General features: G+C 38.1%; 1 protein-coding gene across 10 annotated transcripts; it reads right to left on the bottom strand.

Annotated features, from left to right (window-relative positions):
- Window positions 1–13,948: 13,948 nt before the first annotated feature.
- On the bottom strand, window positions 13,949–54,657 carry arhgef9a (Cdc42 guanine nucleotide exchange factor (GEF) 9a). 10 transcript variants are annotated; one of them, XM_048983540.1, is made up of 12 exons: window positions 54,232–54,657; window positions 47,035–47,214; window positions 46,222–46,325; window positions 45,540–45,629; window positions 43,751–43,951; window positions 41,983–42,162; window positions 40,632–40,864; window positions 32,370–32,499; window positions 22,842–22,973; window positions 21,663–21,906; window positions 20,482–20,550; window positions 13,949–14,998 (listed from the first exon to the last, which is right to left on the bottom strand). In XM_048983540.1, exons 5-12 carry the CDS (start codon window positions 43,823–43,825, stop codon window positions 14,826–14,828), a joined length of 1,236 nt encoding a protein of 411 aa, XP_048839497.1. In that variant the 5' UTR covers window positions 43,826–43,951; window positions 45,540–45,629; window positions 46,222–46,325; window positions 47,035–47,214; window positions 54,232–54,657; the 3' UTR covers window positions 13,949–14,825. The 10 variants fall into 10 exon arrangements, 8 of the variants coding, with proteins under 8 accessions (XP_048839497.1, XP_048839496.1, XP_048839489.1 ...); XM_048983536.1 differs by lacking the exon at window positions 46,222–46,325 and adding an exon at window positions 17,485–17,552 and having other exon boundaries at window positions 14,858–14,998; XR_007383422.1 differs by lacking the exon at window positions 46,222–46,325 and adding an exon at window positions 17,485–17,552 and having other exon boundaries at window positions 14,866–14,998; window positions 20,459–20,550.
- Window positions 54,658–55,865: the final 1,208 nt, after the last annotated feature.

The following is a 55,865-nucleotide window of genomic DNA, read 5'->3' as shown; positions in this document are numbered from 1 at the left end:
GGACATAAAAGATGAATTATCCACCCATGAGCTGGCAAGCACTTTTTGAAGATCTGGCCAACCTCGCAATCCGGGTTGACAACCGCTTCTTTCAGCACAGTAAAGAACGTTGCAGAGGGACTGAGCTCCTGAGTGCTACCAACTCGGCTGAGATTAACCCTTCAATGCCTCCCATGGACCAGACCCATTTATCTTCCGCTGATCAGCAACAGCGATGGTCCTTCAATGTATGTCTGTACTGTGGGCAGGTGGGGCATTATATTGCGAACTGTCCAATAAAAGGATGCACCCACCAGTAAGTAGGAGGGCCCTGGTGGGTGTGGCCCCGATTTTTCCCTCCTTGACTCGAAGGACTATTTCTTACCGGTGCTGTTGTCCTGTGGTGATATCCAGCAGCCCTTAGCAACCCTCACTGATTCAGGGGCGGGTTATATTTTTATTGACTCCACACTCTGCTGACTACTTCCATACAACCGCAGCTGGTGGTCCATGCTCTCGATGGGCGTTGGTTGGCCCCCATCACCCATGCAACTCTCCCGATGAGTCTTGCCATCAGGGGTAATCATATGGAGGAGGTCTCCTTTTATGTGACTGACTCACCTCAAGCACCTAGTGTTGGGTGCTAGTGCTAGGTCACCCTTGGCTTGCTAAACATAATCCCCACCTAGATTGGAAGAAGGGAGTCATTTTGGGCTTGAGTTCTTATTGCCATTCTCAGTGTCTTCATATAGCTGTCCCTTCTGTGGTCCCTGAGGAGAAGGAGGATTTTCCAGACCTGTCTTTGGTTCCTGCGGTCTTCCAAGGCCAGAAATAGGTATTATAGTAAATAGGTAAGTCCTGGGCCTCTTCCCTACCCCCACACCGCCCTTCCCACTGCACAATTAATCTCCTGCCTGGCATCTCACCCCTAGAGGCTGTCTTTATCCCCTGTCCATCCCTGAGAGGAAGGTGATGGATGAGTAAATCAGTAGTGCTGTAGCATTGGGTATTATTCGGTCGTCTCCATCCCCTGCAGGTGCTGGATTCTTCTTCGTGGGAGAAGAAGGACAGGTCCCTCTGGCCTTGTATTGACTATCGTGGGCTGAACCAGATCACGATTAAGAATCGACACCCTCTACTTCTACTGTCCTCGATCCTTGATTTACTTCAGGGTGCGAGGTAGTTCACCAAATTGGACTTACGGATCACCTACCACTTGGTTAGGATCTACGAGGGGGATGAGTGGAAGACTAATTTTAACGTGCCCTCAGGACACTATGGGTATTTGGTTATGCCCTTTGATTTCATTAATGCATTTTCAGTATTCCAAGGGCTGATTAACCCTCTGGGGTCTAGGGGTAGGGAACACACCTTCACTGACTGGGGCATGGCCACACATTTCATTCAATATGATAAATTTGATTCATGGCAAATAAATAATTTCTTATATATTTGTGGTTAGCACTGTTGCCTCACACCTCTGGGACCCGGGTTCGAGTCTCCGCCTGGGTCACATGTGTGTGGAGTTTGCATGTTCTCCCCATGTCGTCGTGGGGTTTCCTCCGGGTACTCCGGTTTCCCCCCACAGTCCAAAAACATGCTGAGGCTAATTGGAGTTGCTAAATTGCCCTTAGGAGTGCATGTGTGAGTGAATGGTGTGTGAGTGTGCCCTGCGATGGGCTGGACCCCCATCCTGGGTTGTTCCCTGCCTCATGCCCATTGCTTCCAGGATAGGCTCCGGACCCCCGCGACCCAGTAGGATAAGCAGTTTGGAAAATGGATGGATGGATATTTGTTTTGGCATTAAACACATCTTAATTTTCGTGTACTTTGTAAATATGTCAGATTTATGTGAAGTTTGTAATTTGACATCAGAATATAGACATTGCAAAATGCAGTTTGGAACACAGAAACAACATAAAAATACATAGTAAGCAATGGTGGAAGTTTGTTTTTATCCCAGATATCCGATCACCAAAGTCTTGGCTACATGAAGATGACTAAATAGTGTAGTTGCCGCATTCAGTTGGATAAATAAATAAGAAATACCTAACTCATGTCACTATTTATGGGCTCCTTTCTTTGAATATGTAGCAACTTTCATGTGTATGCATGAGCCATTAACACCTGGCCACATCCCCCCCCCCCCCCGACCCACCCCCTTTTATGGCGCTGATGGGGATGTACCTGGATCGCGTTTGCCCGTTGCGTTGTTCATCAAGTTACCATGCGAAAGCTGGCATTGTCTGTTTCAATGAGTTTTAGATACACGGTAATGCGGCTATTTATAATGCGAATAGCGATCTTCAGGTGAGGGCAGCACTACACGCCCCCATGCAGGTAAAACAAAGAAAGGTGACATAGTTCACTTTTTTGCCGATTTAACCTAATTTAAAAAATTTTAATACTTCCGACAATGGACATTTTGAAAAGAAGACAGATAATGGATTTAATCAGCGTTTTTTTCATGTTTCTACAATAACATTTCAGCGAGTTATGAACTGAAATATACCAGAAAGATATGCTGCATCGTCGACGATGCCAATGACGTCCTTCGAGACATATTGGACAAGTTTGTTTTCGTTTCTGGTATTTTCCTGGTCAGAAAAGGATTATATTTAACATGTGAGGTTCTCCAATGCTTACTGGTTAATAAATGTATGTCAAGGCCAAGAAATGCGAGTTTCACCATCAATCTATTTCCTTTCTTGGCCTCATACTTGCAGAGGGGTCAGTTCAGAGGGACCCTGAGAAGGTCAGAGCGGTCACAGAACGGCAAACGGAAGGAGGTACGGTATTTTCTAGGTTTTGTAAATTTTTGCCGGTGTTTTACTCGTGGAAATTACCCAATTGTTGGCCCTCTCATGACATTCATCTCTACCAAAGTCTGTTTTCAGTGGTCTGAGGCAGTACAACAGGTTTCTGTAGATCTTCGCAGAAGTTTCATTTCAGCTCCTATTCTTCAGATCCCCGATCGACAGTTTGTAGTGGAGGTGGATGCTTCGGCCACTGGAGACGCTATTCTTTTCCATCAGACAACGAGCTGCATCCCTGCACTGTACCTTCTTTTCACACAAGTTAGCACCTGCTGAGAAGAACTATGACATCAGCAATCATGAATTGCTGGTGATCCAATTGGTTTTAGAAGAGTGGCGGCAGTGGTTCAAGGGCACTAAGGATCCGTTCCTGATTCTGAGGAACCAAAGGACCTAGGCTAGGTGGTCTTTATTTTTTAACCATTTCAATTTTAAAATCACCTTCAGGCCAGGCTCCAAGAATCATAACTCAGACACTCTGTCTTGCCAGTTTGGGGAGGAAGACAATAAGGAGAAACACGGTCCAATCCTGCTCAAGAGTCACTTCACAGGGCCAGTTTCCTAAATTATGTTCAGGCCATGCAACACTTTGTCCAGCCCCCAGAGGGCTGTCCTCCAAATTGACTGTTTGTCTCGGACATTTCACATTCACAGGTCCTCCAGTGGGGGCATGATTCTCTATTGGCTTGCCACCTCGGGGTACCTCGGACCCTAGTGCTACTAGAGCAGCGCTTTTGGTGGCCCACTATGCTTTAGGACAGCCGTGTCTATGCTGCAGCCGGTCCTACATGCGGTCGTATTAAGAACCCATCCCCTGTTCCAGCCAGGTTATTACAGCCCCTTGCTATTCTCTGTTACCCCTGGTCTCATCTACCTTTGGAATTTGTGACAGGTCGAGCTGCACAGACTGCCATCCAACATTGTTTCTGACAGAGGCCCGCAATTTATTTCCAGATTCTGCAGGTTGATTGGAGCTTCAGCAAGCCTTTCATCTGGATTTCACCCAACGTCCAATGGTTAGACAGAGAGAGCCAACCAGGACATGGAACGGATGCTGTGTTGCATGGCCTCCCACTTGCCTAAATCTTGGAGTGTTTTTCTCCCTTGGGTGGAGTATGCTCAAAACTCTCTGCCTGGGTCATCTACAACAATGTCTCAGTTCCGGCTGTCGACCTCTATTGTTTCCTGCACTGGTGGAAGAGGTCTTAGTCCTATCGGTCTATCAGTTTATCTGTTGCTGTCAACAGGCCTGGGAATTAGTGAGGGCCTTCCTGCTCCAGTAAGTTCTTGGAGAAGTACGCCAATGCAGATCTCAAGCTCCTACTCTCAGTGTGGGACAGAAGGTTTGGTTAAGTGCAAGGGACCTCCCTCTATGTGTTCTGTCTCATAAATTGGGCCCCCTGGTGTGTTGATCCTTTTCCCATTACCAAGGTGGTTAGCCCCTCTGCAGGTTGTCTTTTTCTACTTGCAACCATGCTGCAAATCCTACGTTCCACATTTCCCTCCTCAAACCCCATGCAGTCAGTCCCCTAGTTTCACTTGCTTTGCCTCCCCCACCTTTCCGGTTAGTCGGTGGAGGTGAAGTGGACACAGTCTGCCGCTTACTGGATCAGTTAGCTGCAGGCCACCCTCTTTCAGCTGTGTTCCATTGGGGTTTAATGGACTATATTCCTTATTTGCGTCAGGCATGCCAACCAGATGCAAGATCTTTGTAGTTTCATGCGAGTTCAAGCAGTTCTGTCCTGTTTACCCCTTTTTTCCAGCCTGTATCTTGACCCTATTTTACCTTTTCGACTTTGTATCCTGCCTAGCCATCCGAGTACCTAGGCTGATCACCAAAACTCCTGCCTATCTCCAGATTCTGAGTTTAGCCCAGTCCGTTGATGAAGATCACCTAACCCCTGCCTGTTCCTCGACTATGTTCTTGGACTACGTTTTGGATTTTGCCGTATGGAAATAAAATACCTGTATAGCATAAGGAAGATCAGGCCTTTTCTCTATCATTACGTAGCTCAGCTTCTAGTCTCGTTACTTGTTAGCTCATGACTTGACTACTACAACTCTCTAGTAGCAGGTCTACCAGTTTGTGCTATGAGACCACTGCAGGTGAATCTAAATGCAGCAGGACATCCCTGCTTGTCTCTTTTCACTGGCTCCCTATTGGCACTCGCATCAAGTTCAAGTCCTTGGTGCTGACTTGCAAGTTAATCAGCCCTCTGGAGTCGACGGCATCATCGGCGATGCCGCATATCTTTCCTGGGTCTTTCAGTTCATAACTCACTAAAATCTTATTGTAGAAACATGAAAAAAAAACGCTGACTAAATCCGCAATCTGTCTTATTTTCAAAACGTCCATTGTCAGAAGCATTAAAGTTTTTAAAATTAGGTTAATGGATTATATCCAGATAAGATATTAGTATTACATGCACCACTAAATAATTATTATGTATAATGCATTAAGTAAGGGTTAGTGCAAGACAAGCTGTATATTATACATTTTAAAAAACACAGATATGTGGAGGCAAAGAGCTACCTGACATGCATCTTTTAGAATTCAAGATTATAATCTTGCATTGATTTATCTCGCTGTGATTGGCAATTCATGGTCATTTTGGAAAAGCAATTCGGGGAGGTATTTGAAAACCTGCATTCTCATCCACAGCAAACAATATGTCACACTGTGTAGGATGAATGACTCAGGGGCAGGAGTTTTGCCACAACAAAGGGGTATAAATGAACGGGACCTTGAGGGAGGACTGCAAAGAGAAACAGGCATCAGCAAACAAGAGAAGCGATGTTAATGACAGGATTAGGGAACACAGGACTGGGAAGCACTTGTATACAAAGATAGCAAGAGAGCAAACGAAAGGCAGCTGGAGTGAATCAAACAAATACAAATGCGTTGCTCATTAGAGTCACACTAGGGTGAAAACAGGAAGGGCAAATAGGCAGGGCATGACACAGTGTTTGCTCACTCACTGGCCACTTCATTAGATACACCTTGCTAGTGCAGGGCTGGATCCCCTTTTGCCTTCAGATCTGTCTTAATTCATCATGGCATCAACAAGGTGTTTGAAACATTCCTCAATGACTTTAGTCCATGATGACATAATAGCATCACACAGTTGCTGCAGATGTGTCAGCTGCATCTTCATGATGCGAATCTCCCCATTGCATCACGTTTCATAGGTGCTCTGTTGGCGTGGAAAGAAAATTGGACATCAATAGACCCGAGAGGGGAGGCATATTGGGTCTGTTATGTCTTAGGCCTTGGGCAAGAAGAGATTGTTCTGAATACTGTGTGTCCTTGTCTCATGGAAGTCTGCACGTGGTCAGTTTTGCAGGTCCTGAAGACCTTGGTGAGATGGGCAGTGGAGAAGAAGACTTCTAGAAGTCTGTCTGAACCGCTAGAAGTCTAGCAGTTGAGACATATTTTGTAAAATTGAGCAAAACGGGTGGATGTACCCTACCAACAGAGCAGGAGAATTGTGTTTGTTATACATTTGAGCTTGGTATATTGGTGTTTTGTGATCAGTCCTTATAGGGAATTGGGTGTTATGGTTTATCAACTGGTTGCTCTTTGTGCTTGGGGTAGCCGGTGCCAGAGTATGACTGAAGCGTTTGGCTGGATTGCTGGAATAAAAGAGATGACTTTGTTCACCATCTGAGAGGTCCGGAGTTTTATTCTAAGTGGCTTAACTAGAGTTATTAGAGGTTGACTTATAATTTTTCTTCCACATTGAATTGAGATCTGGTGACTGTGGAGGTCATTTGAGTACAGTGAACTCAGTGTCATGTTGAAGATATGAGTATGAGTTAGTATGAGTAATATATCGTGCACTATTCTGCTGGAAGTAGCCATTAGAAGCGGGGTACACTGGTCATAAAAGGATGGGCATGATAAACAATGATACAGTAGTATCTTGGAACATGAACTTAATTCGTTTTAGAAGGCTGGTTGAGTTGCTATTTGGTTGAATTTCCCATAAGAAATAATATAAATGAATTTTATCTGTTCCAGGCTACCAAATTATTGCCTATTTAAAGTTATCTACCTAACTAATGATAAAAAGCAGTAACAATCAAAATGAAACTAACATACACATGAAAAAGCACACATATAAAAGCAAAAAAAATGCAATAAATGACAATACTCCGAAACTAGAACAGGCACACATGCACCACCTTCAAGTCTTGCTAGAATTTCTTTTTTAATTTATTTTACAGTTATTCTTGGTTTAGTGCTTAGGGGTCATGATTACTGTATCTCTAAATGTAATGTAGATAAACATAAAATATTCACACTGAACCCAGCTTTCGCGCATTAAACTTAGTCAAGAAGTACTGCGAGATTGACAGTGGTTCATAGGCGTAAGCGTTTCAGTAGGTCCATTTGCCTTCGATTCAATCCATCTGAGAAACGTCTCGATCTGTACAAGCAGCCAATCACTGGATGTTATTTCCTTTTTTATTTACTCATTCTCTGTAAACCCTAGTGATGGTTGCGCATGAAAATCCCAATAGATCAGCAGTTTCATACCAGCCTGTCCGGCACCAATAACAATGCCACATTCAATGGCAATTAAATCACCTTTCTTCCTCATTCTCTGTTTTGATGTGAACATTAACTGAAGCTTCTGACCAGCATCTGCATGATTTTATTTTATACATTGTACTGCTTAGATATCTGTATGATTAGATATCTGTTTCAATGAGTTTTTGAACAGGTGTACCTAATAAAACAGACAGTGAGTATATATAAGCAGCTATACAGTAATACACCAAGAGCGTATGACTTCAGGTGACATAAGTCCCAAATAATGTCGCAGTTCACATCACTGAAAAAGTTCTCTTTTCAAAATCAGTTTTAAGAATTAATGATTACAACATTTGTCTTTAGAAGAAGAATATTTAAGTGTAATAACTGAACAAAACTTCTTACACTGTTAGAGTATATAGCCTTTATTTAGAGTGGATAATTTGGGAGTTTAACATTTTTTTTTGATGGATACATAAGTTCTGATGGGAACAATGGAGCTAAAGATTAGTGAAATGGGTTTAGTTAAAGGATTTATTGTAAATACTGTGATATGTTCAAAACAAAACAAAACCGTAACTAACATGGGATGCAGATATATGCTATTTGAAATGTCTAGAAAAAAATTCAAACCACTAAACTGACCACAAAATTATTATTATTTACACAAAGGAATATATAAGTTGCAAAAGTGGACTGAAAAAAAAATATCATTAGCATTTTCTTTCATATAATAGATATATTTTAGAATTAATTTTCATAAAACATACAAAACACACTTGCTGAGAACAGAACTTACTGTATAAGATTCAAGCAGAAAGGTCAATTGAAGATTAAAAAAACACAAACAAATAGCTTTTTAGCAAAAAATGAAAAACTGATAGCTGATAGTTGTTACAGAAGTTTCAAACAAGCATGAGGATTGTTTATGGATAGAACATGCTTCTTGATTTTCAATCATGATTCACGGAATGACAAAATAAAAGAAAGAAGGCCTGAGGTTTCTCTTAAAAATCTGGATTGTTTTGTGTTTATCTTATATTGTTTTATATGTAATATAATTTAACATTAAATTTGAGCAGTTTAGTAAAATGGATTATATCATCAAATGAGAGGCATTTACTTACATACTTTTTTTGCAATTTTTTTTCTCCCAATCTTTTTCAGAGTAAGAATGTTTCAAACCTATTCAAAGAATCATCTTGTTTAACATTTACAACTTACAGCACAAAAGGCCCAACATCCCTTAAATATATACATATACTTTGTAACCCTGACCTGGATAAGCAGCTAGAAGACGATGAATGGTTATCTACATAAATTACTTTACAGGTAGTATTTCAATTATAGAAATTCATTTACTGCTTAATAAAAAATGATTACATAACATTTTATATCTGTTTTAATTAGAAAGATGTATCATGCAATTATATGTAACAATTGAAAATGGCAGAAAATTATAATAAAAATTATGCACAATTTTTAAGCACTTGAGGCAAACCTGAGATATCGAGGCAGATGATTATCTTTTGTAGTACAGTAAAATCCCGTTATAGTGGACTCGCTTATAACGGAATATATCGTCTGTAATGGACGAGGTCTGCTGGTCCCGACCGTTCGCCTTTAAGAACATGCAGAAAAAAGCATCAGATATAGTGGACTCGCATATAACGGAATTTCGCTTATAACGGACAAACAATTTAGTCCACAGGCCGCTTTTAGCAGTAATTTTGTTCGCTACAATGGACATGCAGGCTCCGCCTACAATCCGCGTGGCGTGCCGGTGATATCCAGCGTAGTTTTGTTCGCTACAACGGACATGCAGGTTCCACCTACAAGGCGCGTGGCGTGCCGGTGATATCCAGCGTAGTTTTGTTCGCTACAACAGTCATGCAGGTTCCGCCTACAAGGCGCGTGGCGTGCCGGTTATACCCAGCTGTAGATTTGTTCGCTATAACGCACATGCAGGCTCCGCCTACGAGGCGCGTGGCGTGCCGGTGATATCCAAAGTAGTTTGTTCGCTACAACGGGCATGCTGGTTCCGCCTACAAGGTGCATGGCGTGCCGGTGATATCCAGCTGTAGTTTTGTTCGGCTATAACGGACATGCAGGCTCCGCCTACAAGGCGCCTGGCGCGCGGGTGATATCCAGCTGTAGTTTTGTTCGGCTATAACGGACATGCAGGCTCCGCCTACAAGGCGCATGGCGTGCCGGTGATATCCAGCTGTAGTTTTGTTTGCTATAACGGACATGCAGGCTCCGCCTACATGGCGCATGGCGTGTCGGTGATATCTAGCGTAGTTTTGTTCGCTATAACGCACATGCAGGCTCCGCCTACAAGGCGCGTGGTGTGCCGGTGATATCCAGCGCAGATACGTAGTCGGGGTTATTAATAGTCACGCATCTGCTCAGGTAAAATTGGATTACTACATGTACAATATAATAATCTATACCACAAGTGTGTCTGCTGGGATGCGGCATGAGTAAATGGTGTCCTGTATTTGCGTTCTAGGCGTACAGCAACTCTGGATATATCGGACTGTTTTGCCAGGTCCGTTATAACGGGATTTTACTGTAATGCATTTTACTGTTCATCCTGCAAGATGATTAAGGAAGAAAAAAATTGAATTTAAACATTTTTTTTGTGAATATATTGATGCTAATTTGAATAATTCTTAAAAGTGTCAGGTTAATATATGATTAAATAAGCAAGGGATAAACTGTGACAAGGTGTGTGGTTATACGAAGATAATCAATGACAGCTTGGTGTAACCGCATACTTGGAAGTGGTTTATCCTGCCTATTCCATGGCTAACAAACAAAAATAATAATAGAATAAACTACTCATGGTTAATTTTCAATATTAAATTATTTCAATTAGCATTTAAAATAGTTTCAATATGCTCTTAAAATATAGTCCCTATTTAAGGGTAAAACGTCTGGTTAGGCTACTCACTGGAGGCAAATTGGTCAAGTTACCATAGAAATCATCAACAAACAGCTTTAAAAACTAAGAAGAATTATGCTATTCAGAATGACTGCTTATTTATGAGTAAAAACTCACACGGTTTTTATATTTACTATTTAATACTATTTAATAAAACATCAAAACGCACTAATATAGAACTGCACTTAAGCTCCCGGAGCTATCTATGCAGTTACACAAAAATAATCAACACCCATGTGACATTAGAAATAGTATTTAAGGATCAAGGATCAACAATTATTTTATCATCAGTCCTTTACAATTTATGCAATGCAGTGGATTTTGGAGCCTATAGCGGGGAACACAAGGCAATGCCAGTCCATTGCAGGGCACACAGTCACACACTACAGGTAATTTACAGACACCAGTTTACCTAACTGCATGTGTTTGGACTGCAGAGGAAGATCCTGAGAAACACCACAAAAACATCCAAACACAAAGACTTAGGAGCCGGAATCTAACACACAACTGTGGAAGTATGAAACAAGAATTCTAACCAGAGTGGGATGATCCCATGATATAGTGGTCTAGGGGTGGCTTTCCCGGAAGTTTCATAACGATAAGTAGTTTGTTATCTCGTACTTAAGATCAATCGTTATTTAGCGAGTGTTTGCCGAAACCCTTTACTAAAGTAGTCTCGTTTGCTACCTCGTTCGTAGATTTACAAGTGCTACGACTCACTCGTTATTTTCTATATACTTGTGCATTTGCTTGTTGCCCTGTCACAGAGATCGGTCAAAATACATGACAAAAATACATTGACACTCTTTTTTGGACAACTTAACAATGCTGGTGATATAATAAGAGGTCAATACTGCAGTATAAAACTATAATGTAGAGTATAAAATAGCGCAAAATGGGCTCCTTGTCGTAGCATCTGTATGCAATTTCAGTACATAACAGGGTTGTGCACCATTCAGAACTGACTTGAGAATGACGTTCAATTCATTTCATAAAGTGGATGAAAACATGTTGCTGAATCACAATTCGACTTTGAATATTAGGAAGCACAATTAAAATGGAGTTGATTTCACATAGATTCATAAATACACTGAATCCCGCCCATACCCCCCCACCATGCAATCACGAATATTTACGTCAGCAAGAAGTACCCTTTGGCCATGCCCTACCCCGGATCAAGCACCTGCCAGAAAGGCCTATGCATCTCATTGTAATTTATAAACACATTTGAAGTGTTACCTATAAAATAAATAATTTAACTGTCATTTTGTGTACCATGGTGAACCAGCACTTCATACAGTCATACAAGTATCCATTCACAACCCTATCCATCTGACAACCCACTGACACTCACAAGAAAAACTACTACGGACTCCTCAGAAATGCTAACAGACATAAACAGTTAAATATGCAAAATCAATAAATATATGCCCATGACAAATACCTTAGAGGGCTGATATACAGTGCAGCTTCTGACAGCTCTCTGCTTCTACACCACTGGTGGCTTCCTGCAGACCTACAGATGTTCATGGCCTCAGCAAGGCTGCTGTGTCCTGCATCTGTGTATTGATTACACCATGTGCACAAATACATACAATGTCCAGCATGAGCCTTACGTGACACTAAAATGGATTTTCATGCCATTGCAGGCACAGCTGGCATTCTAGGTGCAGTGGATGGAGCCCTCAGCCCTGTTCATATTTCCAGCCTCTAGAATCCCACTTGCCTGTCAAGAAGGTTTCTTGGCACTAGGCCTAAATGTCCAGGTCATGTGCAGCCATCAAGGACATTTTACAGACATTGCTACCAAGTGGCCTGGGAGTCCACATGATGTTTATATCTGCTCCAGCTTTGGAGTGTCAGATGGCAAAGGGTGTTGTGTTTGCTGGTGGCTGGTTATTGGGAGACGTCAGGCATCCTCTTAGCTGATACCTGCTGATTCCAGTGTTGAATCTCCAAACCATGACAGCACACCAAAGAACACACACTGCTGCAGAGGGTGCTTTGGGCATGTGGATGATCCGACTCTGGTGCCTGCATGAGTCTTTGGGAGCTCTAAGATCTCCGCCTGAATGTTGCTCTGCTGTTCTTGTTATGCGTTATATGCTGCACAATATTGCTATAACTGTTTTACTAAAATATATTTTTGACCCCCTCAATAAGTTATTTTAAGGCTTCTTTTGAGAAATGTTACTTCCTTTTCCTATTGCTGCTCACCATTGCACTGTTTTTTTTTTTTATAAGGAAGCGACATCATATTTTGAGCCTGTTTTTATATTTTCAACAGATGGGTTGAGGTATTGCGGTCTTAATTATGGGTGCTTTGATGTGCTTTTATTGACTTTTTCTAATTAGTCGGTGTTTTTTTACATTTGCATATATGTGGTATGACACTCATAACATGTCACCATTCAAATACATGGAATCGATGTTCCTGTTATCGTCGGGCTGTGCTTTTCTCAAACGGAGGCTGGGGAGGAGCCAACAAAGTTTGTCTGTTAATTCTGAAATAATGAAGGGTTTTGGGAAACGCACATAGACCTCACTTGTTCTTTAACTACATCGTTCTTTACCTTGTTCATTATTCATTAAGAGGGATCCAGACCCGTCAGGACGATGTTTCAGACCCGTCAGGATGGAAAACAAAGAAAGAGGAATAATTTGTAGTATGCTTGAGTATGCTTGAGTATGCTTGAGTATTGCTTGTTTTTTTTAACTAGTGGAACCTGATATATGTAAAGCCGATAATGTGAAGATCAAACCAATCAAAGAACTTATATAAATGGCATAAAAACAGCAGCTAACATAATACCTGCGTAACGTGAAAGAGCTTCTGGGGAAAACTAACCATGTGAATCCTAAATAGTGATCAGATTCCAGTTCTAACAATTTACACTGGACGGAGCAGTTTAGAGCTTGCTGTATTGCAATATGTGCTTGCATGTGAGAAAATCACTTTTGTCATTAATGTAGCCAAATCAAATAATGACTAAAACTGACATCTCTTCTGAAGTGCAAGTTAGTGTTGCACTCTGGGATAGTCTTTTCAAAAATAAATAAAACAAAACTGTAACATTTTACTTGAGGGGACACAAATAATGTATATTCTTCAGTCACTTTGCATTACTTTTAAGATAATTACAGTGTTTTTGTTGATTTCTAATGAATGCATTCTTCAAACACAATGTATATATTATAACAATATAAAATATTATATACCATTATATTTTCATATACATTTAAAAATTTATTAAAGTTACTGGTCTATTACAAAAGATCGATTATACAATATTTTTCATGCTTTTAAAATATATTACTTTCAATATGTGTAACATGTATGAAGTAAAAACATATACTATATGATACTACTTATCAACAAATCCTTCAAAAAACAACAAAATAAATTGATGTAAGCAGCAGAAGGAAACCTCAGGCCTCTTTACTGCGATAATTGCTTCATGAATTTTGTAGAACCATCTACTGTAGTTAAGTGGCAGGCAGAATTGCAAAAGCTATTGAAAGGCTACAGTTCTAAGTCTAAGAGAGACCTGGCAATTAAGGTACCTTACCTGAACCGATTTAAAGCTAGGCCTAACAATGCAAGCTGTAGATTTCTCTTTGGATTAAAGTGCCTGCTGAGCAAATGAAAACAATTAGGTAAATTGGAAATTTCATGGTAGCAGAATTTAATACTTTTTGAAAAGCCAATAACATAGAACCAATATTGCTGGCACATACAGGTAAGTAATTCAATCTCAAAAAAATACATTTTTAACTTGAGCTGAAACTTCAAAACAACTTGCATAAAAGTCACAAATGTCATACTCCTGTAAAATACCCTGTCATCTCGATTAAATATACCTGTAATAAAATAGGATTTTACTATAACTGGTGTTTTTTGACAGAAAAAAAAAAATAAATTGTACATGTTATAACTGTATGTGAAGCTGTTCATGCAGTAATCATGGAAACAGCAAAAATTTTTGCAAAACAAACGAACAAACAAATAAATAAGCCTGAAATAATACCAATATAAACTTTGATTTTCCAGAACCAGCCTTCACAAATAATGACAAAGACAGAAGCAAGAGAAACAGGAGCAACAAAAATGTCCAGAATTTTCACAGTGGGCTAAAGTGCAGAACCAAAATGGCACAATCATTTAATCGATTAGTGCGTTTTTATCTTACAAGAGGGATCTGACAATTGTTAAATATGAAAATAATGCTGAAGTGTTTTTGTTTCCAATGTCCATAGGGTACAATTTTCACAAAAACAGTCTCACAAAAAACAACATAGGTGTTTTGGTTAAGATTCTAAAAGATTCCAGGGATATACTTTGATATAAATAGCAGCTGTAGTACCAGTAATTCACACTACGTAGCCAGAAATTCAATAGTACAGTCACAAATCAGTCATATTTTTACAAATCTCCATCAATCCAAATAGCTTTGGTCCTTGTTTAGGTGATCCCCTTGAACTCGTAGCACATTCTCGTAAATTCAGGTAGTTCTTATAAAATATCTGATGTTAGACTTCTTGATTTCTATTTTTTGAATGGCGTTAACTTTTGCCAGAAGGGAGATGGGCTCCTTTTGAAATCATTGATTTCAAAAATTTCTGATTGTGCCAAGCTGCCTGGTACCACGTACTGTCCTGGATCCATGGTGTTCACAGGTGAGGCATAAAAAGGAGGCGTTGGTCTGCTTTGACTTACACCTGGATTTGAAGAAGGAAAAGAAGCAGACGTGTAGAAAAAGAGACAGAGCCAGAAAAAGACCAAAAAGAACGCTGTTATTACTAATTTAAATGTATGCATATATGCACCCATATATATATATGGTGTTTCCATATATGTATATATACTGTATATGGTGGAAAATCGTCAAAGAAACAGACAAATAAGCATTTAGGCAAATTTTGATTACAATACTTAGTATCGTATGTCAGTAGACACCTTCAGTGTTGCAGGGCACAGAGGAAAAAGCAATGCTTCAGTGGTAAAGGATCATTACATAAAATATTCTGTGTGTTTCTTGACGCTTTTCTGCATTCACTTCTGGATTATTACTTAAAAAATAATCACAAAAGTGAACTATGTACACTATTAACCAAAAAGTCTAAAAGGTGCCATGGCATCTTAAAAGTATATTATTCAGAAGTTTTTGAGGGTTAGCATTTGTCGTAACTTCCACTAAATTTATATTTAAAATTGTAACAAAACTGTACACATTTACTCATACTGTACACGTATTGCGCCTACATAAATTTAAGTTACTTTCCAGTTTTGTTCAACTCAGCGTTTAATATATGAAACTGATGACATTATTTGCATGATAAGATTTCCCACATGCTACGTCAGGTATCAGGGGAAATTGAGAATAACAGGGGTCTGAGAAGCCAAGCCTAGGTGTCCCTAATGTCCCCATGACGTGATGTAAGCCTGTTGTTTTGACCTTGAGCAGATGTTTTTTCAGCAATGGGACACTCCATTTTATAAAAATATTAGAATTAGATTAAAAAAAAAAAAAAAATGCCAAAAGTCTTGTATCTGTTTTGGTTACTTATGGTTAAGGTTACTTACTTGTGGCTAAGGTTACTTACTTGTGGTTAAGGTTAAGGGCTATAGTAGGGGTTAAGGTTGCCATAGTTGAGAATAAGGCTATGCCCATAGAAATGACTGGAGAGTCCCAACAAAGCTGTAGATACCTAATGTACTTGAGTGTGTCTCTGTGTGGAGAATGAATTTCTCAGACTAAACAACAGCTGCCATGGCATCTTGATTAAGCAAAGTTTTATAAGCAGGGTAATTTACTGTCTACAACAGGGGCCGCCAATCATTCCATTATTGTTTGCAAAAATTGCTTCAAGATGAACATGTATTAATATGTATTAATAGAAATATGTTTAAGGTTTTAGCTAAACAAATTAAAAAATGTAAAGGGAGTCTAGATAGAGAAGAAATTTATCTGCGATATGTAAATCCACATATTAGAAATTATTAACAGAGAAAACAATTCTGCCCAATCTGATCACAGCACACGTAAAAAATATGAAACTGTTCGTTATCTCCTTTTGGCATGTTGTAAAATGACATAAGGGCAGGGATATTTTAATTTCCTCAATATTCAGGCATGGATTTTCTATTTATTCATTTTTAACAACTGGTTATCTAATTATCTAACTACTCTAAGACGAGTAGGACCCCAGAAAACGAGATCGCATTCCAGTGGAACTAGGTAAAACATCCATAAAACATACTACTTAGCGTATCACAAAAAAGACGTCGGCCTGTTTTTTTGATTTTGAAGTTGATCAGTTACCACTGCAATGTTTTCATCAATCTACAGACAGCCCAACTGAACTAATGCTTTTGCACTATCCCCCAATTCCCAGTCATAATTAGTTATCTAAACTGTGTGTGTAAACAATAAGCTTCTATTAAAAGTAACTGCATTTCTTTAAACTAAAGGACAAAAGAATCACAAAGATATTGTGCAATATCACTCACATTTTTGGAGCACTTGATACTTTTGAAATGGTAATAAAATACAAATTCTGCAGCCATGCTGATGGGACAATGTTTTGTTTTCCCCAAGCTCAGACTTCAAGAGTGTTTGAATTTTTTGCAGAGCAATTTACATTACCTGAACTTAATAGGCATTATTGAAATTGAACACAAGAAGACTAATAAAAACATTATGTAAATCATTTAAAAAGATACGTGTTGTAGGCACTATAGAATGAAGGGGAGTTAAGTTTTGCTTGAAATTGCTTCCTTTACGTAGACAGTCATGAAACTCAGTTTTAAAAGATACATAGGTGTACAATTTTCATAGGTTAAAGTGAATTTGAATAATTTGAATATTCAGTTTCATTGTTACCTATTCTAATGTCATGGACTAATAAACAAATAGTGAGTATATTATTATATTTGTTTAGCATTTTCTGTATTTTATCAAACAGGTTCAATGGACACAAAATACTATTTAAAATAGTTCAAATTCATTGCTCCTCCACTCAATCCATTCAGAATATATGATGATCAAAGTGATGCTAAATGTGCCAAATTATTACTAGTATTATTATTTGCTTCTACATTTGATGTTGATTTTTCACAAATCCAATGTTTCCCTGATGTCATGACTGAAGTATTGATGGGCGACCCCCACTATATATAATACTCTCATGGTAAATTAATATACCTTTATCTTTTTCATACCATGTCCATAAAAAATGTCCATCTTTCTCAAGATGATATCTATAAATGAATCTGAAAATTCAAAAAAATACTTCATCTTGAGTTGCCCATGTGCAAAAGTGATTACTACAATCTATTTGATTAAAAGAAATTATTACTGAAAGTATATACATTTGTATAAATAAATAATATACTGAGATATGGACACAAACAAATAACAAAAAAAATAAAAAAATCACAACCAGTAACAAGTCTGAATAGTTATTTTACAATCAACTACATAATGGCATTGTACCCATTATTGGTTAAGTAAATTCAAGGGCTTGGTCTTTTCATTGCTGTTTCAGTGCTGTTCTACAACTTTGGAAGGCACTGTATTGCAGTTGTCATTTCATTTTAAAAACAACTGAACATACTACCAATATTACTCAGCTGTCCAATATGAAAGGATCACCTATCTACAGTGGCGTATGGGACCAGTGGAACCAGTGATGCCAATACTGCAATCTGAGTAACATGCAAACCAACATAGATAATGGTATCAGTATTAAGGAATTGTGTGACCATTAGCTGAACGTAATGCCCCAAAGCTACCAAATACCAAAACTGTACCATTAGCACTGCAGCTAACATTAACGACTAGAGGGACCGCAGGATGGAAAACTGGGAGTGTTCAAATTAACACTAAGGCAAGGCTGGATGGATTGGTTGACTAGCTAGTAAAACATACATTTGAGTTGATCTCTGAGACTAGCCTACAGATTTTCTTTTCTTCAATAGTATGCTAGCCATGCCGAAATAGAACACTTACATACCGCTACAGTCTGCAATGATAAATGGTGAGAAGAGTAATGTTATTTTAATCGATTTTGCACTTTCTTCTCTTTAGCTTGATTTTTCAGTGCTCCATTTTGATATTCTATCTTGATTGTTTCTATACTTCTGTTATTAAGGATTATATTCAGGGATTGACATAACTGGTACGCAAGTATGCGGCCACCTTTTAAAGCGCTACGTGCGGCAATTGATTCATGTAATAGCGCATTTTATGTGCATTTTTGCCGATATGATAAAAATTACCGTGCATTTTAACCTCTATACAAATTAAGTACGAATTAGCATATAAAGGTCAAAATTCATTTCTTGTCATATCAGCGGAAATGCACATAAATACGTAACCATTCACGCTGTTACAACAATCGATTGCCGCACGTATCACTTTTAAAGGTGAATGCGTACTTGCGTACCAGTTATGTCCATCCCTGCTTACATTCATTCATGAAAGTATTGCATAAAGACTTGGCTGGATGGCGAGATCTTATCTTTTAGAGTAATTGCTATATTCAGTGGGCATTTAAAGTCAGTTGCTTTGCAGTACACAGATATGTTGATAATTCTGGAGTACACATTACATATAAATCTGACCAGGACTCTGCTCCGTGTGATGCCCCCCCCCCCCCCTGCATTGCAGAGTCTGTACTGGTGTCACATACGCCACTGTCTATATTGGTATCCTGGAATACATGCAGTTATTGCCAAAAATATTAATGACACTGGAGTTTTTCATGTAATCCAAAAAAATATTGAAATCACCATATTCATCTTCATTTGAATTAGAACACAAAAAATCTGGGAAAGCCAAATCGAATCGTATTTCACACAGAACTCCAAAAAATATTATGCCAAAATTATTAGCACCCTAGACCTAATATTTGGTAGCACAGACTTTGGAAAGAATAAATGCAAGCCAGAATTTCTTCTAGCCATAAATGGCTTTCTTGCACCTCTCTACTCTCTTCTTTTGCATGCTGCTCCAGGCCTCCCAGATTTACTTCTTGATCTTTTCAGAGGTGTTCTAGGGGATTTTAGATCAGGACTCACTGTAGGCCACTTCAAAATAGGCAGTGCTTAGTTTCAAACCATCTCTGGGTGCTTTTTGAAGTGCGCTGCAAGTCTTTGTCCTGCAGAAGAACCTTCAACAGATCAAGAGAGACCAAACTTTCTGATGCTGGGTCCTACATTGTGCTCCAAAATGTCTTTGTACTCTTCAGACTTCATGATGTCATGTACTGTTTTGTACATGTATCTTTTGTCTGAAGGTCAGCTTGGGATCTGTTGGCAGATTAAGGTTCTCTTTCTACCATATGGGCAATACTTTGCTGCAATGAGTTTTTTTTGCTGCCATCCACGTCCATGGAGGTTGGCTACAGTACCACAGACCTTAAACTTCTTGATAATGTCGAATACAGTAGACACAGTAATGTGAAGATCTCCAGAGATGGTCCTGTAGCTTTGCAGTTGTCCATGCATTGTATGTTTTTGTTTCATCCCTCCTTAGGCACTTCTCTACTTTTCCATATTTTCTCTATGCTCGGTGTGGTACACACAGATATGTAAAACACATATTGGATCAACTATTCTCTATGTCAATAGGTTGCAGTCAAATTGCTAGAACCCATAAACTGTTACAGGTCTAAATAAAAACTAAAGTACCACCACCTGCTTGAAATTCAATTATGGCTTACAGCTTCATTCATTTATGACGTTCTGTGTGAAATAAGATCAGATTTACCCTTTTTGCCAGTTGTTTGTTTGTGTGTGTGTGCTGTTCCATTGCACATAAAGGAAAAACATATTATCACCAAAACAACATCAGCATTTTTGTGAAAGGATTAGTGCATAATATGAAAAAAATTGCAGAGATTTGCCCAATATCTTTGGCCAAAGCTGTATTCCACACTGTCTGAAAATAAGAATGGTAACATTATTAGTAGATATCTATTAATTTCTAATGAGAAACTGAAGAATCTTTGCTGTACTAAATTCCCCAATAAATTGCTGTGGTTGCTGAACTATGTCTAACTTGGAAATTATTTAAATAAAATGCAGAACAGTGAAGACACAGTCCAAAACAGCAATTAAGAGACTGGGTGACAAGATCTGAAATAATGCCAAAGAAGAAAAGTACTGGGGATCACCTGGTATCTCTTTGTTGCCTCACCTTTCTGTTTAGCTACTTTTCGCACTGTCATGGCGGCTTGTTGCTTTTGATATTCCGAAATTTCAAAACCTGTAAAACAACCAAATAAAGATGCTTGCTCAAAATTGCAGTCCCAGCTTGCTTTATTTTCCTAATTTAAATGTTTATATTAAAATAACAAGTAGACCAACATCACTTTGGTTAAGAAAAAAGTAACAATAAAATAATTTTTCAGCTATTTCCTGTCCTTCACCAGTTAATTACATTTGCAATAATCTGGCTTTAAGGCTACAGTTTCACACATTCCTAGATTGCAGTGCATATTCTTGGTCACAGGATTTATACAAAATAAGCATTTCAAGGTGAGAGAAATCTATCCTTTAGCCAACACCAATGCTGGAGTGGTTAATCGGGAAAAGCGAGAAAATTCCTGATGGGTCACCCAGGTCACAGGCTGGTGACGAGCATCAAGAAATAATTTTATGTAAATGCTATAGCAGGGGTACTGAACTAGTTCGGAAGTGGATAGTGGTCATGACAACAGCCTCCAGATCAAGAATCCAGTTCACAGATTCCACAGAGAACCAGTTAATTAATCTCACATTTACTATTTCCGTGTATCTTAAATGCCATCATTGTTCAATGTCTTATTGCAAGGTATTGTGAGTTTCTCCTTACTGAGCATTCATCTATTTTTTTCTGATTCCGACTTCCTTTGTGTTACTGTCTACCTGCCTGTGGTTCCCTGACTTTGATTTACATTTGGCTTGCCCTCTGCTCACGTCCCCAGCGGATCTCGCTCCTGGACCCCAACTAAGTTTATTACAGTGATGCTACATCCATTGTGTAACAAATACACTAATTAAATAGCATTTTCATCTGAAAAATTAGTTTGTTCATTAAAAGGTGATGACTTTTATCTAAAGGTAACTATGATTATATGGCTAAAATTTGGTCAGAACTCAGTTTCTATGGTCTTGTTAATCAAATATAATTGTCTTAACATTATAACCCATAATTTTACCCACAGTATTACCCACAGTTATTCATAACTGTCCATTGAACCATAGGGTTATCAATAAAAAAGATTGATTTTACCATTAAACAGTATAGTATTCTCTCAAGATAATCTGAAAAACAATGAAAAATCACTTTCACATCAATAACTCACAATGCATCTGATACTGCTCAAACATACTTGCCTATTTTTTCATCTTCTTGGACCATTTTTCGCTCCTCTTGGAAAGCTCTGAGCCATCGAATCTTCTCTTCCAGCTTTTTGGCATGGAAGATGTGGCTTTCCTCAGTGTCCTTGTTGCGCAACTTGAAGGCATTTTTAACGCTAACGTTGAAGTCATCATCCCTGCCATCTTCTGTGTCGATCACTTCATACCTGTCCATATCGATGCGACCTTTGTAGTAAAGGACATCTCTGCGTATCAAGTCCTGAGGAAAATTGAACCAAATGTGTTAATAACTGACCCAAAATATGGTGACTCACAAATATGCCGATTTAAAAAAATATTCAATGTTACCTTCAGATCTCTTACTGCAGCCTTGTAGCTTGAAGGGGTAAGTTTTTGTCCATGCTGTCCACTTAATTAGCTTTGATTAACTGTTGGCTGAATAAATTTGCATAATTTAAATGTATAAATTACTAGGGGACTTCATGTTGTTCTTCTACTATTTTTTTACTTATGGAATACATGTAATACAAAAATGTAAATGCACTATTTTTATTCCATGTTGTTTGCCAAAATCTAAACAACAGACAAAAGGAATGTCTCGTTGATTATTGAAGTACATTATATTGTTCATAAATGGGAAGGAATTATATACCTAGATTTTTCAAAATACAAGCTTCAGTCCTTATATAGTAGCACAGTATCCCTCAGCAACTGGTATAACACGAAAAATGCTAGTTTTCAGCCAATAGCTCCATCAAAGTTAATTAAATCTCTACATCCTTAGGCCTGTGAGCCTGGAATTCTATGTTTTGTCTGTTCCTAAGCCAGTATGTTGTCTTGAAATTGAGGATATATCAGAAAAATTAAGTTTAACAACTCAATTTTTGTTATGCTTTATAATTTATTATACATAACCACTCTAGTAATAGTGCATAATAAATAAATAAATAAATAAATGCGGATTAATAATTTCAAGAAATAATGGCAGGGAACATACTGAAACGGCCTACCTTTTTAAGGGACATTGTCACTGTGGGATGGTGATGATCTAGCAGTTGGTATTTTAAGAGTTTCCTACATTTAGAGGCAGCCATACATCTGCCATCTCAGGAGTAGATAAATACAAGAAGGGTATTCATATCCTACTGTTATCCACATGTCACAGATCGATTGTTTAATTCCCCAAAGGCATACCTTTTTGCAGAGAACCATCTGATGATCGAAGAGAAAGAAAACTCTCTGCTGACTCCTCCCATAGGGTTGGTAAACCCAGGACATCTCCCCGGTATAAACCAGCTCAGAGCTTCTGTCCAGAATGTCATCCCCCTACAGAACAACAAGAGCTGGAGTCATGAAATCATCATCATAGTTTTAACCAACATAGGATCTAGAAAATGGGGTGGCAAGAGATTAGAATGAAAATATTCTTTCAGGTGTGCAGGTGCAGTATATACGAATGATTTATCATATTGCTATTAGAATTTACTCAATATTATCAGCCATACTGGTATTTTTAAAATTAAATATTGCATATTATTATAATATATATATATATATATATATATATATATATATATATATATATATATATATATATATATATTTTATTGCTGAAGGGAAGGACGGGAACTAAAGTGGAACACGCCATTATTTACTAGAGAGGTAGCCTACATAGTCCTCTGAGCTCGGGAGGGTATTTGTGACATGCTTAAGTCAGGAGAACTCATGTGAAACTTAATTACTAATTGTATTGCATTTGATTTATATAAAAGTTACCTCACTCAAAACTGCGGTGGTAGATGGGGGGCAACCCAAAGGAAGGCGTGACAACTGTCAACCCAAAGATCTAACACTGGGTGAAGAGGCTCTAAGTGATCGCACGGTCCGGATTCAGTTGTATTTCGGTCTGGATGTGTGCCCTGGAGGGGCCACGGATGGATTTTTTTCCCTGTGGGCACGATATACTAAATCACAGGGACCATTTAGTTTGTTATTCCCTCGAAATACTAAATCAAGCTCACATGATCCCTAAAAAGTGCACACGGTTTATTTTTTTGGAGCTCTGAATTTGCTATTTTGAGCTTAATTTTCGATTTCATTTCATTTATTGTTTCGGTTATTTGTGTTTCTGCCTAAACTAAATATGACCACAGAGCCAGGAGCTGGATTGATGTGAGCAAACACTATGGATTCTATGGTAGTAAATTTATTTCCTGAAATCTTTGTAATAATGCACAATATTTCGCAGTGCAACTTGGTCTTACTCTGGTGGACCTGGCAGTTGTCCGTGCAAAGTTCCAACCAATTTTATAGCAGAAAGTTTTTGAAAAATGATGCCATTGAACTGAAATGAATGAACTGCATTCCTATGTAGAAGTCCATCTTGTTCTGGTGTGGAATGGCCAGGTTTAGAGCCAAAAATACGGCATCGGTGGACCAGTTGGGATGACAGATAAACTGGAGAAGGTCAAGTAAGGCTGGGAGTGTAGTTTTCATGTACCTCATGACTTTTTATGTAACACTAATTGTTCAAAGCACTTCATCATGAATAGTGTGGGAGACAGTCGTTGTGGTGGGAGCCAGTTGACTCATTCAGTACAGGTATGACGGTGGTGGCCTTCAAGGATGTGGGGTCAACTGCATGCTTCAGCAAAATGCTGAAAATGTCTGTGAGGACAAATGAGATACCAATATGGTGCTGCAGAGGCCACCCCAGGCCCAGAAAAGAATTCTATAGGTGTATTGTTAAAATATTTGATACATTTTTCATTAGAACTCGTTGACATGCACATCATAACCACCCAGAAACATGCATATGACTGCAAGAAGTTCTAGACATCCAAAAATAAGGCTCAAATCACCAGCTCAGCGTGCCAAAGGAGGACATATCTCAATAGCTAGCTGCAGACACCAGGACAGAACAGCACGGAGCTGTTTGCAGTTGTCCAAACGGTATGGATGGAAACGGAAAGGCAATAAATTAAAGATGCCCCCCCAACAGACTACTGCACCAATGGACCTTGCCAGCTACCCCGTCCCTCTTCATATCGAATGTTCACTCCCTGGACAACACACTAGACTGATTTAGACTTCAGCAGACAACCCATCATGAGATGAGGGACTGTTGAATTTTTATTTTTATCGAAACATGGTTCCATTACAACATCTCTAATATGGCTGGCTGCCTTCTGCACCAACAGAGATGCTTCAGCATCCTGCAAGATTCACAGAGTTGATTTGTGCATCAAATAATAAGCAACTGGGCATAAACGCTGCAATACTCACAAGTCACGGCTTACTGATAGTCAAGCTGCTAATGGTAAACTACTATCCTTTCTACCTGTCATGGGAAATTACAGCTGTAATCATAATGGCTGTTTATATCTCACCAGGCAGTAATGCTAAGGCAGCTCTGTGCATTCTCTACCAAATCTTCGGTGAACTCCAGACTAACCATCTCAAAGGCTTTTTCGTTGTAGCTATAGTTTTCTTCAGCTGACCTGGAAGCCATTCTACCAAAATTTTTGCAGTACATAGACTTTCTGACCACAGCAGAGAACAAACTGGACCCAGCCACCAGCTCAGCCTCTCAGACCACATCTCAGTACTGCTTATGTCAGCATACACTCCACTGCTAAAAGAGTCCAGCAACAGTCTGGCCAGAAGGAGCTGCTTCAGCTCTACAGGACTGTTTCAAATCCCCAGATTGGAACACGTTCAAAGAGGCTGCCACCTATGGCCATCACTGCTTTGCGTCAAATTTTCTGTGTTCTGCCAAAAACTGCATTCTGTCCTTGACGCTTTTCTCAGACAGCATCGCCCTTTTAACACATCTTCAAGATGCCAAACCAGCAAGAGATACCCTACTTGTAATCATCCATCTAGCTAAAGTCATTTTCCTTGAGCTAATACATTCTTCTGACACTTTACACAGACTTTTCTCCCCCCTGTCATTCAAAGGCATAAATGTCAAACAGTGGTCTTCCCTGCATGAAGTGGTTTTAGGTCTTCATGGTCCTTTACTGCTAGCAATATCACCTGCAGTTTCAAGATGCTGACCTGCTCTCTTAATAGCTGATAGAGAAATGGGGAATTTGAGTCTTGTAAAGGTTACTTTTGTGTACGAGGAGATTATTAATGTGAATTTCCTAGTTTATGACTTTTGCTAAATAAGGCTTTAAGGTGGTGTGTGGCTCTGTGGGTTAGGACTTTGTGATGGGATGGTCACCACTTCAATTCCCATACTCAGCAGAGGAGTCACTTCACTGACAGACCCATAAACAAGGGCCTCAACTCCAAAATGCTCTGGGAGCTGACTGCACTCCAACCCCAAGCTTCAGTCTCAAACTATGTGTGGGTCTCATAGGAGAGCAAAATGGGATAGGTGGCATTTTGTACTACAAAATGCCAATTTACACAAGTGAATAACCCTAAATAAGGTTTAATGAGAAAGCTACCACATTATCATTTTTAAAAGAGTTGGGAGGATATTTTTTAAATAACCATTATTTATTAAGCAACCAATTAACTAACATAAAACGTATGGAGCTATTTCATATTCATATATCCAAATATTATTTTGTGTCATCTTCCTTTGCTGCAGCTTAACAAAAAAACAAGTTTCATGAAATACTGTTATGATAAATTGTTGGACTTCTGGCCCAGACCCCATCCTGGGTTATTCCCAACCTTGCACCTGTAGCTTCCAGGTTAGATTCCGGTCCTCCATTAGCCTGCAAAGGACAAGCAGGTATAGAAAAAGGATGGATGGATGGATGGATGGATGGATGGATGTTACACTTCCATGTGTAAGTTAATAGTACAAAGATGTACTACCAGGGCCGGACACCAGGGTGCACCTAAATGACTTCATAAGAAAAGGCATGCTGATGCAAGAATCCCTTCTGATGCTGAATAGCTTAGACTAAATATTAAGTTAATCTATATTCAAAATGTAAAAAACAGAACTGCTTTATTTATACAACACCATTTTCTGTCAACACTGATCTTCATTTGCATCATAGAAAGCTTTCACTATTGCTAGAAATAAAGGAAGATTGGTGAGACTATTAGCCATAAACATTTTTCCTTGTTAATATTCATGTAGAGTGGCATGATGGCGCAGTGGTTAGCACTGTTGCCTCACACCTCTGCAACTGTGGTTTGGATACATGCACGTGTTGAGTTTACATATTCTCTCTATGGTGTCGTGGGGTTTCCTGCAAATATGGGTTGTGATATCCTACCGATGTCCTCCTGGAGTTTCTCTGTGCGTCAGTGTCTAATGTCAGGTGTATGTAGTTTGTGCAAGATTGTACTGCATAAAAAGATTTGAAACTGCTAGGTAAGTAATCACTAACTTGCAAAATCTGAACAGCTCTTCCAATGCAGAGATACCAATGCTGGCTCAGAAATTGTAAACCAAGGTGAGGGAGATGGGGAAACCTAAGTGTTAAGATAGTGCTGATCCCCTGCGGTGTATCTCTTCCAAGCATCTTCATAGCACGGTCTTTGGCCAGCAAAATGGATGAGCTTCAAATCCAGACTACATCACAGAGAAGGTTTACGGAATGCAATATCGTAATTGTCATGGAAACGAGGCTAAACAACAATATACAATAACAGTGTTGTTGAGCTGCACAAACTCAGCGTCTTCAGATCCGACCAAACAGCTATGGACAGAGTGTAGTGTTACTGGGAGACACAGTTCTGTTTATCTGGAATACACGATGATAAAATGTAGGCCCTTTTATCTGCCAAGGGAGTTTACAACAGGTGCAGTTGCTGCGCCTGCAATGGATATACTGCCGGACACTAATGCTAGGCTAGCCATGACAGAGCTTCACATAGCTATTAGCGAACAATAGAATGCACATCCAGATAGAGTCTTTATCATAGCTTCGAACTTGCAAAACAACTTGCGAAATGTACTCTCTAAATTCCAAAAGAATGTCTCCTTCCCCACCAGAGGAGACAATACTTTGGATCACATTTATACTAATATTGCAGATGTTTACATAGTACAAAGTCCATCAGTGACGATTAGTAAAATCTGGCCAGTAGGTGCTCATTCCATTCTGCATGTTTGAACACATAGACAAAAGGGCATTTGCCACAGAGGGCACCTCAACCTCCCATACAGACATTGAACTACGCACATCCTCCGTACTGGATTATATCAGCATCTGAAAGGCACACCTGCACCTTTACTTCCTGAAGAGACTGAAGAAAAATGCGGAACCTCCAATCCTGACCAGCTTTTACTGGTTCACCACCGGGAGTTCCTTGGCCACATGTATCGCAGTGTGGTATAAGGACCTCCAGTGGAAGGGATGTATCAATGGAGACCATCTAAACCATATGCTTTACAGAACTGTCATTCTTCTTTACTGCAATCAAACATGCTGTATATACAGGTAGTCGTTAGGATTGTAAGACTAAAAGACAACTCGTACTTACGAACAAATTGCCATAAAATGTATTATATAAAAAATTTGGATTAAACACAATGATTCGTAATAACGCCTTCATTGTAATGCTCATACAATACAGTACAATACCATATGTAGTTACTTTTATTAATAATGGATTATTACTATTATTAATATTCTGTACTCTATTATTATTATGACTTACCTACAAATTCTACTTAAAGACAGACTTAGGGGATGGATCTCATTTGTAACCTGGGGACTGCCTATACTCAACTTATACCACACCATATATACCATTGTGTAGATGTACATTTTTGCAATTTATTTATCACATGTGTATATCATACTGATGCTTGTAGAACTTTTGCACTTTTTTGAACTTTTTAGATGGTATTTTGCATTTCATTAGCCAGTACTTATACTTAGTGCAATGACAATAACGTTGAATCACTCTAATGTAATCTAATGGAAAGAAACAAGGCAAAAATACCCCCATAAACAAAGCATCCACCATATTTTAGAGGAGGAATATTGCCCTGTAGGTAATGCACTATGTTTCATTTTTACTAGATACAACATTCTGCATTAAGGCCAAAAATGGTGGGGGCTGATTTCTTCCCTCAGTCAAAATATATGTATCCTCATTGTGATTTTGTTTGTGCGCCCTGCACAGGACTAGCATGCCATGCAGGTTAAATTACAGCCACACACTGTAGCTCCATCCATCCATCCATTTTCTGTAACTGCTTATTCTATTCAGGGTCGCAGGGGGTCCTGGAGGCTATGGGTGCAAGGCAGGGAATAACCCAGGCTGGGGCACCAATCCATCACAGGGCACATTCACACACCATTCACTCATACAAGTGCCATACTATAGCATTATGGGGAATCTGCAGATTTTCCAAAGCCAGCTGGGAGAAACACTATATGGACAAAAGTATTGGGACATACCTCTTAATCATTAAATTCAGGTGTTCTGTGCAATTACGAATCACCGTCCTCTGTCTGGCAGTCTGATAGATGAATCTGAGTTTGGCAAATGCCAGGAGAATGTTACTTACCAGACTGCATTGTGTCAAATGTAAAGTTTGTTGGAGAAGGGATAATGGTATGAGATTGCTTTTCAGAGGTTGGGTTTGGTCCCTTAGTTCCAGTGAAGGGAACGCTTAAGGCTTCAACGAGACATTTTGTACAACTGGATGCTTCCAACTTTGTGGGAAGAGTTTGGGGAAGAGGCTTTTCTGTTTCAGCATGACTGAGCCCCAGTGCACAAAGCAAGGTCCATAAAGACATGGTTGGGTCCAACATCAGTGACTGGCCTCACACATACTCTCCGGGATGAATAGTCAAAAATTCCCATAAACACCTTGAAGCTGTTATAGCTGCAATGGGTGGGCCAACTCCATATTAAAGCCTATATATTAAGAATGGGATGTCATTCAATTTCATGTGTATATAAAGGCAATGTGTATATAAAGTCCCAATACTTTTAGCAATATAGTACATATTATGAAGCCAAAACAGATAATGTTATTTTCCAGTGGCATTTTGAGCAAGGCAAGTTTATTTACGTAGCACCTTGTCAAACACAGAGGTCATTTTAAGTGCTTCACATGACATAAAATGTACGCTAATTTATGTGAAATAGATAATAAGAATGTCTGGTACCGAAATGGTAAAAAAAATCTGAGAAAACATCTAAGACTTATTTGATTAAATATTTAGTTAAATATGTAATTGGATCTTTAAAAAAAAAAAACAAAAAAAACAAACAAATGGAGTGCATTAATTAATAATCTATCAGTTCATCCATTTTTAAAAATTGTTTATTCAACACAGGGTTGGAATGAGACAAAATACTATGGAACAGAAAACAGGGGAAACCCTAGACAGGTTTAAATCTGCCACAAAGCACAGCGTTCATTAATAATTCTATAGTTAAATATGAGTATAATTACATTCTTTGTTTTAATATTTAAAGGTGCCAGGAATTGCAGATTCCTTCTTGGTCAGCGTATCTAGTTAACTAGAAAATCTAACGATTGGACTACTAGTCATTATTAAAACCTATAAGTAAGTTTAGGCAAAATTTCTTGCTCACTCTATCACTATATTTTATGTTTCAGCGTGAAACAAGTATTTTGTGCCATTTTAGAGGAATTGATATAAAATTTAATGTCAATAATGATTCCTTGTACTTGATAAATCTATACAGTTTATATATTCTAGTTTATATATAGTTTAATGGAAAATGTGCTGTTTAAATTAAGTTTGCGTTAGATTGTTAGAAGTATGCCTGTTGTAAATTTCGTATACTTTTTATTTATCACAGTGAAACCATGATAGTTCAGTCTTGGCCAGTAAATTTACCATATGGTCCTACATTTTAATTAGACACAAACTAGGGAGGGGGTTATGTGGCAAGGATCTAACAAGACATGAAAGATGCTGTTGGCAAAAATGCTCATTAAAATTTGAGTCATAAATCCAAGCCAGTATCTATTTTGATCTTCAAAGAGATTACCCATATGTTTTCTTTTACTCAAAGGGGGTTAAATCATCTTTTGACCCAAAAAAACTAACTGTATATTTTCAAGGTATAAGATAATTATATGTTTATATATGATTCTAAAATATTTATTTAACAAAAAAAAAATCAAAACGGTATTTAATACTATTCTAAAAACATACTACACACAATTTTACGCTGGCATACCTTCCTTGAACAAATGGTTATAATAATAAAGGTAACTGACTGAGAAAATATGTGACCCATCCGTTTAGCAAGTAGTTGAACCTCCTTTATTGAGAACAGCCTCTCTTTCCACAGCTGCTGACCAGCTGTATATTTTGTGGTTGACTTGGTCGAATAGCTTACTTCCAATCACACCATTGCATTTCAGTAGGACTGAGATCAAGACTCTGAATTCTATTGTTTAATTTACTCCAGTGTTCTGGATCGTTCTTATGTTACAGGAGTTTAACAGTGTCAACTTCTTCTTGCATTTTATATCACGGATAACAGAAACATGTCCTGAAAAACTGCTGTAGGATTGCCTGGTAGAACTTGGAATACGTCTGTTCCTCGATGATTGCATGCCATCCAGGCCTCAAGGCAGCATAGCAGCCCCACACCATTATACCTCCACCACGATTCACTTTTGGAATGCAGTATCTTGTTTATTCCAAATTTAAAATTGCGTATTTAATTTCCGTCTCATCTGGCCACAGTACTATGCTAAAGGAGTACTGCCGTGGATCCAAGTCGTCTTTTAAAGCATGACGACAGGCAGCAGTATTTAAAATTTTTTTATTAATCTATTTTTCTTGAAGGGCAATGGCTCCCTTCTTGGAAAACCTCCATGAACGCCACTATTATTTAACATTTTCTTACAGCAGATTCCTGAGCATAGACAATATCAAGTGCAAAAGACGTCTGCAGATGTTTAGCTGTCTTCCTTAGGTTCTTATTCACCGGAGAATGAAATGTCCTTACATTGCTCTTGTTAGGACACCCATTCCTAGAACCGGCAGCAAAGGTGCTGAATTTCTTCCATTTTTAAACAAACTGTGCGACTGGGTAGTGAGGGATGCCCAATGTTTTAATAATCCATTTTGATGTTTTCCAGAAACTCATTTTCTGGGGCTCTCTGAACTCTCATTTAATTGGTACATACAGGACTTATTCAGAATTCTGTTCTGAAGCTAAACAAAATAGATTAAATATAGCAGGATGGGTCAAACCTGCACCTTTTTCAAGAGGTCGCGATCCAACAGGTTCACATACCTTTTCTCTCAGTGACGTTGATTGTTTAAGCCTTTTGTTTAACTAAGATATAGCAATGTAGAATGTTATTTGTGTCTTTCCTCTCATCATATCATGTTATATGAGCTATTTTTGAAGAAATCTGGGTAACCCAGAGGGGTTCTCAATCTTTTTTTTCTGCAGTAATGCAAAATAATAATTTAATGATACAAGCAAGATGTAAAATTTTTCTAAGGCAGTTTCTAGTCAACACCTTATGACATTTTTAGTCACAGTTCACCTTATAAACACCAGTCATCTCACATCTCAAGTTAACTAATTTCATATGTTCCAATTTGATTTAATTCCAGCAAGAGATGTCATTGACATCATTAATTAACATAACTTCCATTGTATACAAAAAGGCATAACTTAAACTTGCATAACACAAAGTATGACATTTTAAACATAAAGCTGGAATAAAAGTAAAAATAATTCTGCTGTTAGTGCTTGACAAGCCCGCTGCTGGATATATCTCCCTACCTCCCATTCCAAAACAGAAGCCTGCCACTGAGCGATCTTGTCAATGTTCTCCAGTCGTCTCCTGCGCTCGTTTATCTGCTGAGTGACATTCCTCATGACAGCCAGAGCTGCGGCAACATAACGGAAGTCACTGCAAGAGACACACAGGGAGAGTTTGAGTCATTCAAGTGTGGTGTCACATTTTAACATAGAGAATTATCCTTTTTTTTCTAAGCAGCCATTTTGCTATAAAACACATTTATTCTCATCCACTCTCGAATTCTTGAATCTGAAGGGTGTTGATTAATTTTATATAACCACACATGTGGTGCCGGCCAGGCGAATCACAGCAGTAAATCAATGCCCAATTATAATCTTTTATTTACTTAATGGAAAATATAAAAGCAAAGAAACTGGTACGAATCACGCAAACAACAACAGTCCTTTGGGCTAAAGACCAAAACCAGGATCTGTGTTCAGTGATTAAATACAAAAATGATTTACTGATGTAATGCATTTCTAGTCCATTCATACCTGCCTAAACAAGATGGTACACAAGTCTGGTTTTAAAAATTAGTAAAAACTAAATATGCTGAGTGTTTACCCATAATGCAACGGAACACCAAGAGGTACCTAAAGCTAAATTAATAAAATAATGGCTGAATATATATTATATATAATTTTTTTGCCTCCACAGCCATGCATTATAAACAGTTATACCATGGTTACTATACTTCTGGTTAAATATTCGTACATAAAAACAGTAATAACAGTAGGCGATTTCAAACTAGAGGTGGGTTTATAGTCTTAGCAATGGACTATTTTCGAATTAAAGATGGTGACTTGTGATGGTGCCTTGCATGCATGCATGGGGGTGGTGAGCAGCTCTCTGTGCCTGTGATTGGAAGGTCACATGTACCTGGGCCCTTGAGTAAAGCCCTTAACCCCAGGCTCCAGGGGTGCTGCATGACGCTTGACCCTGTGCTGTGACCCCCAAGCTATGTAGAGCATGATGGTGTAGGCAAAGAAACAAATTCCTATGTACCTATACTTGAACAGTGGCCTATAATGGATTATTATAACCAAATTATTTAAGAGTAGTAGGCTTAGGCGATATCTAATTTTTCATATCTAGACATTACACCACAGTATATGGTATTTTGGCATTTTTAAAAGCAGTGCTATTTCAGTATTTTGAAATCTTGGCGATAAATTTTGCCAGTTGTGGAGGGGAAGTCTCCAAGATATAGCTTCAGCAAAAGGAAAAACCACCAAATGCCATGTCACGCAATACAGCCCATGACTAAATAGTTGCTCTACTAATGAATGTGTCTTTGGTTTGAAAAGTGTCTACAAGAAAAAATGTGTAAGGCAAATTTGTGGTAACTGGAGCCGAACAATTTGTAGAAAATGCCTAATCATCATTTTTCTGAGAGATATTGAGATTGAGATTTGATTTGCAATCTAATTTTTTTAAAAAGGTTCTGCTCAATATTCAGTGTTTAAAACATATTGCACTGCATTACCACAAGATTCAATCAAAATATTAGCTGGTCTAAAGCCGTGGCCAACAGTTTTGAGAACGATACAAATATAAATTGTCACAAAGTCTGCTGCTTCAGTTTTTATGATGGAGATCTGCATGAACTCCAGAAGGTTCTGAAGAGTGATCAGATGAATTGCAATTAATTGCAAAGTCCCTCTTTGCCATGAAAATGAAAAATCCCATTTTCACTGCATTTCAGCCCTGCCACAAAAGGACCTTCTGACATCATTTCAGTGATTCTCTCATTAACACAGGTGAGAGTGCTGACGAGGACAAGGCTGGAGATCACTCTGTCATGCTGATTGAGTTTGAATAGCAGACTGGATGCTTTAAAAGGAAGATGGTGCTTGAAATTAGTGATTTTCCTCTGTTAACCATGGTTACCTGCAAGGACACATGTGCAGTCATCACTGCTTTGCACAAAAATGATGTCACAGGCAAGGCTATTGCTGCTAGTAAAATTGTACCTAAATCAACCATTAATCGGATCATCAAGAACTTCAAGGAGAGAGGTTCAATTGTTGTGAAGAAGGCTTCAGGGCTCCCAAGAAAGTCCAAGAAGCACCAGGACTGTCTCCTAAAGCTGATTCAGCTGCAGGATCGGGGCACCACCAGGCTTTTTTTTTTTTACCCTTTTTTACCCTTAGTTAAGTGATTGTGTTTCCTGAATGTCCCATATATGCAAGGGTTAAATTAGCAGAGAATAATCAAACATAAAACACTTATCACAAGAGCTGTGACTGTGTTAAGAAAAGTAATAAAACAATTCCAGTAGTAGAAAATACAATGCTGCTTGGACCCCATATAACAGGATCTTTCTGTAAACAATCTCTGACCACCATGAAAAAAGTAGCTAAACAGGAATCAATATTTTTTCGCACCATGAATATAACATTTTCCTTGGGCTTCACGTGTTTCTTGTTTTGGGAATATATACAGATGCCTTGGGCCACTTCTGATTGGTGAGCATGACTGGCATGTGAGGAGCATAGCACTTCTGATTGGTGAGCATGACCGGCATGTGAGGAGCATGGCACTTCTGATTGGTGAGAATGACCAGCATGTGAGGAGCATGGCACTTCTGATTGGTGAGCATGACCAGCATGTGAGGAGCATGGCACTTCTGATTGGTGAGAATGACCAGCATGTGAGGAGCATGGCACTTCTGATTGGTGAGCACGACCAGCATGTGAGGAGCATGGCACTTCTGATTGGTGAGAACGACCAGCATGTGAGGAGCATGGCACTTCCGATTGGCGAGAATGACTATTACACATGGAGGATGCCATGAATTTATTAAACTCTTCTTCTGACAGTTTTAAACCCTGGGTCAGACTTGCTGTATGATGCAAACCCCAAATTGCAGCCTTTGCGATTTGCCAGTTGTGTTGTTTCAAATTACATTTAGAGGCCAAAAATTGATTGCCTCAAGAGGACAAAATTATAACAAAAAGTTGTTATACTAGCACTGTAAATGAATTTATATATTTATTAAAAAATAGATTATGACACTAGACATTAACTCACACTATTAAGAGCATGCATAGAAATGGCAATGAAGCTGACAAAAAAATTACATCTATATATTGCCTAGCTGGCCTCATCAGCCTTCTCTCCTGTGTCTAATCCTTACTTTTCCCATGCCTCCCAACCTGTATCTCTAGCTCACCCCCAGGAGGCTTGGGCAGTACAGAATGTTTCATACCATCACACCATCTGTACAATATACCACAGTATACAGTGTTTTGGCAGTAGTTTCAAAAGCAGAGCTAGCTATGCTGAATTTAGATGAGCAGGGGATTCCCTCACAAATTTCACAGAATGAATACAGAAAATATTACTGTAATACCACCCAAGAGTATCCTACACTGTCCCCACCTCTCCAAAAAACTTTATTAAAAGACCAACTTTGTGTGCCTTGTCTCAGTGTAATCAGGTTTGCCAGATCTGTGCCTGTTCAGGATACCAGATTGTAACCAATAAAATATGCTAGGTTTTTTTTTTTTTTTTTTTTTGGGGGGGGGGGGGGTACATATAAACTATGCTGTAGAATAGTGAGAAAATCATCTCACACCCCTAGACTGAAAAAAAAATTAAACTGAAAAGATCTGACAAATTATTTTCAGTTATCATGCTGTCAAGATGAAATGTCTGAAGCTGCCCTTCTCTTTGCTATCACTATATAGACCTTCAACAGTTTTGATGCGATTTCTTAAAATTTAATCAGGTCCAGATCTTCACCCTTACAGTATGTCCATGAAGGCTGAAAACTTTGATCATTTCCAGATCTTCACCAATACAATGTATGTATAAAAGTTATGTGCAATACTTTTAGAATTACTTTGTTCAGAAGATCAAATGTCTTCTACAGCCTCCCTTCCTTTGCTGTCACACAGTGCTTTTTTCAAAATGAATTAAAGTGTAGATCTTCATTCATAAAGTTTGAAAATGATCTGTCAAATACTTTTTGAGTTATAATGCTAATGGGAACAAGTGTTTGAAACTACTCTTGTCTTTACTGTCATTATCCGACGCTGCTTTAATTTTGGTGTGATCTGTCTCCATGTAACACCAGTGGTATAAAAGACAACGAGGATCAAGATGTTTTTAAAAACAAAAATAACAAAAACAAAAAAGGTAAAACAACCATCAGGCTTTGCCCTGAACAGCCAGAGACCAACAATACAAATGTGCTGCCGCAGACAGGAATGGAGACAGGATTGCCGGCGACAACAGGACTGGAGACAGGCGCACTGCTGTTCCCATCTGAAGTCCTTTCAACGTCAACCCCTGTCCTCCAGGTTCTGTCCTTGTCCCCGTCCTCTATCTTCCCAGTTTCGTCACCAACCTTGGCACTGTCTTCAGTCTCCGGTAATCCGGGGACCCTGGGCAGCCGCCAAATGTGTTCCAACTGGTTTGTGCCACCTAGAAAGGGGCTCCCACTAGGCAGTGATGCACTGTGGTTGGTCACATCTTGTCAACCATCTAGTTTTTTGTCCTGTTCCGAGGCTACCACAGGCCATTAATCCAGGGACTGCAGGCAGAATCCAGGAAGTAACCGTCCATGCCATCTCCAAGGGGTCGCCCGCAAGGTAGCAGAGCTTTACGCTGTTCTCCATGCTTCAGGAGGAGGGTACTGTCAGGCTTACCTATTTAGTCAGTGTATTCCCCTGTGCTTGCCAAGTGTTATCTGTAACACCGGTAATATAAATGGCAAGGAGGATGCAGGTGTGGGATCACAAGGATTAATAACGAAAATAACTACCGCAAAGATGGAGAGAACAACCACTGGCCTAAAGCCTAAGTAGCCAGAAACAAACTATATGAAAGGTAGAGGATACAGCCGAACGTGGGGGGGATGATGCCGGTTAGCTGGCTTTAGGATTGAGCAATGGCAGCCACTTGGAGCGGGAGCTAGACAGCCACATCGGAGCAGGGAGCAGCACGCTAGCCAGGGCAGTGTGCTGTGGGCAGGCAGTAGCTGGGCTCAGACAGAGCAGAGTCACTGCTGAGGATGGAACCTCTGAAAGGGACTGGCTGAGTGTGCAGCACCGGGAGGAAGCAAGTGAAACCAGGGACAGAGTAAAATGCAGCGAGCACAACGGGAAGATGCAGATTAAACAGGCAGGCCTCGCACTCAAAATTTTATCCATTCCAGTTTGTGGCACACACTTCAAAATTTGAGCAAAAATCCAATAAATACCTTTTGAGTTATCATGTTAATGAAAAAGGGTCTATTTCCCCTACACTATAACCCCTATTTTGGCAATAATTGACACTAAGGAGAAACATCTAATGGTGAAGTAGGGTAGGAGTTTTATAGAGATAAACACGTTAGACCTGCATATGCCAGGTGTCACACCCTCTGACCCTCCTGTTTCCTCCCTAGAATGGCCTAACGAGCCACGCCTGTCAATTGCTTGCCTTACCTCTCGTTCCTGCCCTCCTGTTAATCATTCCCAACCTCCTCTTGTTTTCTTGCTCGTCAGTCAGGCATTTAGGAGCTTCCCAGTCCTGTGTTCCCCAGTCCAATCATTAATTTCAATCTTTCTTGACTAGAGGTACACCGATCCCAGTATTGCTCCTGATCCATACCTATTAGATGGATTGGGTATCGGCCATATGTGACTGATCCACATCTGATACTTACTTATTTACTTTTCAGTAGTCTCTAAAAAGATCCTCTTAAATCAATCACATGGTAGCTCATTCCGATTTTAGATGTGCTTTTGCAACATTCAAACTGCACGCTAACGCTGCTACTAATTTTTTTTTTCGCCACTCCGTGGGTGTGTGCTCAGTGACCTCTGTGATTTTCAGCCTGTTGTAACATCACGTGCATACCCTGTGCAGTAGGAGGAGCATAAGAACATCAGATAAGAGGGTGATGATCTGGAAGTGTTTTACGCTTTTAACAAGAGCTAGTAGCACAGCAATTTGCAATATTTGTAAAATCAAAGTTTTGAAAGTTGGAAGTAGCATTTAGTGGAAAATCCCAGAAAATAAAGCACACGCAATTGTGCAAGACGACGTGAGTAATATGAAAAAAGCAATGGATGATTTGGGTGTCGCTAGCTTGGGCTGTTTTGCGCACTCGGTACAGCTTGTGATATGAGGGGCTGCTATCACAATGAAGTGTTAGTGACACTATTGTCAGTGAGAGAAAAATTTTGTGGCATTTTAAGCATTGGTGACTTGCATATACTATCTTGGAAGATATTCAATTTGAACTGCTAATGCCTCAAAAACACTTAAAACAAGATGTAGAAATGAGGTGGAACAGTATGTTATGTATGTTTCTAGTAGCCTCATTAAAGATTTTTCGACATATCTTTTTTTCATTTGTATTGTAATTAAAAAAATATTAATAATAAATGAAGTACAAATATTAACATATTACATGTATAATATAAAAATATTAAAGTAAAAAGAGCTCTTGTATCAGAATCTGTATCTGAATCGGATCAGAACTGAAAAAATGTGAATCAGCCCATCCCTAGTCTTCACACCTGTTCCAAGTCCTCCTGTTCTGATCCATTTCATTTCTATCTTTTGTACATTAAATGCAATAAAATTACTTTTTGTTTATTTACTAGGCCTGCCCCCCAGGTCCTTCATCCCGAGGGCCACAACACCTGCTCATTAGGAAACTCAAGAAAACTAAATTACTCTGTTTGAGACGGGAGCTTAAAAAAATCAATTGTTTAACATATAGGAGAAACATGTCATCTTTTTTATAACATGAGGGACCATCTTGGAAGACTCAATCCATTTTGCTGCTAGTTTGACAGGCTGGATCGTGTGAATATTAAGAACTGTAATAGTATGCTGGTCTATGATGACACATAATTAGCGAATATTTAGAAATATTTGAAGTGGGAACTCGATGACATCATAAGCTTTTCCAGAATAAGAATAAAGAAATGCAGGTCTATGTAGTATAAGTATAAGTATAAGTATAAGTATGAGTATGAGTATAAGTATAAGCAGTACTCTTGGCAGTGTAACCAGCAGTCTCTTCAACCATAAGCCGGTACAAACTGTCAAAAATATTTCAGCATCTATGGAGCTAAGTGAAGAACGACTAGTTCAGAGTAAAAGTGAATGATTCATCTTGTTTTGAGACCTAAAAGAGGCAAGGCCACAAAACCCAAGACAAGTGTCAGGTGCATGATTACTATATCGTCACATAAAAGCATATGGAAAAGAAATCATCATACTATGCATTTGTGACAGTAATGTCATAGTAGTCAACAGACCTTGGGTACTCAGTTGGTAGATACCGTCTACATATCAACTGCATGATCGATTCCCCTTCCCAGAAAATTCTATCAGGGACAGTAGAGCTTGGCTCTGTGTTGCCATGGGGAAGAATAATTGAGTATGCCTAGAATAGACATTTGTTGCCTATGCTGTTTTGTCCTATTCAGGGTTGTGAGGATCTGGAGCCTATCCCAGAAACAGAATGCAGAGGGTGTAACCCAGGATGGGTTGCCAACACATCCCAGGGGACACACTTACCATTCACACCTACAAGAACTCAGAGGAAACCCCACAACAGAATGGGGAGAACATTCTATCTCCACACACACAGAGCTGCAAATCATATCCTGGTTTACAGAGGTGTGAGACAACCACACTAACCACAGCACCACCATGACCTTAGTCCATCAGTATGTGAGTTATTTGCATGAATGCATTATGATTACTGTAAGGAAAGACAAACTGACATTTTTCATAGATGTTTTGAATGCATGTTTGCCAAATCTGTTGACTCCCCGTGAGCCTGAATTCCTCATGATTATATCATCTACTGAATAGCATCTGCTGAAGGCAGAGTAGTAGTGTCAAAAGGTGAAATACATTTTTTTAATCAAATGAAGCACACCATTCATTTTTCTTTTTTTAAAAAAAGCTGCTTAAACTGATGAAGTTGATGTAATTAATGTTCACCTCCTTCTCACGCAGGCTGTTTTTTGGTTCTGAACACACAACATGCAGAATCCTCTTCTGCTTCAAAAACTTACACCCCCAAATACAATCACTGTGTGAACTGATCCAGACTTGTTCGGTAAAAACCCAGTTAATCTCTAGCATGGTTTGAAAAATTACACCCACATATTTAGGAAATTCTAGCTAAATTTGTGACTATAAATAAGACCTCCTACATTGCACATCCATAAAAAACCTTATGAAAATACGCCTTACCAAAATCGGTTTGTATAAGTTCGGCATACCTGTGCTCTTGGACAGTGTACTTCAGCAGCTCCGCCAGCTGCAGTGGATATTTGCAGATCTTCTGAATCGGTGTTAACAGAAAACCGTCAATGGCAATGTCGATCATTTGCTGCAGGAGACGACAGGCTTCAAAGAAGTGCTGGTATCGGCTGTCCTTCATTAGCTTGGACAGCTCCATGCACGCGTCCAGGTGATTGTTGCAGTATTCAGAGTAAATCCAGAAGCCATCTTGCTGCAGAACAAGAGACAACACTCAGCATATCATCTGGAGAACCTGTGCATGTATGATCCTTTATTGCAGGGCTATACAAATCACAGTCCTCAAGGTCCAAGCCCTGCTGATTTTCCAATCCTCCTTTACCTGTCAGCCCGGTGTGAGGCCTCTGGCCAATCAGAATCAGTAATTATTAAACTAACTACCTGGGAGAACTGAAAACAAGGCCTAGCTTTGGAATCGAGGGCCAGATATGAAGAGTCCCGCTTTATTGGATAACTGGTTGGTCATTAGTTGATAGTTGATGCTGTGACAGAGATGTCCTCATATCTGGAAATCGAGTAACTGGCACAATTCTAACAGTAAGGTAAGTTATTAAACTAAGTTATAAAAAGTTCACACTAAAATAGCTAAAAGTTCAAAGAATAGCATTTTGAGTTATTTGCATGAATGCAATAACGTAGGAGGACTTAGGAGTCTTCTCGACTACTTTTTAATTCTCCCACACTTACAGTAGGTGCTACTTTTAGCGCTAGGAGCCCTACATTTAAGACTGACACGCCCATAATTTTTAGAAATTTCTCCTAAACTGGCAAGTTAGAAGCTAATTTTAGCCTTAAGATGCTTCATAAATACGCGCCCAGAGCTCTAAAACAATTTTAGGTACTGGTTCAGGTATTTAACATCTGTCCTTGTATATATCTTCTAATAAATATATCACAATATCACAATCTTATTATATTGTACTGGGTCTGTGCAGACCTTTTCCCATGTTATTTTTGTCTTGAAAGATACTATATTTTTAGATATTATATTTCATGTTTATATATTTAAATGTATAACTTGCACTCTTCAATTTGAATGTTTGCTATGTCATTATAAAGCTAAGAGTGTCTAACTACCAACTGAACAACTTCTGAGCTACCGGAAAGAAAAAAAAGACAGAAATCTTCAGTAACTGAAACTGCAAAACACTTCCAAACAACTTATAATGCTCACAAACTGTGTCAATTTCATTCTGATAGCACAGTTTCCATTAGGTAAATCTTGAATGTATGGAGAGAGCTGTGATAAATTACTGTGAAGATTTTCACATATTTTATTATCTTTACACAAAAATTAAACAGAAAACTCACATGTTCTAGGAAGCAAGGGCCGATTTCACTGAGATGTGGTTCCTCTGTGTTGTATTGCTTCTCCAAATCTCGAACAAATCCCAGTTGAAATCTGTAGATGTCTTCGATATTCCCAAATATGACTTTTAGTTGTTCATCACTGAACATATCTCTTCTTTTCTTGCACTGTTTCAGATAGCCCTGAAATTAAACCCAAGTTAAAAAGTTCCAGGCTACAACAAAAGGAGTACAGTCCATAATAATATTAGTAACGCTAATGATTGCAGTACCATACAAATGAAAATAAAACACAAACTAACAAAATGTTTTTTTTCTCTGCTAAAATAACATTTCAAGTAATTAATGAAAAACAATGAAGTCAATTAAACGCATCAAGTACACTTAAATAGCTAGTTAGGCATATAACTGTAATGATACATTTCTAATGCTTACTAAGTATAATACAAACTGCCAAGTAAAATAAAAATTAGGAAATGATCTTGGTATAAACACTTTAAAACATCTTTAAAAACCTACTATCAGGGGAAGACCATTTAACGAATTGTAAATGGAGAGTGTGGAGAGTGCCTAGTATTATTTTGAGACCCAAATGGGTGAAGAGGTTTTTTGTGATTTTGATTCATTTTATTAAACAGTGCACTAATTAGATACTAAATCGCTATCTAGTGCAAAGAAAGTGTTTACAATATGGGCAGTATACTGTCTTGAAAAATCAAAAGTCAGAGTCACATGAGTATAACAGAAGTTGCTGATGAGCATGCAAAAATCTGTTTATTCAGCCAATCATTTGAGTAGATATTTTTAACTGTATGGGTGGCACAGTGGTGCAGTGGTTAGCGCTGCTGCCTCACAGCAAGAATGTCCTGGGTTTAGTCCCCAGGCCGGGCGTAGGACCTTTCTGTGTGGAATTGACATGCTCCCCCTGTGTTCACATGAGTTTCCACCAGGGGTTCCAGTTTCCTCCCACAGTCCAAAAGTGTGCAGGATAGGTTAACTGGTGACTCTCAGTTGGCACCTTGAGTGTATGTGTCCTGCAGTGTGTTGGCAACTGCCCAGGGTTGGTTCCTGCCTACACCCATTGTTCTCAGGATAGGCTACAGTCCCCCCCACAACCCCAGTTGGGATTAAGAGGTTATGATGATAGACGGATTTTTAACTGCATTTGTATTGGCCTGTCTGTTATCTGCCCTAAACCAAATAAACCAGTCAAAAAAATAATTTCATAAAAATGTTAATATAAATGTAGAATGTTGCCTTTATGTTTCATGATGTTCAAGTATTGCAGTATTAGGTATTACGTCTATTAATTCAAGTCCACCAATACTTTCTGACCACAGAGAAACCGTGTGGAAAAACACTGCATTCACAAAACTCCTTCATTTCCTATTTGAATTTTGGTAGCAATTTTTAATACATTTTTTGATGGTTTTTGCACAGTTTTCGCACTATTGAAAATATTTTGTAATGCCATGGGGGTGTTGGGGAATAGCTAACTATAATTAGCGATGCTACTAGCTTCACTGCTTCTTCCAGTAGCTTATTAGTGTCACCTACTTTTAAAACGCTGTAGCTTTTCTAGTAACTTTTTTTTTTTTGTTTACAAATAGCAGTGTAGCGTCACAATTTGAAATGATCTGCAGAATGTACCGCTTAATCCTGTTTAGCTATTCAACATGATATATTATTAGAAAGGAGAAACTCTGAAATATAGCTTAACTAAAGAAACACGCAGAGGAAACCTGGATGATTGTGGTTTTGCATAGATTACCTCACATATGTCCTTCAGGTGCTTGATGTAGTGTCTTTCTGTGCTCATTATCTCATTGATCACATTGGCTCTCATCTGATCGCGATTCTGGAGTGGTCGGCCCACACACAGGCAGTCATTGCTGGAGTCCAGATGGCCGTTTTGCACCTCACTTGTGTTTTCTGCAGTCTCCACGGCTCCATCTTCCTGGTTCACCCAAGGCTTGTGGCAATAAAAAGTTACAAATAAGCAGAGCACAGGACATACTTACAGGGATGTCATGGACACAAACAGTCCTACAGGCAGCAGGTCACGTAGAACCATATCGTGCTTCAGAATCTCTCTGTATTATTATGTCAAATAAATGAATGAATTACATTTAATTTTGAGAATATTATTTCCCATAAAAACACAGAGCAATAGATATTCCTCAGCAGATGCGAATCTGATGGAACTTCAATTAATATGTTAAATGCGTACCTTTCGCTTCAAAACAAATGATTGGGAAGTAGTATCCAAGAAATAAACCATTAAGAAAAACATTAAAAATACAGAGATTGTGTGCTTTACAATGAGGCCCAGCTAGAATTGAGGCCCAGAAAGAACGAGCACAATTAAATTTAAATACCCTACGACTGTGACCAGGATAAGCAGTTTGAGCTCCTCCAGTAAAGCACAAGTGTTAAGCCTTGTTTCCTAAACCAGAGCAAGGCAATTGTTTTCAAAATACGTATCAATGGACCAAGATGAGGAATGTGCAATTATTTTTCTTCCAAATTCGGTAATAGCTGTACGAGTTACAGGTTTTATACGCAACTCCCTATTTTTGGTGGCGGGCATAGCTCATTATGTATGGGAGGAAGACATTTCACAGCCTCTCAAGAGTGCCTTCCTTTGTTTGCCACATTTAGCCACATTACTTTCCAAATATTTATAGACCTTTCCTGAAGTAAACCAAAAAGAGCAGTTATGCAAACCCTATAGAAATACCGCAATTATCTAGAACCTAATCCAGGAATGAAACTATTATATTATACTGTAGTATAATGACATAGAAGAACACAGCCTCTAGTTTTCCAAATTTTTGCTTGTTGCAGGTATAAATATTGACTTTAGACAGGAACATCAGAATAAATTGTGCATCCTTACAAAATAAAAAATCTGAATAATAATCTTATGACTCAAAAAAGTCTCAAAAATAAAAAAAAAAAGAATATTAAACATGCTGCTTATAAAACAGGTGTAAGATTAATTTCACTCATAAAAATGAATGTTTTCATTCTTTGTGTATTGATTACAGTCAATTCTTCTGAGCATTCAACTATCACATTAAGCTACTTTTTCTTCACAAACCATTCCAAGGAAAAAGTATATCAGCAGTTTGTAGTAAAAGGTCTTAATGGAAAGACAGGAATGTTATGCAAATATAAATCTATATTGCAATTAGTGTCCAATTCATAGGTCATTATTTCCAGTTTGCAGAGTTGTAGAGAAAATGCTGCAGCTAAAATGCAGGACTGTCTATGTGAAATCCGATGGATATTTTCTTGAAGTGATCACATTAAGGCTCCTTTGCTGAATCCTCTGAGGCTGAAAGCTTCTCATTTACCACTTCAGTTATGAATGATTATCCACCCGGTTTCCTATAATTTAATAGTCTGTTGTATTGTACTGATTTGTATGTTTATGTATTTGTTGTTTGATTATGTTTTCGTTTTCAATATTTATAAGGCATAAAAAGAAGACATCATGCAATTAACACATGAAAATAACTCTGACAGATAAAAATGATTGTTCTGTTAAAACGCACCTTTGCAGCCGTATTTTGAACTCTTGGGGTTGCTATAGGGTTGAGATAGAAAACTTGTTTTGTTTGAAGTTGCGGGGGATGGGGTTCAACCTTTGAAAAAAACAAAAAAAACATACACTTTGGTTAAAAGCTCATAAGATATATATATATAAATATTTTCTAACATTCGTCATTTTAGTTATTTATGCTGCAGGACTTTGGTTTTGTTCACCTTACGCAAATCATGTTCCTTTGTGTTTATTTACTCTGGTTTGGTCCTTGGCTTTAGTGTCTTTGTTCTTGGTTAACGATGTCTGTGCCTAATTTGTATTTATGTCCTGTGTTCCTTGGTTGGTGTTAGATGTTCCCTGGTTTTGTCTTGAGTTTCGTTTGAAATAAAGTACCCTGAGCTTGAAAGCTGCATGGCGGACCGTCAATCATGCTTAGACGTGACACAATTTATGCATATAGTACAAACTGCGAAAGACCATACATCACACAGAACTATTAACTCGAGCCTCAAAAGAAAACAATTCTACCAATAAATTACTCAGTGGCACTAAAGTGAAAAGTACCATCAGGATCGTTTTTACCATGAGAGTCAAAATTCTTACGCATATTTTTAGTGTAAGCATGTTCCAGTCATTTCTCACTTTCTCATTGTTACTCTCTGATCATTCTTCTTTAGCAAAGTGATACTTACTCATGTCACAGACACCACAGGCTCTACATTGCAGTATATAAAGTTCACCGGTAAGAGAAAACACTTGCATGCAAATGTATCTTCTTCAGATATCAAGACAGTACCTTAGCAAATAAAAATACACACACACATCATTTTGTATAACACAAAAATGGCAAATGACAATGCAAAAACAATGAAATGGCTACAAAATCATGTAGTGGGGACCACAAATACAACAGTGATGATAATTGTACAATGGCATTTGCATACACACATTTGCAATTAGTGTGAAACGATGAGAAATGATGTTCTGCTGCACAAGTGGCGTTATGATGTGGGGATTGCACTTGCTGTTTTGAAAATGTTATTTGCTCTTTGAGAAATGCGCCAAAGCTATTGAGAAAAACTGTAAAGGATTTAAAAAGAAAATGACAAACTCAGACACAAATGTGCATGTCCTGTCATTCATCCCACTACAATTTACGGAATATACACTTGAATCATTTTAAAACACCAGTGAACTGTTTTGCATCTAGTGGTTAACACAGCAATCAGTTACATATATTGTTTTGGGTGTAAATTATTTCACTGGTAAACTGTATAATCCATTTTTACCAACAAGGCTTAAGCAACTGATAATTATGCCAAATGATGACAACTATTTCTATATATGCACTAAAAAACTGGCAATTTGTTGAAAACAATGAGAAATGTGTTTCATGGTGTGAGGATTACACCATGATTGTTCTGCCATTGTTATTTGCCATTTGAGAAATGCAACAAAAAAAAACTGTAAATGAAAGGGATAAATATCTTTAATGTGCAACTTACCCTGACAAAGCTGGCAGGAAACCATCCCTCCTCATCATCAATCTGCCCCCACCACCAGTCCTTGTTAGATGCATCCAAAACTTTGATGACGTCCCCAGCCTTAAACGCCAACTCCCGGTCGGCCATGGTGACATGATCCCATACTGCTTCAGCGTTAATGACTGAACCTCCACTAATCAGCTGGATGAGACAGGAAGACAGAAACTGATGCTGTGCATTGAAATCCAGCATGCTGATCCAGTTTAATAAAAAAAAAATAAGAAAAACGTTATATTTACAGATTTGGTTTTTTTTTTAGGGGAAACAGTGTTAAAAAAAGGCTATTGTTTCATGAACTGATTGACATACGAACAAAAACACAATCAAAAAAACAGAGTCTGTAGAATGGAACATTATAAATGTAGACATTGTTTTTCTTCCTTAATTATGTTTTGGTAACCATAAGGCATCAAGCTTATACCACAATTATAATCAACATAACTATAATTAACTGCGCAGCATAAAAGCAGCATACAATATGCAAAAAAAGACGTACAATTTTGAAGACTTAAATATTATTATGGAACTGACCGTAAGCAAAAAATACCAAGAGGTACTCCACATGAAAATACACTGCTACTGGTTATTGCTGCTGCTCGAAACCTGCTTATTATCTATCACACAAGGAATTTTTAATTTTATATCAGTGGATATAGATAATTATCATTATATAATTCAAATTGTTATTTCTTTACTTCAAGACTCCATCTCTCATAGAAATTCCCATAGGATTCCCCTGAAAAGATCCAGAACGTGAAAAATATGACAAATTGAATGAAAACAAACCGAAATCTAATTTGAATAAATAAATCATACAAAAACAAACTTCGTTCGCTTAACACTAGAAAACACTGACAATCTGGACTGTTGCTGGGCTTTTCTCTGACTACCTCGCTGCTGGTTCAAGGAAACAGGTTTGACATTGCTGGTAGGTTATTGCTCCAATCCCATTTTTAACCAATATGGGACGCAATTTGTCCCGTGCTTCTTCAGATTAAAAGTAGAAGCCCTAATTGCTGGTGCTTGTATTCTGCACTTGCATTCTGCATGGTACACTGGATAGTAATGCTTCACGTGGTGAAATATGTATTTCCATATGCACAGCACTAGTCTGTGTTTGCTGGGCTTTTAATACCACAAACATCTCTTTAACAGTATTTTTATCCAAAACATATCTTTTTAAAATGAGATGTTGTGGCTGCTGTGCTATTGCTATTTTCAAAGTCGCACAAGCTCACTACGACCCAAATATCATTCAACAGTGCTACTCACTGACCCACCTTAGCACCCTGTATTACTTATTGAAGTAACTACTCCAAGAAAAATTCAAACCACAAGCAAACATCAAATCCAATATGGAAAACGCTGATTTCAATACCTGACATGGGCAATAGCGGTTCAAATACAATAAATTATAATAAAATATAATATAATTTCAATTTTTTTTTTCCTAGATGATAACGTTCTAAAACATTTTTTTTTAAACTGAAAGCTCACAACAGAATGCTGAGTAATATGATTTAGTATATATACCTTCCATCCACATTCCAACCACTTCTTATGTGCTACAGGGTCCTGTAGCATATGCCCAAGCAGGCTAGGGCATATGCAGAGGTACACCCTGGGTGGGCTAGCAGTCCAGCACAGGGCATGTACGCAGTTTCAAGACACTGAAACACCTAAATGCATGAAATGCAGGGGAGCCCAGGATACCCAAAGGAAATCCATGTTACGCAGAAAGATCACAGAAACTGCATACGGAGAGTAGGAGCAGAGAGTTAACCCTGGAGTTAACAGTCTGCAAGCAACAGGCCCATCTACTGAGCCACAACTAGACAATTAAAAAAAAAAAAAATAAATAAAAGTCATAAAACACAGCATAACTTATGCATCCCAGAGAAGTTTTCTTTGAAAAGTCATACAACAGTCTGACACCAATAACCATCAGTAATCAGCAAATGATAAAAGCTTTTCCTGGAAATCTATAAACCATAAGCAGATGCATATATACTGGAAATTAATATTATTCAGAGGAAGAAACAAGATGTTAAATTTAAAGATGATGAATATATATAATTTTAAAAAGTGCTGCAGTGAAAAATCATACAGCATATTACAACAGGCTATTAATTGCACACAATATAAAAGTATAAGAATTTAATTGTGCAGTGTAACTGTAATGCAGCCCCCAAAGTGTGCATTATGTTTGGTTGAGGTTATTTTATTATGAAAAACTGGTTCCCTGAATACTCTGCGAAGGGTAAAACTTGAATTTGGTACAAAGTTAATTCAATTCAATTCTATTCACTTTATTCACAAGGGGCATTATAATACAAACAGCATATTTTCTTTACAATGCCTGCTTCTTAAAATTGTTATATTATGCTAGAGGTATGTGGTGGGATTTTTTTAAGCTGAAGTGCCTCTGAGATATGACCTGATCCGGAGTGATGCTTTCAAAATATCTCAAAACACCCATGACATGATGTATACTGCTTGACGTTTATTACAGCATTAATCATTTTAAAGGTGCACTCTCTGAAAGAGCAAATGCAGAGAAAATCTGTGGGACCCCAAGAATTCACTAGTCACTCAACATTGTACATCACTGATGTTTTTAATGCTTTCAGATGACTAATTTATTTAACCTAATAGATTTTTTATATGGTTTTTGATGCACCTTTTTATCTAGATTTAATATTTGGAACAAATATCACATCAGCACAAACAGCTGTGTGATTTTTAAGGTAAATTTTCATACCTTTCTACTTTGCTAAAGAAAAAAAAATCGCACAACTCTGTCAAGTGGACCCAGATGATAAACGGATTAATTCTTGCACAGATACTGAAGTCCTAAGACATTGCTTTGACTTGGTCGCTTTCGGACATTGACTTCACTTTAGTGTCGGGCTTTCCCTGACCTCTTAATCTATGTTCACGATTACTTGTATACTGAGGTTTTATGTGATTTTTCCATCCATTATTTCCCTCTGGCATCATGCCCATTACACAATTCTGCAACTGAGCCCAATAATAAGAATGGTTTTCCTGCCTCAACTCTGCAATTGAAATAGCTTCACAGATCTTTCACCAGACTACACTATTTGCCAAATTTTCAGTCTCATCCCCATGTGCTTCAGGGTTATTTAAAAAAAGTAATTAAAAAACATGCTCATATTCATGTTTGTACCGTAACTGAGCTATCACATTTGAACAATTAGAATGTTTTTTCTCACTGTAACCACCAAATGCAGTAAACTGAATGATATGCTCTAAACAGATCTAAATGTCACATAATTTCCCCATAAATGTTTTCAGTTGACTGTCCTCTAAGAATTATTCAAAATCTTTAAAATGGTTGTGAAAGTCTTCCTTGACCTGTACCTTTATAGGACGTTTTCCTCATTTTTATGATTGCAACAGTGGGCTTTTACAAATCCATCCAATTATGAACAGAGAAAAACAGAACCAAAGCTTAGAGTGGGAATTAAGCCTATCACCCTGGATCTTTGACATTACAATTCTCTGCAACGACCCACTGCACTGCCAAGACATCAACATTTAAACTATAATTACTAGAAAGGCAGGTGGAAAAAAACTTAATTAAGGAAATATATGAGTTTCTACATTAACATGGAAACAGTGACAACCTACTGTGTAGGGCTTCCTCAGTTTTTCATAAAAAAAATTTAATTCATCCTAAACTTAATGTATGACATGCAGATTAAAGGTCTTTTTCAACCGAATTTTCAGCATCATTTTACTTAAGGGGTCACAAATAAGTCTGCAACTCAGTTACTATTCTAGGGTAAGTCATTTTCTTCAGGAATAGTTAGGCTGTCATCTCAAAAATGTATGTCATTTTGGATAAATGCACCTACTAAATAAATAAAATGTAAAAATGCACATCACAGGAGTCCCCACTATACCTCTACCCTAGTTCACAATCCTTACGCAAATCTTCAGTATCTTCAGTTCAAAAACTTGAATTTGGTACAAAGTTAATTCAATTCAATTCTATTCACTTTATTCACAAGGGGCAATTAAAAAGTTTCAGTCTAAAATAAACGCTATATCAGCGAATAGTGCCTAACCTCAGGTACACATGTTGTACATTTCTCTCCATTGTTCATGAAAATTTTGACCATAACAACTGAAAAACTAATAATTAACTCAAAAAACTATAGTTTGAAGTTGACTGAAAAAAAATAATCATTATCAGTGCCCTCTTAAAACTTTTGGGTGCCTCTGAGGTAATAGTACAAATGCCAGTCACATTAATGGGCAGAATTCCACAGGTTATTATTACTATAATCAAAAACAATCTGCTAAATGTATAAAAGCACATAGAACTATCTGTGGAAATATATTCATGAGAGAAAACTACAAAGTGATCCAACGTTACATTTATCTGTTTTGCTTTCAACAAAAGCATCATAAATACTGATGAGGAAAAATCCAAATTCTATATTCTTGAATTAACTGCTGCCTGACTTACTAAATGTAATAATAATCATGCATACATGGTTGATTTCAGATATTATTATGAAATCTGTTTGATTTAAAGTATAGTTGTATTTATCAGAAATATCAATTCTATGCTATGAAAATCCAGTAATGTGTCAAACATAGTCCTGGAGTTAATGTTAAAACTCTTATTCATATAACAGTTTTAAATAAATATTCCTATATTTAATTCATAATTAGGTTTTGGTGAAAAAAAACAAAACTTTTGGTGAAAAAGCCAAGGGCAAATTGGAAATAAATTACAATTCTTGTTCCAGGATAAGTAACTTTGAAACCCTCTCTGTCTGAGCGTTACATGATTCTAGATCTTTTAAGGTCTTGACTTGCAGTGTGAATGTACGTGACAAACTGGGCAGATTTTAAATAAATCTGATATTTTTTTTTCCAAAAGCTGTTTTGTACTAAATCACCTTTCAGCTAATGTTATCAGCTGTCGATCTAGAACATTCTGTACCGCACCAAGGCGGGCAAGAATTTATTGTGCTTACACTTCTCAGCTTCTCGGTATAAAAGGGGTACAGGATTATTGTATTTAGTATTGCAATTAGTCAACCTGATTCCATCAGATGTATTTATACATGTATATGAATATAAAGCATACAGTATTTTAAAAAGTGAATAAAATTTATCATAGTAAATAAATATTTGTGTGTGTGTTTATATGCATAAATAGTAAATATTATTACAATACATAATAAGAAGGATATAAGAATCTGATGATTAAGTTATTTGTTTCTTGTGGTATTTTCCTCTCCATTTTTACTGATGCTGAGTTATGCATTAAAAAATGTACAGTATTGCAGATTCTAGCTGAGCCCTTTGCCTGTGTCTGACAAAACATATTATGCAATATGCGCATGTCCTGACACTGAAGGCCAATCAAACTTGTTCAGTTTTACAGCCGGAGGAAGAGTATAACTTATTGAGTTTGCTCAGATTGCAAAGACAAAAACATTCATGGCTTATTTAAACAGAAAATGCTACTTTCTTAAAAGGGAGCAGGACAACATTCTAAAATGTTTAATCAAAACAGGAAACAGAAAAGCAAAACCACCAATACATAAAGATAGCCTTAGAGACAACAATTGTTAACCCAAGATGTTCCTACAACAAAGCAAGTTTTAAATAGGCCTATAAAACAGGCATATAGCTGCATTTTGTGTGTGTTTTTTTTTTTTACTAAGTGACTCAAAATGTCTCATACGCCACTTACGGGATATTCTTAGCCCACGTTACTCCATACGTAGGTACCACCAACGGTGCCTGCATTTCTCTGTTTTGCCATGACAACCTGCTTATAGCTTCCATTAGATAACGCCAACAAAACACTAGATAGATAGATAGATAGATAGATAGATAGATAGATAGATAGATAGATAGATAGATAGATAGATAGATAGATAGATAGATAATTTATAAACTAAACTCATAAGTCCTATGTATGGTATAAAGAAATACCTCGGGATACAGCAATTACAAGTGAAAAAAAAAACACTGGGAAGACTTACATATAATGCAATCATGCAATTACAGTATTAAACTATAATTACGATATTAAACGGCATTAAATCACCCAATAAAGAAAATGTTCCATAAAATTAAAAACGCATTGTTAAACGTGTAGAGGCTGTGTCATCTACAGTAATATTAAAATAATGAATGCCGGCAAGAAATTAAGCTCGCCCACTAGCCTGAGACGAGTGATTTAGGCGAAGGACCAGAACGAAACACTGAACACTAGCCCGATAGGTACTAGCTAGTAAAAATGCCAACATTTTCACTAAAGTAGCCAAGTTGGCTAGTAGCAAAAATTAAGTTCCAGCCGTGTATGTATGTCATGTTATGTGGCCCATTTAAAAAATGCCCAACAACGCGGCTTGTTGTAGGGTTAGTATATATATTTATAGAAACACAGTAACTAATATTAAGTTTGTAATTCGCAAGTCAGGGAAATCCGAAACACACATATGTTGAAAAATAAATAGTCGTAATAAAAACTACTGTGGTGATATTAATAGCATAAACATATGGATTTTCTAAATTATTAAGAAAATAGAAATGGGTTCACACCGGTGGCTCTTAATTTATACCTACCGGTGGTTCTTTAAATGCTATTATCGGTTTATTTTTTACTTAACAGTACAACGAAAAACATTCAATATAAGGCCATAGTTTTTTTTTTCTTTAAAAAAAAAACACCGATAATTTGCAGGTGTATTACCAGCTGAGATAAATATTTTTTAACCCGAGATTTTTAAAAATGCAAAGGGTGTCAAATGCTATAAGACGTACCTTAAAATACATTCAAACATCATATATTATCCTGGCATAATGACCGTCATCACCAGCTACGCTCACAGACAAGTTAAAGGACAAGACACGACAAAAGATTTATGGACAGATATAAAATACCAGCGTCATTAATTTCACTGTCTGGCCATGTTGGAGTACTGGGTGTCCCCGCTCCGTCTCTACGCGCACTTGCTCCCTCCAATGTATAATTGTGATAAGTATCTCTGTGCTTGCGGGCCAGCAAGCGGCTCAATTGAAAATCCTTTAACTAGCACCCAAGAAAAACATTAACATGACGTTCACAAGTACCAGCACCACGATCACTGCAAATATAACCACCGTTTGTGCGTCCAAGGTCATGGTGCAATGCAGGAGGCTGTAATATTCACGATGTTGGGCAGCCACGTTGTTCTCAGTTGTCAGCCTAGGCTCTGTGTGACTGTCCATGCATCCACCATTATAATAAAGAAAAAATATATACAGTAAAACTGACAGCCTTCCCTTTCGCATAAGCTTCTCTTCTCACTCTTTCTTATCGTAGACCGTGTGTAAAGTTGGCCAACGAAGCATCGTCATCCTCACCATCATCATCACCAGATTCAGCACCGTTATCTTTCTCTTCTAGTCTAAAGCCAGCCTCGCTGAATCCGGAGATATACTGAGTGAGTCCGCTCATGCACTATTCCTGCCGCCGGAGTCAGAGACCGCTGCTGCATCTTCCAGGATGTAGCAGCGAGCGGCAGCCAAGGCGGCCCTGCATGCATGCTAATCAGCGGCCGCTGGCTCGGAAGCGGGGGGATTCGGCCGTCAATCAAAAAGAGGGGGAGTTTGCACAGTTTCGCTGTGAATTTTTAACCATCGAGCTCTCAAGCACTATACAGAAAACCGGAATAATAATATTGAGAAGAATGCTGTACCAAAATGGTATTATTATTCCATATTGTATTAATGCAGTGATACATTTTACTTGCAGTGATACGTTCACTTGACAGCACTTACAGTGACAATTTCCAGATTTTGAATATACTGTCAGCAAATTACAGTTACTAATTGTCATATCCTTTACTGCTAATTTACGTTCAGATTTCTTTTTCACTAATGTGTCGTTTATGCTTATGGTCTGGCAAACATTTTTCCACGTAGGCTTAAACTCTGAAATTTGAAACTGGGGGAAAGGACAAATTGTCATAATGAAAAACCACAAGAATTTTCCTTCGGTGTGTCTATTAGACTACACGATGGTCACCAGGCAGTGATCTATGGCAGGGTATTTCAATGTACGGTACGTTTCTGCGGATGCTCTGGGGGTCCGCATAAACATATTGCAAATACTGTACCAAAATAATATTGGTTTGCGCAACGTTTTTCAGGAGAACCCAGCATTTCCCGAGTCACGGATGATGATTCTTTTAATGTAATAAAAGTGATGTCCCTAAGCTGAAGAAGAGGGAAAGAAAAAAGGTGCTTGTACGTTCAATGTGTTTTTTTTCTCGTTCCAATAGTTGCAAATTATTAGTTTGTTCATTTAAACGTAATTTTATTTATGTTTATGGTTGAACTCATTTTTTTACAGTTTAAGCTGAATAAATTAATTACACTGAAGCAACTTTATTTCGTGTGATCGATTACATAAAATATTTCAAGTTGATTCAACATTTCCAGCATTTTATTCTTGCCAGTGCGGTGTTCTAATTTAAGTACGACTGGAGATTTATGATGCATAAGAGCTACAAGAGTGGAAAATATTGTAGCAGGAAATGAAAAACCATCAACCTAATGATTTTTGGGGCAAAATATTTAGAAATTTAATCGTCCTTTACATTAGGGCAAGTTCTGAGATAAAGTTACAGCTAACAGGCCATTAATAAAATATCAAGGCATGAAGTTACAGTATTTTAAATTGCCTTTTCAAATACCTTAATCGGTGAATGTCATCACACCGTCAACCAAAATTATGTAATGTATAAGTAATC

This window comes from Brienomyrus brachyistius, chromosome 18 (genome assembly GCF_023856365.1).
Source record: "Brienomyrus brachyistius isolate T26 chromosome 18, BBRACH_0.4, whole genome shotgun sequence".
Lineage (NCBI taxonomy): Eukaryota > Metazoa > Chordata > Actinopteri > Osteoglossiformes > Mormyridae > Brienomyrus > Brienomyrus brachyistius.
The sequence above is the reverse complement of the archived record's forward strand: the minus strand, read 5'-3'. Positions and strand labels throughout refer to the sequence as shown.

Coding starts and splice junctions, on each gene's coding strand:
- arhgef9a (XM_048983532.1), bottom strand. CDS start 54,402: ATGCGAAAGGGAAGGCTGTCAGTTTTACTGTATATATTTTTTCTTTAT. Junction 21,907..22,841: donor AGATGGTTCTCTGCAAAAAG/GTATGCCTTTGG, acceptor AATTTTCCTCAG/GACTTGATACGCAGAGATGT. Junction 14,999..20,481: donor AAAAGTAGCTAAACAGAAAG/GTGAGGCAACAA, acceptor CTTCAAATCCAG/GTGTAAGTCAAAGCAGACCA.